Below are 60,948 nucleotides of genomic sequence, written 5' to 3'. Positions count from 1 at the left end.
TATTAGCACAATTAGGCTAGATAAGCTGCATATTTTGTGAGCTATGGTAAATTAATTTGACAAGAATACTGAAGCCTACTTAGCCTGTCAATTTAAACTGTTTGGACATGCCACAACTGGGGATATAGTTATAGGTGGTCTCGTTACACCTATTGCACTTCACTTGGGTCTAAACTTGCGATTCATTTACAAGATGCCCTTAACCTTAGGTTGGATTTAGAATCCTTAACTAATTTCTCACGGTTTGGAAAACAGCCAGTAAACTCATGAGTGAACAATATAGAAAAGAAACGACCTGGAGCTTTGTATCTCATTTGTCACCATAATCGTGCTACAGACCCCATATACAAAAAGTAGCACGATGATCCTTATGTCTCACGTTTTCCAACTGTACCTTTTAATTAAGAAAATTGACATTAATTTTACGAAACTTTGTTTCAAAATATCCCCAGACTGAGGAAACTCTAAACAGTTCTCTTACAAAGATTTTAGATGGTTTAGAAAAACTTTCAAACCATTCACTTCAATTTTATTTTATTTTCTAAAATATGGGTTAATTTCAAATAAACCTTGGTTCTTGAGATCCAAACAAAGCCTTAGAAAATAGGTGCTAAAATTGATCTCCCTCAGCAAATAGCATCGAGGAACTGAGAGTAGAAAATAGATTAGTGGAAGGGACTAAACATTCGATACTGACATACACTATAACTTAAAATCCTTGAAACATCATGAACAAAAATTTAAAACTGAATATCAAAAACTTTTCCTGCTCGGAAGAAAAAAAAAGGCAATGGTATATCTTAACAGTTCAACTTGTAGTGCACTTTAACAATCCAACAATCATGAGATAACGACACGTCACAACTCCATTTCTTGACCAAATTCTTCAATAGTTTTCGTGGCTAGTGTCAGAACATCTACAAAAGCACTGAATGATGCCCGAAGAAATCTGGCTTCTATCGCCTCAAAGTGCCTGAATGAGAAGAATTGAACGGGCAAAGAGAGAGAAGATTACACATTCAGCATGCCATTAAAGCTAAATTAATGACAGCAGCAAATGAATTTTTCAGATAAAAGACAGTTTAAAATTAATGACCAACAGAAAGTTCTCATATTCCAAACGATAATATTTAAAATTGACTTAATTACTTTTTTAGTCCTAATATTACAAATGTGAAATTTTTCGTCCCTATAGTTTTAATTGCACCAATTAAGTCCCTATGCTTTCTCAATTAAACAAATGTGATCCCGCTGTTAATCTGGCATCCAATTATTAACAGAAAAAGCTGATTTTTATCGCATCAACTTTCCTCAACAGTGCTTTTTTAATTTTCTTCTCTCCATAGGTTCCCTCGTGGTCATACCAATAAAGAAATCACCATGCAAAGAACTCCCTAAACCCAATTTCAAATCATTCCTTTTGATACCTGAAAAGGATCACACCTATAGAAGCATCAATATGGATTTTCATAAATTCATGAAGTCAGCATCGAGCCTTCCAAGTTGCAGTCGCAAAAGTTTTATCTTCTACTTTTGTTTTGTAAGATGATGATGTTTGGTTGATTTCACTTTCCCCTCCCATGCTAGAGTCTCCAAGATTCACAACAAAACAATAACTTCCCTGTTTTAGGAATTTGGAAGCCCTAAGATATATGAAAAAGACAATAGCTTCCAACATATCTCAATAACCATTCTCAATTTTTCATCACGCATGACATTTTTTCTTAACTTAACTAAGGTGAAAAATAAATTTAACAAAATCCATCTACCACATTCATAGACACTTCAGAAAAGGTTAGCCAAGTTAGCCTTGTCCGTTAGTAATTGGATGGAAATTTAACAGCAGACCACACTTGCATAATTTGTCGTAGTTAATGAAAAATTAGGTTAAATTATAATTTTAGTCCCCATACCTAACTTACTTTTCGTGTGTCCCTGAATGAAAAAATTATATTTCAGTCCTTAAATGAAAAAGAATATATAAATTTGTCCCCACCATTAAATGAAGTTATAACAAAGTTAGTGTGTTTTCCATGCAAGGATCAAAACAAAAAACAATGTGCTATATGTAAGGACAAAAATATTAGAGCTTTTATATAGAGGAACCAAAACAAAGTGCAAGAGTGACGATTAAAACAAAAAGCTGTGTCAAGTATAAGGACCAAATTCAATACCATTCTAACTTCAATGAATGGGAGAGATTAATCCATAAACGGTTTTCATGTAAGGACCAAAATGTAAGGATTTTTTCATATAGGGACTAAAACCAAGAAAAAAAAAAAACAAATTTGATAGCTGAAAATTGATTACAGTATAAATTTCACTTGAGATATCAAAACAACCAAATTTATATCCAATTTACTCCTTAAAACATAACATTAATTGCATTTAAACAAGAAATGATGCACTGCTCAACAGACCGTAAACTCACTTACAAAAGCTTCCAACAATTAGTACAAAAAGAGGGTACTCACACAGATAGCTTTCCATCGGACACCGTCATGAGTCGTTGTACTTTATCAGGTTGCAACTGCAGAAGGCACAGAATTATTTGAAAAAAAAATCAAGAAGCAGTTGGGAAAGCATAAGAAAGCTCATATATTCAGCCAATAACCTCTTTATCAACAGCTAAGGCAGCATATACTATGGAAGCATTCTCCTCAGATCCAAAATCCACTTCCAGGTCACTGTAATAGTCATTCAATTCTTACATTTGTTATAATCTAAGAAGTAGGAACATGAGAAGACCAAAGCAACATTCAATTCTAATATAATAGAATGAAGAGCGAGAGAGGAACCAGGTGAATTCCCATTGCGATTGGGAGGGTGGTGCGGTAGCCATGAATGGAAGCGTAGTTCTGCAACCAAATTGAAAGGGGTTGTTAGAAAGTATTGTTAGTGGCTACTACTATTGACTCGCCAAACGGAAATCCAGCAACTTTGGGTATCAAGCAAGACACGCTGCGAGGTTCTTAGGGAAGTAAAACCTTTCTCCCCAAAATAATAAGTAAAAATTTGTAAATTAGGGTTTTATAATAATAATAATAATAATAATAATATCTTATTTATTAAATTTGAGTTATTATTTTTTTAAAAATATTTTAATAGTTTACATTTAAAAAACCATTCATTTTTATTTTATTTATCATGTATTTGACATTTTTTTTAATTTAAAGTTCTAAATTTTATTTTTTATAATTTATTTCTTGATTTTAAAATTTTCATGTCTTTTATTTAATAATTATATAATATATTTTTAATTTAAATAAAAATACTATTTTTTAATTTTTTTTTAAAATTTGATGATATGTTTTAAATTTTTATTTTACTAATATTTATGTAGGGTGTGATGCATGTATAGCTGATGCTTTGTGGGTAATGATCCAATAGATTTGCACTCATCTTTTAGCTTATAGAATTAAGAAGGAAAAACAGACATGTACTGCGAGAAGACTCGAAGTTGGAAATTATATTGCCATTTAGACGTTAAAAATTATGTAGTATTGGCTACTTAAGTTTGGACATGTTTCAATTTTCCTTTTTTTCTAATGTACCCATGTCACTTTTTTATTTGTCTAGACCATGCTGTTATGAAATCATACATTTTTTTTTATCATTTAAACCTTGTTTTCTTCATGTACGTAAATTCTCAAATCAATAAGTTTTCATTCATGTTGTTTTAGTATTATCACTGCTACTATGGACGAGTCTATGAAAGAAATGTAAGAAAAACTTCTTTAAACCCCAAAGACAAGCCTTTACATTCCACATGACAACATAAATCTTGCATAAACTTGATTCATTGGATTTTAACTCACTAACATTCGACTTAATTATTTTTTTCTATTAATGCTAACTCACTATGACCATCAATTTGATGTCACATTGATGTTACAAGTATATTCTGATAAATTTATTTAATTTATAATGTGGTTTATTAAGTCAATAAAAATGGTTTATGAAACCAATGAAACAAGGTTTATTTTGTCAAATGTTATCTTTAATTTTTTTACAAAATCAATCAATGTCACTTTCATGTTGATCTTTTAATAAAATGCTGTACAATTTAGTACTGAAGCACAAAACAAATTGGATCATGCATCTCTAAATTTTTTTCTTATCATTTATGAAGTCAATAAAGCAAAGTTCATTTAGTCAGAAGTTAGTTTTGACTGAATTAACTCATATCACTTTCATATTTATCTTTTTAACATGAGCTTGTAGAATTTTATAATGGTGCACACAACTATTAAGAACTTGGATCTATGCATCAATTTTTTTTTATCCAAATACAAATAAACTAAAATACTTTTAAAAGAAGGAAATTTAATATTAAAATATTTTTTTTAAAATTTATAACACTTTATTTTTAATTAAAAAACAATAATTTAAGAGAATGATAGAATTAGAATTTTTTTAAATTACTCAAGTTATCCAAAATATTGTTTTCTTCCAAACTCAGTTTGTGGAAAATGTTCAAACACACACACAAAAAAAGAACAACTCATAAAACCTCCTTCAATTGAAATCACTTTAACTCTAAAATATTTCTTCCGAATTTGCTACAAGAACACAATTAATCAAGGTTTCAAGTTCCATAATATATCATTCTTAATATTACCAATATAAAACCAAATGAATTTAAAACAAGCCACTAGGCTACACAAACAATTTACCATTCCAAAGAGAGCTAGGAAAACTCACCCTTGATAATATTTTTCCACTTTGTGGGAACACATCTCCGCTTCCCAATTACGATTGGGAAGGAAGATTTCAGTTTCAAACGCTTGAATTTTTCATAGTTCTTGAACAAAACCTAATCAATATAACATGAGCTCTTAGAAATATTCATGAAAACAACCAAAATAATATAAATACAAATAAAAAGAGGTAAGTCCCAGTTACTCAGGGTTGTTCAAAATTCTCAATATGTCCTTATATACTATTAATTAAAAATACTACCAAGATACTGCAAATGATAAGTATTTGTGCTCACCGATACCAATCTTAAATCTTCATTGAGGACATTCAAATCGTAGTCAAAGATAATTTTCTTATTTCGGTGATTTTAGACCTTTCAAAAATTAAATTTTAAAAAACATTTGTAAATTACTTCATAAAATCATTTAAAAATCACTTTTGATATTTAATTTCTAAAATGTATTAGACACTTTCAGAAATTAAATTAGGAATGTAACAACCAAAAAGTGGTACAAGTAACAAAATGGTGTAGTAAATAACAATCCTCATAGGTTTAAATATATCAAGGTGCTAGAGCACTTGAGTATATATATTGTATAAAATAAAAATATTTGGCCTTCTGAGTTGGTATTTTATCAACATGATATTTTATCAGACGAAGTACAAAACCAAGAAAAAGACATTTTGCAGAACAAGGGCGAGTTAGTAATTCTATAAACTACTCGAGTGTGATAATCACGTTTGGTCGTACTAATGAAGGATACAACATAATTTAATAAGAAAAATAATAGACAGATGTATCTGTCCTCAAACAAGTACGGGTGCCTTCACCACAACTCAAGGAAGGTTACAATACAATTTACAATATTATAAAACCTACCTATCGCCTCCCACCATCTGAATCCAAACAATTTCTATATGACATGGACGAATTCCAATCCTTTGCCCACTATCTGGATATGTTAAAAGCAGCCAGTAATTCATATTGCAGTCTCTGGGGTCACCAATATGTGTGAATGGCCTTGAAAAATTTTAACTCCCCATGATCTGAGCAAGCATCTGAGCTCCATTATAAATTCATGTTATAAAAATCAAAATTTTACAAATCCAATAAATTTAAGCATACGCCATCATAACAACTGAGACTATACCCAAACTCAAATATCAGGCTCCAGCTCCATCATTGAGCTTAAGAGTCATTTTTATGTTCATCGCTGCTAACTCTGCCGCCAAATATCTAAATACATAAGGCATGGCGACTGTCTCCATGCCTTTACTCGTTTGGCAAGCATGACAGGCGACCTTTTTTGGAGCTCTTCCAGGGGGTAGCCCACCAATCTCCCGCACTGGCCGCTTTTGAGGCTGGATGAATGTTGTGGTAAGCATGCTTCCACAAACGGAACACACATCAGCAATGTGATAATCAGAACAGGTGTGCAACCTATCATGTAGAAGATATGCAGCTCCATGTGCAAGTAGAGAGTCACGTTCCATTTCTCCAAATCGAATTCCCCCACCACGCTTTCTCCCTTTTATTGGCTGCCGGGTGACCTGGTCAATTGTGCCAGTAGATCGAACCTGTAACAGAGAAAATGCATTTGGTATTAAACAACACACTATTGTTCAGTTAGGCAGTAAGCACCTAAACCTTTACCGCAACCAAGGGAAAAAGTTGCACAAAAATATCAAGTATTCCACTCATAAACAAGAGTCTCGACAGGAACTATTGTTTATCAAAATGTCTTTGTAGTTGTCTGCAGAAAGTAATTCACAAGAACAAAAGAACAGTAGTTCTGGTCCCTCGAGCATAACAATCCTAACAATTTATTAGTTTAAATTTGATGTATTGTCACTGAAGCTTTTTATGCTATCATCAAATGACTATCATGATGTGTGAATGCAGAAAATATGACTAAGTATTGTTTTGCTATTGGATGGTGCTATAGGATGTCCAAACAGTGAATCTGTTCACCTGAAATTTATCAGAGACCATGTGACGTAGACGCTGATAATAAACAGGTCCAACAAATATCTCACATGGTAGTTCTGTTCCATAAAATCCACTGTACAGAACCTCCAAACCATGGTAATTAAATCCCTTTGCTCTTAGCATATGACCAAGATCATCAACAAGGGAACTTGATTTTGAATCAAACTCCCCATTGTCTTTATTCACTGAATTTCGGAATGGAGTTGCATTCACAAATTCTCCACGTAAGCTACCTCCCTGCAAGAAGAAATTATTATTATTCCTTCATGCCTTCTCACATGAGACATACAGCACAGCTAAGTTACAAATTACAAAATAAGAAATGATATAATATTAACATAAAAACACTGAAATTAGAATAAGTTTCATAAGTCAGCATTAATCATTGTAGACACAATTAAAAACTATAATTATCAGTGCAACCTCACTTGTACTGGTACAAAGTTTCAATAATAATTGAAAGATCTATTAGCAATATCTGACATGAGAGCTACGCAAAAAATGAAGACAAGCCAAAACATAAAAATAATCCTCAATAAGATATTTCACATAGAAATGAGATAGATCATTATTGATGAAGTTGCTGGCCCAAATGACCAGTTATTGGATCTGAAGGAGAGGCTCAAAGCATGGAGAGTGTATGTGAGAAAGAAAAGGAAATGTAGCGTATGAGTAGTTGCCGAAAAAAGAGCATACTGGTAAGGGGGAGCATTAGTGGGGGATATGCTGAGATTTTGTTAGGAGGAACAGGATTTTCATTCGTCATGGAAATCTTGTAGGAGCCATAAGCTTGGGTGATTGCTGTTGCATTTTGTTTCTACAATTAAAATTACAATACAATGTCTCTTTCTTATGGAATTTATATCAATTATCAATTGACAAGTTGTCATATCTTTATCTTCCATTGACTAATCCAAATGAAAAAACTGATAAGTTATGATCATCTTCATGCTTTTTTATTTAGCAGTCGTACCTTAGCAGCAACAGATTCCAAAAGCATAGCAATTGTCATCCTGGAAGGAAATGCATGAGGATTGATAATGAGATCTGGTCGCATCCCAGTGTTACCAGAAAATGGCATATCAACATCTGGCCACAACTGAGAGCAAACACCTTTCTGCCCATGTCTACTGCTAAATTTATCACCAATGACAGGGTTCCGAGGATGTCGAAAGCGTATGTTGACCTGATCCAATAATTATAAGCATGAGCTAAAATTTAACAGATCAAACTGAATAATCATAAGTTAAAGAGAACTACAAGGCCAATAAAAAAATTGATCAAACTGTTTAAACAAATTAAACAAATGAGCGAGTATAAGGTTATCTAATGCGAATTTATGTTTCTGTTGCTTGCACCATATCTCTTGTAACAACTTTAGGAATACAAATCAAGGATTATGCAGTGTAGCAGTTAATATAAAAACTTATCAGGGAGGAGTGAAAAATAGAATCTTCAGTTGCAAATCAAAGATGCTGTTGTGACAAATAAACAAATGAAATTAAGCCGTCTAATTGTTGTCTTGAGAAGAAGCCTCAGTCAAGATAGGAAATAAACACAGGCAACAGGGAACCTAAAATATCATCCTTAAAGCACATTAACAAAGGAACAGCAAGGAAAAATACATAATCAGCATAATATAGCTGTCAAGCAACTCAGAGTAGATTTTCTAAATCTGTGCAAAGAAGTTCAAACAACCCATAATACTCTAAATTTTGAACAAAAAATAGTTCATTAAATAAAGAGAACAAAGTTATAATGAATTTTCCTGACTTACCTTCTGAAGGTGCTTCTTGTTTTTGACATCAACAGCAACATAGTCAACATAAACCGGTTCAGAAACCTTTTTTTTAAAGGTACGTGTGGAACTTGTTACTTCATTATAAATGCTACAATAGGGTTCATCTGGTCGTATCATCTGAAAGTCATAAAGTAAGATATTTTTCTCTGACAAAGTTTGTTACAGAGTTATACTCAATAAGAAGGAAAATGAGAGCAAAAGAAATATGAAAACTGGAATAAAATGGATTATAACTCTGATAATGGAAGAATTACAGCAGCAATACACACTACTGTCCCAGAGCAGAAGCTCCAATAGAGACGTATTTTCTCTCTCCTTAACTAACTCCATGATTCTCCTTCTCCCCAATGCCCTCTCTCTCTCCCTTTTCTATTTTTTTATCCTCCCATCCTCTCAATTAACTTTCACTATGCCCTTACTCTCTTTCCTCCAGCTCATCATTCCCCCCTCATTCCTTTCTTATTCTTTCTCCTAGAAACTTTCCAAATCTTGGGCCTCTGAACCAATTGCTAGCCCATCTGTTTTCTCTGATCCATCTGGCCTATTTGGATTCGTAACAAAGTTGAAGTCCAAAGAGAAAAGGGAGGAGGAGATGAAAGCACACCTGACCAACATACGGAAGTCCATCTGAATCAAGCGAGGGACAAGCTGATTTCTCTACATTACTTTTTTTGAACATTCTTAAAGATCGGTCTGATCTGCTGCCTTGTTCAGTCAAGTCAATGGTTTCTGTCTGACAAAGCAGAGAAAAAAAAATTGCAGCAGGAAACATTATCATATATCCAACACACACAAACAACAGAAGAAGTCAATATAAACAGACTATGGCACCATCAAAAGGGGCATGGGAATTATCACCAGCTAGGTCAAAGTCATACAGCAATTAGGGAGATTGAACACATATATTCATGAGTATTTATCCTTATCAATATCTTTCTCACATCTCTTCACCCCTCCCCCCCTTCTAATATATGCAACACATTATTATTGTACTGTATTCACAAGAAACTCCAGAGAGCATCAAGGCTCACCAGAGCCAAACCCAAAAGCATTTATTTAGCCAGATTGATTGGACCTTTTGTTTTAACAGAATGTCATCGGAAAAACAAGGAGAGAAATATTAAGACTAATGTTCATGCCAACAAAATGTAGCTCAAGAGAAAATTTTGACTTGTGAGAGAACGAAATCAAGGATCCATTGCATGCAGCATTATGTATGAAAGAAACATTTTGGATGGGGAACAAGCCCAGCAAATAGAAAACTATAATAGAGGGTAGAAAACTTGCAGCAACAATCAAGTTCCAATCTCTTTTTTAAGAATAAACAAAATATTTATTAAGAAAGAAAAGATACAAATATATGAGGATAAGAATCCTCTTGAATAAGCTCAGCAAACAGAAAACTACAACAGAGGGTAGAAAACTTGCAGCAACAATCAAGTTTCAATATTTTTTTTGGGATAAACAAAATATTTATTATGAAAGAAAAAAAAGATACAAATATAAGAGGATAAGAAATCCTCTTGAATAAACATCAACAATGAAGTTCCAATCTAAAAGAACTAAGTCAGAGCAAACTGCTAAACTTCAAGATGAAATAACAAAATCATGGCATCTCGAAAGTGTCATGAGAAATTAACCGCGATGCATTCAAATAATAAAAGCTTAATTAGTCATGAGTTATCTTACTTGATATATTTGTCCATGAAACATTCCTCGTTCTACTGATGACTTGTTTAGAATCATGGCATCCTCCATATCATATCTGTAAATTGTTTAACAAAAGATATTCATAAATAGCACAAGGTTAAATCTACAGTTACCTTGCATTAAAGCAGTTACCCTGTATATGCCAGAACTGCAACTATAGCATTTGTGCCTGTTGGAAATTCATCAATGTTGTACTTGGTATATGAACTTGTGCGTACAATGGGAGTCTGCGGAGTCTGAAAATGCCCCAAAATATTCAAGATATAGCAGTCCAAGAGGCAGAAAAAGTATAAGTAATGCTTTATCAGATGCAAGGGATATAATTTAAAGACAAATTGTCATAGTTTAATGTATGATATAAGATGGGACTCGGGGGAGACTGAAAATGCCTCAAATATTCAAGTTAAAGCAGTCTAAGAGGAGAAAGTAAAAATAATGCTATATCTGATGCATGGGATATATTTTACTACAAGACCAATTCTTATGGTTTTCATATTTGGTTTCCAACATAAAAAGACCAAATTTGTTTTTAGTTGGAGCAGAGATTATCTGCAATTTTGGTCAAGCTGAACTGAACAAACCTGGAGATGATATAACTTTTGATCTGCACGATGTTGAATAGTTTGTGAAGAGAATGCCATTGTTTGCTTTGCCATCTACATCATAAACACCCACGTAGTAAAAAAAAAATTGTAACAAAAGCAGATTCTGAAACCAAGTCCCAGTACAAAAGATTACGGAACCTGACACTGGTACATATTTCGTGGACTTTGATTATGATCTGACCATGGTGTGAGATTAGCAACTACACTGAGCATTCCTGTTGGATGAATTTCTTCATGAGTTGCAGGAAATGCACTTTTTCTACCACCATCTCCACCATCAGGACAACTTATTTCCATAAAAACCTAATAAACAACATAAAATAAAACTTGAAAATTGACAGATCTGCAGTTGAAAGCATTCATCTCATAAAGATGCCTTTATTAGATAAAGTCCAAACAGCTATACAACATTAAAAAAAATTATATTGACCTGTTCAAATGGACCAATGAGTTCAATGTTATCATTTCCATTTAAAGGAATTGATATATTTTTCACTGGCCGAACAAATCTTGATGGGGATGTGAACAAGTAGAGACCAGGATATGCTCCACCCATGCTCAAAGGAACATATCCCACTTCCATATCATCAGGAACCTGCATCACATAATTTTTAAGTCAAAATCAAGGAGTATATTACCAGGGAAGCAAAGAAAATTTGACAAAAAACAAACCACTGCAGCAGATGACACTTTTAATTCTCGTATGTGAGCCACAACTTTCTCAACTTCACTGGTAGATATACAACCAACAACACAACCATCTAATATAACAGTAAGAGCTTCAGGAGGACCAGGAAGAAATATCTTTGGCAATGATGGTGTCATCCCAACCTCAATTAAAATATTTAGGACTGACATTTTTATTTTAAAATAATCTTTAATGTTTCCTTGAGAATCAAAGAATGATGTAATCCCTGAAATGGAGGAGAGAGAAAAACAGTTATTTACAATGGTTGGAGTATTAAAAAAATGATCTTTAGTGTATTCTGTGAAACAAAAAAAATTTAAATATGTTACCACACAAACAGTTAAGGGTAGTATATGCAACAGTGTTCCACTTAACAGTTAGACATTGTATATGTTTAGACCAGGCTATTTTACCAGGAGGAGTATGTCAAGTTCATTTACATCAGTATTCTGGCCCATTTTCAGGTTAAACCAAAAGTACCATGTCACTCAAACTGCTGACTCCTAGCTATAAATATAATTTGGACACCCATACCAGTAACATGTGCAACGCAATATGAACAACTTATTTTGGAGTTGTATAATTACAAGTTGTCATCCATCATGTCACTGCTCCTCCATATTTTCTTCATTCAATTCAATATCTTAATGCGTAGAGTGATTAATATCCCTAATCATAATTTTATGTCATTGTTGGGAATTACCAACATCCTTAACTACAAATTCATCAATCTTTCAAACTATATATATCTTGCATCTATCTTGAACTTAATGCAACCAACATAAACTATTGTTTTTCCCTGGGTAAGGGCCACTTTTAGCATAAAACAAAGACTTCACTTTAAGAATCTACTTCCCACTTTAATAAAGGATATCAAATGCATAAAACATTAATTTGACTAATTAAGTCAAACAAGAACACAGTGTTTTTAATGTCAGCTCTTAGGGTTGATTTTAAACATAAAAAATTGGTAAGCTTTTATTGGAAGGAAAAAAAAAGGCATTTATTACATTAAAAATATAAAAGTGTAATAGATACTTTCCAAATAAAACCTGTTTTTAGATGGTTAAAATCAGCACTAAAGACTAATGTTAACATTTTCCATGGAAATTTGATGCAAACACATGGCGAATGGAATTGCCAGGCAAGACAGCAACAGTTTGGTGCACAAGCTCCTTTCATCATCAAGTGTATACTCCAGTTACTTACAAAAAAGCTGATGCAAATGACATAAAGTCCTCATTTCACTGTAGACAAACTATTAATCTAGTTTAAGTTGTAGCTTCTCGTCATTAAATGCATCAACAGAACAGAAAATGTGAGTAATGTATGAACTAATGTTCATGACCTGAAAAATTATTGTTGTTTCCAGATAAACTTGGCAAAATAGATGGCATATTTTGTGCTGGAGATGGAAATTCATTATTCTACCCCTACAAGGAGATAATGTTTCTTTAGGCCATAAGCCCATAACCACCAGGATTTCATGCACAACACTATGTTGCCATGAGTGCAGAGAGGATTGAAGTTGAATGAAAATGTCAATTTTAGGTTTTTATCCACAACCCAGATACATAAACATAAAACATATAAAAAAGGGGAAATTACAAATGTGGAATTATTTGTAACCACAAAAGAGGTTAATCAAGTCAATAAATGTTTACATATTAACCACTCCTTGACCATTGTTAACCAGTTGAGTAGTTTTCTGATAAAAATAGAAATTTTAATAACCAAGTGTCATTTCCTTAAAATAAATTGACAGCCACTGGTTGCATGTCTCTGTAGCTAGTCTAGGAAACAGTATTCACTTTGGTTCAAGAGACAATTACGGATTGATAGTCAGACAAATGACAAAAATTTGATGTAACAATCTCTTTTAATAACTAATAAATCATAATTAGGAGCAAATATTTTGCATTTAGAGAGAGAAAGAGAGAGACATCGAAGGGGAAGAGAAATGAATCAGAGACAAGGAAAAAGAGAATAATAACTTACTACTTGTGCAAGTCATATGATTCAACAATCCACATGGCTCCCCATCAGGTGTGTGCACGGGGCAAAGAAAACCCCAAGATCTGTTTATATATGAAAATAAACTTCTATAGTCAACAATCATATATACATATATATTATACAAAAACATGATCTTCTGATTATGTAAAAAGGTACTAACTCAGGCAACAGCTTCCGAACAGTTGTGGTACGAAGTCCAGCAAATGAGGCCCCTCGATGAACAGCACGAAAATGTGAAAGAAAACGTAGAAAGTTAAGCCTTTCAGCTTGGACTGTATAGCCTGCCCTCTGATTAAGTAAAAATAGTCTATGAATAACTTCCAAGGGCAACAAGCATACAAAAACAAGAGATTTACACCAATTAAGCAAATATTTTTGCAATAATTAAAAATAGATTAATTAATATTGTTTACTAAATATATTTATTTTAGGCAAAAGTGCAGGAAACACCTATCAATTGTAGCATTTTCAGAAAGCCTTTAAAATGACAGCACCTACTTGAGCTTTAGCCATTTTATAACGCACTTCTGAATGACACACTATTTGATTGTTTATGAATAATCATAAGCAATGTCACAAATAATAACTACATTAATGAGTAAATCAACAGACTCATCTAGAACAATATTTTTCCTCCTAAAAATGGTGGAAGTTGGGAAGCACACGGCATCATGTCAAAGTTTGAAGAAACCAACTAGAACTTGAGCCGTGAGGTGTTAAAAAATGGACAAAACTCTCTTTTTAAATTTATCATGCTTCATAGGGCACTGATAATAATCTTTATATATTAACATCAAACGATATAATTAAAGAAAAGCATTGGTGGATCACCGCAGGTTGTCATACAGAAGGTGCATGGGAAGAACTAACATCAAAAGAGAAAAGGAAAAAACTCACAAATTGAAAGCATAAAAATAAAATAATATCTGATCAGCACTGATTGGTATGTATCCATCCTTTCAGGCACAGGACCATTTCAAAAATGACATGTATTTGCTAAATACTAAAAATATATGTAATTGTTAAATAATGGAACGTAATTATAGTAATAGGGAAGTTTATCTTTGTAATTATGTTAATTAGGTAACTGAATATTCTATAAATATTCTGTAGTAATATTATTACCAACATAAATATATGTTCCGTGGCATGTTCTCTTTTTTTCTCTCTTTCAAGAGTAATTAACAAGCGAATGAATCCAAAAGAATTTATAATTATATGCATTTCTTTATGAGCAAGTCTATTAATACTAATATTTTATTACAATTAAGGAAACAAAAGACAACTGGTAGCTGGCAAATAAAAACATTACAAACTGGGGCATAATTTAACTAAAAACTGACAAGTCAACACCTGCTGCAGATCTAGACCAGTTTGTGTGACCAGTCTTCCAGTTTTCAACATATTTTCAACTGCAGTACTAATTTGCTTTGCAGCATTTTTATCCATAACTTTCTTAACTTGAAGAACTGCAATATCAATGAGGTAAACATTGTAATGACAAGAATTATTACAATAAACATCACCAACTTAGGTCTCAGATACCACTTTACAGACTGTAATAAACAGCAAAAGGAATAATCTCTAAATCATTTATGGTTTCACAATTATTCCAGAATGCATACAATAAACATATACAGAAATGAAGCAAACCAAAAATTTAAGCAGGTGGAGCAAAAGGAGAATCCAAGGAAATAATATGTTGAAAGAACCAACAAATATCTACATACGGTCGCTGAAATCAAACTTCTTGCTTTGCTTATTGATCTCGTCCAGGAGAAGCTTTTTGCCCTTTTGCAGCCAATCTTCCAGTTTTTCCTAAGATGAACAACATGTAAATGCAAGAAATCATTTGACATGAAGTGATGGAAAGAAAATTATTAGACAGCATGACCCAAATATAGGATAATAGAACTAAAATCTCAAGCAAATATGAAGCTTATAAGATTTATAGGAACATGAAGGGTCAACTGTCTGGGTTCTACTGTAGACAAGGTTCTAGTGTAGCAAAACTCAAGTATGCTTTTTGAAAATCAAAGCCATGTTTTTGAGGAATAGACACTACAACACCCCCTAAGGACTATACAGAATTGAAATTAAATTTCATGTCTGGGTTGCACAAAATATCAGGAAATAAAATTGCAATCACAATTCTATTATTATTGTGTTTGTGTGTATGGTTTAGATTTGTTTTAAGAAAATCTAAAGCCATAAATTTATCTTAAGTCAAAATATTTTATTGATTATTGTGGTTGTACTGGCAAAGCAAAGGTCGCATGGCAGCGGTGTGTCAGTTGATGGCAGCAGAAACATCAGTGCCAACAGTGTTGCTGGTGGTAGTGGTGGCTTAGGCAGAGGTAGTGGAAAAGCTGTCACACGCTCCAATGGATTAGGAACCCAGAAACATTGTGAGTTTCAAGTGAGATGACAAAAACAGATAAGGAATATCAAAAGAATACTATGGTGAAGTTTCTTTATCCAATTACAGAGACCTAAGGAGAGATGTCTCCTTCCAAGGTTTCCACTTCACAGTGTTTCCTGTTACTACAGTCACACTGTTAAAGCTCAGTTAAAAAATGCAACAGATCTGAATGCTTCCTCCCCTACCCTATCCTAATATTTAAGTAAATTCCCTACCTCTTAGGATAGTTAGAATATTAGTTTGTCAGAGTAATAGATAGTTTGTCAAATATATAAATAAGCAGACTCGAGAGGGTAATTCATTCTGTCTGGTATCATTTCTAAACCAAGCTTTCACTCTACATGAAAGGACGTGAGATCTTTTGTGAAGGGGAAATTGTTCTCCTTTGCTGTTCAATTTCATTCTATTCATAAAATCATAAAATTTTGGGTTGATAATTGTGGCTGATAACACTTCAAACATAGGTAACAATTGGGTTCATAATAGTCTGGATGGCATGTCCTCATTACCATTGATAAGCAATAATATATTGTGAAAAATGGTGAAAAGCTTTCTACCTTCAGATAAAGTGTAATCAGATGACCAGGGAGTAAGACCTCCTGATTTTGCAAGGAGTCAGGGTTGTCTGGTACTGAGGTCTGATCTATAAGTGAAAAAAGTTTCTGCAACATGAAGCTGAAGAAGGGGAGAGACAAGAAGCCAACCAAAATCCAAAATGTGAGAAAACAATACATAATTCCAGATGTTGTTGTCCATAAGAAAAAATTTACAGTGACTGATTATTCAAAATCACCACATAGAAGAAGAGAAGAGCAAGTGGCTAACATGAGAAGATTGAATTTGTCAAAATTGTTATCCAGATGAACTAATATGCAGTCCTTCAAAACAGCATCAGCCACCTAGAAAACAAAGTAATTTATTAAAACACCGAAAAGACATAAGGCCAAATAAAACCTTTCCTCCAATCAAACTAATACAAGGTAAATTACAGCCCCCTCCCCTAAGAGCTAGTAGCTACTTAAATCACAAAACCATCCTCTAGGAGATAAAATGTGTTACACGTAATTCATTTTAATTTCAATTGTAAACAAATCTCATAGTTAGCAATGATGAACTAGCCTCCCACAGGTATGTTTCCTCTCTCTAAGTATTAATGACTCTTAGTGTCACCTATGACTAATTTTGAATGCCTTCCTATAGACTTTGAGAACGTCAGAAAATGAAGTATTGAATACCCCTACCACTGGTTTTGAACCTCACCCAAATTTTTCATATCATCATTCAAAATCTCGAAGTCAATTATAGGAGTTCAATACTAGCCAACAATGACCTGAGAGTTGCAAAGACAAATTAAAATTTGCCATAAGAGGCTTATTAAGGTTAAATTGGACAAAAGTGCAAGACACATTAATCTCTCAAGGGAGGGGAGTGTAATATTTCCAAATACAGAGGAGTGCAGTATAAGTGAAGCATCTTTCAAGAGAGGGGAGGGTAATTTAACCTTAACATATAATGATAATGTAAGACTTACAATAGGATAACTGTCATTCCTAAGTTCAGTCATTACAGGTTGGAAATGCTGTCCTGAATTTAAAATGAAGAATTAGAACAAAAAATATGCAAATTGATCAACAATGGGGCCTTGAAGAGTGCCTTGTTAAGTACCAATATATTCTAGACATTGAAGACGAGTGAAAAGAGACAAATCTCGAACTTCATCTAAGATTATTTTTGCCCTTTCACCAACAAGCTGGGTCCCAACAGCACCCTTTCCCTTTTCATACTTCTCATTATAGCAGCTCGTCAAGTTTACATAAATTTCACGGTCAGTTGTGTCAATGAGGGCCTGTTACCACAAGTAAATTGTGAGTCAACCAAAACAAATAAAGGGAAAATATGAAGTTAAATAAAGGAAACTAGAGTAAGCCAGCTCAAATAAAAAAGGAACAGAATTTTATGGGCAATTAATAGGGTCAGCAATCATTTTACCTTCAAAACAATGCCCACAGGAAGTAAATACTCCCTTCCTCTTAACCTGAAAAATGACATCATGATGAAATATGTCTACTACTCCACTTACATCACAAATCATGAAACTATTTTTTTAAGGAGGTAAAACAGGAGTATGGAAGATAGTCTGGAGAGGTCATTTACATCAACCACAAGCTTCTTACCAGAAACCAAGTCTTGCACTCCCATTACGAAGGTAATACAATCTTATTGATAATGAGGTCTGATCAGCTCTTACACACCTAAACATTAAAATATAAAACCTTAAAAGAAATCATAACGTCTTAGACAATGAACCCTAAAACCTTAAAAGAAATCATAACGTCTTAAACAATGAGTAGTTAGACATTAAGGGATCAACATGTCATGTAGGGATCAACATGTCATGTTTGGGCACAAAACAATTGACCAACTTCTAAAATCGTGATGAACAAACAGGTTGTTTTCAATGCATGTAGAAAATTAAAATATGGATGCAATTTCTGTTTGGACAGCCACACAACATTAAGTTCAACTATTTCTTCCAGTTGCCAGTTTATCAGGCAAATGCATAATAGCATGCATTGGGTATCTAATTCTGTGGAATCTGTGCTTACTGAATAGAAGCTAAACTTTTCTGAGAGAATCTATCAGAGGCCAAGATGAAAAGATATGCAATATATTATTAATGAAGAAGAAAATACTGCAGAATGAATTCTGCAATACCCAGAGCAATGCCGCTACAAAGTTCACATTCTTGCCCACTACTATCGGAAAGCAAAACCAACTTCATTCCCTCCTCTCCTCCACTATATGAGGCATTACACATCAATTGCTCTCCCATAACTAATGTCCCTCTCTAACTCCCATTATGCCCATGTTATTTCTTTCTCCTGCTTTATGTTTTTCAAAGCCTTATAGATACAAATGTCCAAGATAATATTATTCATGATAATTTAATTATTTAAAACAGCATTATTGCAGATAGAACAAACCTTATTACAACTGCTTTATCAGTGTATCCTTCCCGCCGGTCACTAAATGAACTCCGCACCATACTCATTGGCTACAACATTTAAGGACCCAGTAAGAAATTAATACGCTATGACAAGGACTTGAGAAATCCATGATTAGCTTTAAAAGCTGCCCCAGGCCACGGTAATCAAGTTACATGTCCTAGACCAGCATAGCAAATCTTATCTCAAACAGAAATTAGGCATACAACTGCTCTGGCTTACTTGCTGCAATGTAAGCACATAAGACCAAAAAAGATACTTACATAATTCCGTTTTGGCAAAATTAACAGTCGAATAACTCTCTCAAGGCCATTCAGTATGAAGTAACTGAAAGGAAAAGGTAACCATTAAGCAACTATCAGTGAACAATCTTGAAACAAATTAAGCAAAGCAATGGAACAAGGAAATTAAATTCTGCTTATTAACAAAAAAATTAAGTTCTCAAATCAAGCTTCCCAACAGAAGTGCTACAACGATTTGATACTCATACATTCACTGTAATGTATAGTAATATCTAATGCATTGTTATTTATTAACAGCATTTTCAAGTTGAAGTTTCTGTTGTGAAGAATGAAGATATACTTGCATAATTTTATTCAACTTTTTGAATAGCTTTTACTCTTGCCTACTTGCATAAATGGATTTTGTGTTAGCATTACCAAGAAGGCACATAAGAACTCCTGAGCCAGAGGCTCTTATACTAGGTCCAGGACCAACTCTTCTAAAAGCAAGAGCATTAGTTATTTTTATATTTCTAATAGGCAGCATTTAAGAAAAATACAATCTCATGTATTATGTGTCACAGACAGGGTTTCAAACTACTTACCCACCCATTTCCGATGCTTCTTCCTTGTAGGACACAAGTTTCTGGGGATCAGCACCTCTCAAGTTGCATAACTTTGACTGTATCAGTACAGGTGAAAGATAAAATATTCATCACAATCATGAAGTTAGATAATTAACAGCTAATTTTCTCCCCCTATTAATATAATTTAATACGGGTTTGGAGCACAGTAGTAGTGTAGTGGTCCAAAAAGTAAACTATTGTATATACATTAAATGCACAATTCTTATGTGTTTGTCAAGCTAACAAGTAAGAAAATAAGAATGTCAAAATTTATATATAAACAACTGGGATTTCTGCGTAAGAAACAAGTTGTGATACTCATATAAGCATATGAAATAAATAATGAAAATTTAAATTCAAACACACTTAAGTTGACTAAGGGGAAAGTAACAAGCTAATAATAGTATATAATGCATTTAGACTCAGATCAATAAAAGAAACGATTAAGCTTGGAATGCTGGAGGATAAAGAGCAAACAAATAACAAGGGTAAAGCTTTGTGGCAGTGAAAAACTTATGCTGCTCTTTCATCTCTGGCGACAAATGCTAAAATTTCTAAGGGAACAGTACTTCTTGTAACCATATTCTGCTCGTAGCATGTGGCTTCTATTGGGGAGTTTCCTTGATAGATGATTAGAGGAATCTGAGTAGTGCTCTATAGTATTAATATTGCAGTTTTGTTTTCATTTTGCTGTGTTTAAAGAGGATAAACTATAATTGATATTGTTTTTTAGATTTATGTGATTCTCGGTGACTCACTAAAATAAATGTAGCTACTAAATAAACATGGAGGCTGGTCAGTAAGAAAAGAGTTGAGAAGTATTAAAAATTTAAAACTTGCACAACCACAAGTATTAGTTTACTCTTACTGCTTTGCATTGTTAATATAGGGAAATTAATAAGCTTCTACTAAAAAGCCAGACTAAGCTACAACAACCTAGCACAAAGAATAAAGCTTTGTACTTAAAATTCTTCTAAGTTTTGTATCCGAAAATTCATGAAAATTTCACAGGTAAAGGGGCAGAAATAGAGTAAATATTACAAACTTCCCTGGTTTGAATTGCATTAAAAAGTGGGGGACGGGATTTTCTTTATGTGGAACCCACAAAAAAATACAAAACCCTATTTTGGAGGAAAATGGGAAGGGTGATGGGAAGGGAATTTCATTTTTTTTATTTGTTTATTCATTTTGTTAAACAAATTTATATCTTATAAAAATATTAAAATTAAAAATGTTTTTTTATTAAGAACAAAATATAATAATAAAAAATACATTTTTATCATAAATATATTTTTAAGTTATTATTTTGACCCCCTTTTCCACTCATCCAAAACAAGGAAAGGAAAGTTCCCATTTCTTTCTTTCCTATTTTTACCCATCCAAACTAACACATCTTGGAATCTATTTCCACTCTATTTCTCACCTACCGGTTTATTTCTCCTGTATTTACTTCAACTCTCATCGAAACATAAATTATCTTTATTTTTTACCACAAATAAAAAATATTCACACATTCCTTCAGTAAACAGCCTCCGATAAATATTTTCTGTAAACAGATTTAAATGTAAATCTGCTCTGCCCATCGCATCCACCCACAACCACTTGTGCTCTCCAACCAACAAACATGTAGACGATAAATAAACTCACACTAACAGCCTAATATATAGAAACCAACAAAACCTTAGGAAACAGGATACTGCCACACATCTTCATCTTTATATATTTACAAAAACACTTCATAACCATTGCCCTTAAGAAGCAAGGTAAAAAAAATGCAAACATATCATGTGATTGGTTGGTTTCTGCAACAAGTTCAACCAGAAGCATGTAAAACCTCTCCTGTCATAAGTCATAGAAAGATAACAAAAGAAAACTCCATTCAATGGGAAAGCCATTTCAATACAGAGAAACAAACCTGAAGCATTATGGGAAACTGCCCAAAATTTGTATTTTCTCTAATAATTGGCCCATCATTATATTGAAAGCAAACATCTATAGTGAACTTCCCTGCATATGAAACCTTTGCCTGTCTACACTGCTCAAAATCAAAAACACAATCACCAACCGAGTCAATCACTGAATAACAAAACAAAACCACCAAAATCTTGCACCCTAAAGCATGAAAATTTGAAACTTGCTTCAAATGGCAGTAAGGCCTCTCGCATCGTCCTCGAAATTCGCTCCTTCTGCGGCGGATACAACACCGGATTATCCAGCCAAAGTAAGATCCAAGTTAAGAGAGCAAACACCAATCCATAATCAACTGTGTAAATCCAATTATATTCAAATTTCCAAACCCACTTAAAAATATTGCAACTTGAGAATAATCACCAACATCGTAGTAAGTAGCAACCCCATTTGAAAAAACAGTTTCGAAACTAAACAATAAAAGAATTGCATATTGTGGAGTTTAATAATGGAGCTAATTAATTGAGCTTTTATTTTTTTTTAAAAAGGATATTTCTAAGGTTTGTGGATGTTAAAGGGTCGAAAACTTCGATGGGTTTGATGTGGCTGAGCATGGTTTCCAATCCAGCATCGACCATGTAATCGAAGGACTCTATGTGATGCCTGAAAAGATCTCGCAGAGCCCCGAAGTCCGGAATCACACCCGGTTTAACCACCATCTTCGCAACTCTCAAAGATGTAGGAGCTAGTGTTCAAAGGTGAGGTAAGGAAACGCCGTCTTTTCGATGGTGTTTTGGACTCTGAGAATCGAAGGAGGCGAAGCAGGCAATGGAGAAGCAGTAGGGGAGAAGAGGGGTTTATGGTGAGGGTTTTGCGTTTTTTTTCAAATTAATAATTTATATCTTTCTTTGTTCGAATAGGGATGGCAATGGGTAAAGTATCCTATGGGCACCCGCAAAATTTACTCACAATGGGTAGGATATTTACCCGCTATACGGGTACGGGTATGGGTGTGGGTAAAAACCCGCAAATTTTAATGGGGATGGGTGCGGGTATGGGTATCTAAGTACCCACCCCGCCCCATACCCGCATATATATATATATATACTTGAACTTTATTCTACAATTATGAATTGAATTTTTGTATTATTATATTACTTATGTGAAGTTATATAAGATTAATATAAAAATATATTTAATAATAAAGTAAACTAAAAAATTTATTTTGGTTTATATTTTTAATAGAAAAATTTATTTACTATTTTATATCATTTAATTCGGCTAACACAATTTAATTATTACATAGTTAATATGAGATTGACTTTTTTTAAAATATTATTTATATATGACACATATAAAATATTTTTTACACAAATATTTTTGTTAATAAAATTATATTGATGTTTTAATCATAAAGTGAATGATAAATAATAAATATTTTATAAATTTTACAATCACCTACTATTACCGTAAACTTATTATTTATTAATAATATTTAAATTTTATTTTTATATTTTAATTTAAAATAATATTTTTCTATGCAACATATGTATTACAAGCACAACTATAATTTATTGAATCTAAATAATATTATTCTTACTATTTATTCACATTCAAAGAAGTTTTTGAAAAGATATAAATATAAAAAATTATTGTTAATTTTTATTTGTTAATTTTTTTAAGATAAAAAAGTATAATTTTTTTAATATACACGCATATTTCTTTATTATAAAATTTTATTGTAACTATTTATCTTTTATTCAAATTCTTTTTTTTAAAGTTTATATACATTAGAAATATTTAATTCACTAAAATAATTTTTCAAAAATTTATATTTTTGATAAAATACTTTCGTATAGTATATGAGTTAAAAAATACTAGTATTAATATATATATATATATATATTATATTATTTTAATTAAATCTATTATTTTTCTTACAATTTAAAATTCAAAAGTTAAAAAAAATATTTTATGTATCAACTTTCTGTTGTTAGTATTAAACTTCTCTACTCTAACTCTATTCTCATTCTCAATGTCTGTCTCACTAAAACTTAATAACTATGAAATGTTATTCATTAGAATTAGTTGTTAATGTCGTCACAAGAGGTTACTAAGTGATCCCACATGAAGGACAACCATTGTACAGATCTATTTTGTTATCGTTCTGACATTACTAATCAATCAAATCTCACATAAGATAGGATTATCACTGACAAATAACTTGTGTGTTTAGTTTTGCTTATTATTTCTAAGAATTTTAATTTAAAAAATTATTATATTAAGATACATTTAACATTTATGATATTTGAATATTTATTTTTTTATCTATATTTGTACCTTGTTCGACAACTACATATTGAATTTTTATATTATTATGCTACTTATGTGAAATTATATAAACATATTTTTCTTTATAAATATTTTTTTCTCAAACAAACGCGGGTAATGGGTACAAGACGGGTATGCGGGTACCCAGAGGGTACGGGTATGGAGATTAATGTTCATACCCACGCGGGTATGGGGCTGGGTACGGGTATTTTTTTAAAACGCGGGTATGGGGATGGGTACCGTAGTACCCTACCCATTGCCATCCCTAGTCCCGAATTAATAATTTATATCCTTTTTTATCAATAATTTATATTTTGTTAATGGTTTTTCACCGTTCTCGTTTATGGGCTCTAGAGCTCAATAAAACTTTTGGCCCGTTTGAGAGGCATCCGTATTACGTTTAGTTTTTGGTTTTCACTTGGAAATTTAGTTTTACAATTTGAAAATTTTTTAGGATTGTTAAATATTATTGGAGATTACGGTTTTTTTATTTGCAATATACAAAATTTTATTAAATTTTAAAAAATTAATTTATAAAAAATCATTAAACATATTTCATAAATTAAATTCTAAAAATAATGATAAAAAGAAAGATATTAATAGCAATCTTCAATTATTTCTATGGTTAGGATTTTTTTTTTTTCCCTTTTAAGTTATCTATTATTAGAGCCGATAAAAAACTATAATTCAAACAGTTTTATCCCTAACCCATGTAATGTATGGCTAAAAAATTTAATAAATTAAAAGTCTTATACGCTAAAAAGAGTCAGGATTAGGATTAAGATCTTATAAATTATTAAAATAGGTTATTACTATGATTTTATTTCTTAATTATAATTACTAAATTAACCTTTATGTATAATTTATGTGCTAATTCTTGAACAATAATGCTTGAACTCAAAACTACTAATTAACTTAAAACAACTATATATCAATTGATTTATATACTCAATTGCAGTAAACAAGAATAAGTCAAAGAGATTTCAAATTTTTAAATAAACTATAAATTAATTAAATTATATATATATATATATATATGCTAAAAAAACTCATACAATATAATTAGATGAGAACAAAATCATAAATTTATTTTTATCAACTTCTATATATATATATATATATATATATATATATATATATATATATATTATGAATATGTACTAATTTTTGAACTGGAGTGTCTTTGAAGTGTTTTTAAATAATTTTAAAAATTAGTTTTTTATCATCATATCAAATAATTTTGTTTATATTATATATTTTCTTAATTGTTTATTAAAATATTTTAATATAATATTATTCATGTAGTGCAAAAAAAATTATTGTAATTAATATTAATATATAATTTCTAAAAAGTTATTGAATCGTTAAAAAAATTTAGTCCTTAATTTACTTTTATGAAGAAAAAAAAAATTAATTGTTGACTTGACTTCGTAGAGTAAGGTTAGCAGGACAGCTTCTAAGTAACTGCTCACAAATTAAATTTGAACCAATATCAATGTTACTTGCTTTTTAGTATTATAGATCATGATAATGAATTTACAACTAATAAAAAAAAATAAGTGATTGAAATATAAATTTATATAAGTTAATTTCTCATCATGTTGTCTATTAAATATAACTAAATCTATCAATTTTTGGAAGTAATGTAAAATTTTTCATATTAAATATAAATTGTAAAAACTTATCTAAAATATAATAAGATGCATAAATATAATCATTATAAGTTACAAGATGTTACATTTTCTTTAAAACAAGCATGTGAAGGGAGCGACAAAATTTCACCTCTAATACTACACTTGCGCAGTGTATTTGAGTAAGAAGTGATGCTAACATAGGATTTAAATCTATATTCTCAAATTTTATCAATTGTCATATACTTTTCATTAGTCAAATTATAGTTATACACATTATTTGTTGTAGCAATAACCAAAAGATCACCATTGAGAACAACAAAACCCATGATAATAGGATCCTTTTTCGGTTATTTCCATTGCTTTTACCCTTATTTTTAAGATCCTTTTCCATTTGTTTGATTCGTAATTTGTCAAAACCTATATGGTGAACACATGTTTTCTTAATCTCACTAGAAAGATAAATTGGCATAAATCAATTACTTTGCCCCATTTAAAAATTCTCATATCACAGGTAATGTCATGAGAACCCCTTCTTGCTTCTTTGGGTACCCTCATCATCCTTGAACTCATATTCTCAAAATTACGTAATATAATATATGGCCTAAAATAAAGACTCTCTTTGTAAAGTAAAGAAAACAATATGAGATGAAATGAATGGTTCCATTATGATGTATAGACATGTCAAGTCTCAAGTTTCTTCCTCCATAGTAAAAGCTTTCTTCCATTGCTTTCCACACACCTTTCTTGGATAGGTAAACAATACAATCCAAATTTAACCAATCATCCCGATAAAAAAGAAACATCATCTAGTCATTTGAGTCACATTCAAAACCACCACTATTAAGGAGCTCTTGTAAGTGATCAATGGTTAGAATGGGAAACCAAGACTATGTTACAGGATTACTAATGAATAACTTGTTTTGATCCATGATAAAACAGAATCAAGCTATTGTTTGAATATAGAATATTAGTTGACTTAGACAAGAAATTAAGAACATCATTAGATATCCAGATAATAATTCCTCTCCACGTAAAGGGTGTAACTCAATTTTTCTATGGTAAATTTGATTTTGAGTATATCAAATGAAGAAATATGTGTCATCTCTTAACAAAGCATTTTGTGTCTATTTCGATGCAAAATATGTTTCTTTTGAAAACGTTGTAAACAGCTTTCCAACAAACATAAATTTGTAAATAACTTTTGTTGGTAGTGGTGTGTAAAAATTGATTACTGGGCAAGTGGACCCATTATCAGAGTAATACTGTAAAAAATAGAGTATCAAGTGTCGTATCTATAGGGACTATTACTAAGAATTACTTCCTTAATTACCCAATTGTTAATGAATATGAGCAAGAGATTATGTTGATAAAATTGCTGAACTAAGAAAATAACAAATTAAAATGAACAGATTTCTATGAAAATAAAACCTAAAAAAATATGACTAAGTGTATTCAAGAGAAATAAATGAGTATCTAGATTGAAAATCCTTCTAAATGTCCAAATAACTGGAATTCTCCTTCAACTACTTAGTTTTAGTCCCTTGTTGCTGTAGGAATTCCTGAAATAAACCCCTACATTTCTCAAGGATAATGGTTCATAACCTTCAATTGATTAATTGGGATCTCTTCATTAATTAATTCCCTTAAGTTGTATTAAGTTCATTATGAATTCTATAATTAGGGTTATTCCTAATACAAAAAACTTATGTCTTTCTATCTCTAGAAATACATTCAAGTCCTTTTAATTGAGTAATGATAAATTCATGCAGGATTTTTACTTAAAATCAAACAAGAAAATAAAATAGAAAACAATTAATACTACTCAATTAAATTCAAGAGAAAATAACATGAAATAACATTAAGAAGAATTCTAGAAGGTTTGGTCAAATATGATTCATTACGTCTAGATACTCAAAAGAAAATTAAAACCTAAACATGTCGAAACTACAATTACAAAAGAAAGAAATTAAAAAGTTTGATTCTTTTCTCCAGCCGTCACTGACTCTTTCTTTCCCAAAAACAGCATCATTAGGTTTCTATGCCAAGTTGCCTTTTATAAGAGTGGTCCCCGGGTTTACCTTTTCGCAGAAGTTTAAATTCTGACGCACGTTAAAAGTACACATCCATGTACTTTGGCCGTATACATCTCTGGTTTTGATTATATACTTCAATTGACGCGACTAATTAGATACACGCTCATATACAAGGGCGTGTACTTGCCCGTGTATATCTTTGGCTTGATTTATGCAACCAACGAGTTACACACTCAAATACACGGCCATATATTTGCCTGTGTATATTTCTGGTTCTAATTTTTACTTCAATTCCCACTATCCTTTAAAGCTTTTACTTCTTGATCCTTTTCTTTTCTGAAATATAAACAAAATAGACTGAATAATAAATTCACTCAATGAATAACTCAAAAATCTCAATTATCATTCATAAATTACATTATAAGACCAAGTGTGAAATGAATTTATCAGGTAGCCAAGAGAATATCTCAAATAATGCATCTTGAGGTAATATCAGTATTTGAGAGGTTTGGGAGCAAAGGAATATTTGAAGAGAGAAAAAACAAAAACAACACTACAAATAAACAAAGAAAAACTTTGAATGCATTTAAATATATAGTAAATCGTAATAATATATAATAGCAAGTGATAATTCAATTTTAAAATATAATATATCTAAACAAATCTTTTTTAAAATTAAAATTAAAATTGGTATCTATCTTTAAGTATTTAATTAAAACTGATATATATATATATATATATATATATATATATATATATATATATATATATATCTAAATTTATGTCTAACCAATCTCGCATGACGCAGAATTTAGTAAAAGTAGATTGTTTCTTCACATGCTAGAGTGCTCTTTTCATGTTTATTAAATATACAATTTTTTTATTATAGTAATATAATACATAAGATTTGAAAATAATATATATAGAAATATAAAATTTTTAAAAAATTAAATTAAATTTTATAAAATTAATTAATATATATAAATTATTAATAATAATTTCTAAACTTTTATATTTGTTTTAAATTTAGTTTTTTTTTCAATTTCTATAATTCTTTAGAAAATATTATATTTTGGCATATATTATTTTTCAATATTATATAAAAATTTCCTAAAATGTCCCATAGATTTTATATTAATATATAATTTTTTGGGTTATATATATAATTAAAAATTGTTGATTAAAATTTTTTATTTCTTATAATTTTTTAAAACTTCAAAAATAATAATATATAAAAAATTTAAAATATTGAAATACAAAAGATAAAGAAAAAAACATATGGATAAAATTTATAAAGTAATAAAACATCCAGTTCGAGTAACTTTTTGAAAAAATTATCTTGTTTGGAACGAAACTTTTTTAAACCTTAAAAATATTTAATAAAAGAATAATTATTAGAAAATAATTTTTGTTTTTATATTTTTCTAAAACAGGTACACTAATAGTAAAAAGCTAATTTACAACATTTGATGAGAAAGAGTAATTTTACAAATTACCTAACTAGAAGTAAATTAAACACTGGTCCAATCTTTGCATGCATGTGTTTCAATTACTTTTTCAAATTGAAATCAAATTCAGTGGGAACTCTTTAGGTGACATTGAGTTTTTCTTTTTCTTTTTCATTTAGGCTCGGTGGTCCAATTCTATTAGTTCCGAAGAATCTTTAAGGCTATATATGATAGCCATAAAGAAAAAGAAATCATAGGAGCAAGTATAACACTGTTGCTTATTCTATAATATAATTGTTACAATAAACTTTAAAATGTGGTTGCTTCTACTAGCCACGTAATTTGCCAAATTTCAAGAAAAAAAGACTGTACCAGTATAAAAATGTTCCAAAAACATTTAGAAGCCTAAGCATTATTGAATGATTTCTCTTTATTCACTGTCACCGGTGTAAAAATAGAACTACAAATGATGATGAAAATTTAAGCATGTTATTTTTGAAAATTTTAATCATACAAATTATTTCTTTTTTATCTTCAAATATTTGTATTAAAATAAAACAATAATTCTTATTGAAGAGACAAAATAAAAATAAAATAAAATGTCATAATTACAAAAGAAAGAGGCGAAAATAGAATTTTTTTTTGAAATAAACAGGCCCTAGCTTGTTTGAAAAAAGTTCAAGAACAAAATTACATGCTTTCTAATTAGAGAGAACATTTTTCTTGAATTCTTCCCATGTTACACCCTTCTGCAGATATTCTATATTGGCAGGGTCAAAAGGTCCTTTGATTCTATCTATGGACACTATCACTGCCCTGGCTGGAAGAATGCTCCTTGTTGGGTCAGGGGAGGTGCTGTAGCTCAAGCATGAAGAGAACCCCTGAAAATTTTTGCAACAAATCTTCTCTAAGAAAAAATCTTTTTATAGAGTGAAATTCAGCAAACAATTATTACCATGTTGGGGACCAAGACACTAAATGCAATTATTATTAGCATAATATGTCATCCATACCTTGAAGATAAGCACATCTACTTCTTCCTGGTCCACCAGTGCATGAACAAGGAGTGCTTCTCCTTTTACTGATTGACTATAGAACTCTAACTCAGCAACTTCCTCATTATGCCCATACTCTTCATCTCTATCTTCATCACCATCTTGGTACCTAATTTGCCTCCTTGCGGCACACCAAAGACCTGTACTTCTTTGGGTGCTCAAGTTCAAATCTTTAGAGGCCCAACACAAGCTTACATTATGAGTGGAAGAAGATGGTAGTGGTAAAGGTACCATATGTGATGATGGCATTATTGTCCATCTGACCATAGCACTTTTCATGGCAAGTGTGGTAAGGTACATATTTCATAGTATGGTAGCTCTTATATTCTTAGTTTGCTTAAACAACATAAGGAAGGGACTTACTTGGATATGTCCTGAAGATAAGGTTGGGATTGGTGTGTTGGCAATTGTGGAAAGAAAAGAAGGCCTTATGGCACCTCTAGTGGTTGGGGAATGACTTTTTTGGGTTCAATTGTGCAAAGTTTGTGTGTATGTAATATTTTCTCACTACTTGTTAATTCTATGTGATAAATTAATCATAAGCCCTGAATGGTGAAAGAGTACCAAGTGTACAATTGATAATATTTATTTAAGAAAAAATAAATTTTAAATTTAATTATATTTTTCATCATCATAAAAATAGCACTTTTTAAAATTAATTCTTAAAAAAAATTACGAAGATATAATCCTTAAATTTTTAAATCTATTAAAATTCATCCATAGCATACCTACGGGGCGTTATCTATACTTTATAATTATTTTAAATATTTTATTACTTAAAAATTAATAATGCAAAAATTCCCTATACTCTCTTTCTTTCAACTTCACTCTCTGAACCATCTAAATGAGACATTGGCACTAGTGCGAAGAGAAGAAAGACATTGCATGTGATGCTGGAGAATACTGACTCAGCACTCGTTGCTGTAAAGAAGAACAGACGCAAAGGACCCAAATCTATAGTAGTACACTGCAATAAGGTGGCTTCCATCTCTCTCAAAGTGAGTGCGTTTCTGTTGCTAAGTTATTTTGTATAGTTTATCATGCAACATAGAGAAAAATTATTATCTCATCAACAGCAGAAAATGGTCTTTGATCATCCCATGAGACAAAAATATTAGGAGTAGAAGGTTGGAATTCCACCAAAATATAATATGATATCAATTCTTTTAACTATTTCATAAATTTCAAATACTAAACGAAATAGAAGATTTTTTCTCAAGATGCAAAAATGCATTAATTGCATGTCCCAGTTATTGCCAAGGATCTAGTCTCTATTTCATTGGAGATTTATAAAATTAATTTGGGTCAATTCAGTTTTATAAAATCAATTTTAATTAAAGTAAGTTAAAAACAAAGTGAATTACATTTTAAAAAAATCTATTAAAAGTAAATTTGTATTAAAATTTAGCATAAAAAATTTAAGTTAAAAGCTCAAATGAGAATTTAAAAGCAATATTATTTTATTATAAAGTTGTCAAACATGTTAACATGAATTTCAAGTCATGTTTAGACCTTCAAACTTGATTTTAGAAGGTCGTGAAAACATGCTACGACCTATATTATGACCTATATAGAAATGTAATTTATATTTGTAAATTTAAAGTAAAAGCTATTTGTTTTATTATAATTATATAAAGTATATTTTATTTTAAAAAGAAACTATAATTATTATTTTTTTCCAAAAAAGACTACTCAAACTAGCCTGTCAGAGTACTTAAAAAAATTATTTATCAGATGTTTTTATAAGCTTAATAAACACTAGACTTTTAAAAATACTTTTAAATAAAATAATTTTTCATTAAAAGAAACTGAAACATACTCTCCACGTCCTGTGAGACACCGTAGCATGGCCAACAAGTATCGTAATCCGTGAGATTGTATAAACGTTAGTTATCTCATTCTTTTCTGCTCTCTTTTTTTATATTCCCATTTTTTATGATATTTTTTTGTTATTTTAAAAATTAAATTCTGAAAATAATTTATAAGTAACTTTCACATATTAATTTTTGAAAGAGTTTAACACATTTCAAAAATTTAATTTTATGAAAGTAATCTATAAATCACTTCAGCAATTAAAATTCAATAAAAGAGAGGGAGTGTAAAAATAAATTCCATGTTACCTGACCCAACGTGGACCTAAGTGTCTCAAAATGTCATTTTATGCGTCCGTCACAAAATTTTAAGGTAATTTGAAATTATTTTTGCACTACTTCTTTTACTATTTACACAACTGTTTATTAAAGATGATAATGGGTAGAGTATGGGTAAGATACTATAGTACCCATCTCCATACCTATGTTTTAAAAAAATACTCGTACCCGACTCTATATCTACGTGGGTATGAACATTAATCTCTGTTTCCGTACTCTTTGGGTACTTGCATACCCATCTTGTACTCATTACCCACATTTGTTTGAGAAAAAAATATTTATAAAAAAAAATATGTTTATATAACTTCACATAAAGAGCATAATAATACAAAAATTCAATATGTAGTTGTCGAACAAGGTACACACATAGATAAAAAATAAATATTCAAAAATCATAAATGTTAAATGTATCTCAATACAATAATTTTCTAAACTAAAATTCTTAAAAACAATAAGCGAAACTAAACACATAAGTTATTTGTCAGTGATAACTCTATCTTGTGTGAGATTTGATCGATTGGCAATGTCAGAGCGACAATGAAATAGATCTGCACAATGATTGTCCCTTCATATGGAATCACTTGGTAACCTCTTTTGACAGCATTGACAACTAACTCTAACGAATAATATTTCATAGTTGTTAAGTTTTAATGAAACAGACATAAAAAATGAGAATAAAGTTAGAGTAGAGAAGTTCAATACTAACAACAGAAAATAGATATATAAAATATTTTTTTAACTTTTAAATTTGAAATTGTAAGAAAAATAATATATTTAATTAAAATAATATGATATAATTAATATATATATATATATCTATATATATATATATATATATATATATATATACTAGTATTTTTAACTCATATACTATACGAAAGTATTTTATCAAAAATACAAATTTTTGAAAAATTATTTTAATGAATTAAATAAATTTTAAAAGAAAGAATTTGAAAAAAAGATAAATGGTCACAATAAATTTTTATAATAAAGAAATATGCATGTATATTAAAAAAATTATACTTTTTTATCTAAAAAAATTAGCAAATAAAAATTAACAATAATTTTTTATATTTATATTTTTTCAAAAACTTTTTTGAATGTGAATAAATAGTAAGAGTAATATTATTTATATTCAATATATTATAATTGTACTTGTAATATATATGTTGCAGAGAAAAATATTATTTTAAATTAAAATATAAAAAATAAAATTTAAATATTATTAATAAATAATAAGTTTACGGTAATAGTAGGTGATTTTAAAATTTATAAAATATTTACAATATATTTATTATTTATCATTCACTTTATGACTTAAACATCAATATAATTTTATTAATAAAAATATTTTATGTGTCGTATATAATAATGTTTTTAAAAAAGTCAATATCATATTAACTATGTAATAATTAAATTGTATTAACCTAATTAAATGATATAAAATAGTAAATAAATTTTTCTATTAAAAATATAAACTAAAATAAATTTTTTAGTTTACTTTATTATTAAATATATTTTTATATTAATCTTATATAACTTCACATAAATAATATAATAATACAAAAATTCAATGTATAATTGTAGAATAAAATTTAAACATATATATATATATAATATGCGAATATGGGACAGAATAGGTACTTAGATACCTATACCTGTCCTCATTTCTATTAAATTTGCAAGTTTTTACCTATACTCATACTCGTATCCATATAGCGGATAAATACCCTACCCATTATGAATAAGATTTACGAGTACCTATCGAGTACTTTACTTATTGTTATTCCTACTGTTTATATTACAACTTTCATAATTTAACTTTCAAGTGTTTAATACATTCTCAATTAAATTTTGAAAGACATTTATAAATTACTTTCAAAAATTAATTTCAGACATGATTTGCAAATAACTTTTAAAATTTAATTTATAGAAAGTATAAAATACTTTCAAAAATTAAATTCTAAAAATGATTCTTGACCGTAATTTTCAGAAGGTATAAAAGATGAATTAAATTACAAAATAATAAATAACTTCCAAAAATTAATTACTAAAAAGTATAAAATCACATCTGGGCAGGTTTAAAGTCACTTTCAAAAATTAAATTTTAAAAGTGATTTACAAACGACTTCTAAAATTTTAATTTTAAAAGTTATAACATACTTCTAAAAATTAAATTCCAATAATAATAATAATATATGATTAAAACTCTGAACAAGACCTTTTTTAAATAGCCACTATAACTGAACCCACTGAATTTGTTAAAAGTTTTTTTGGTTTCAGCTGCACTCATGTCAAGGGGGGAATGAATTCTTCTCTTTATTGATTTTCATAAATTTTAGTAATCTCGTCAATTCAATGAAAACTAGCAACACATTTAGCCTCCAAAAAAATGAACACCCTTTGAAAATTGACCTGTTTGAGAGATAATTAACTTATTTATTGAATCAATAAAAATGTCAAGTGTTGCTACCAACCTTTGTATAATGTTCGTCGAAAGAGAATTTTCACGAGGCATGTTATGAACAGGTGAAATGTATGTACTATGTAGCATATCTCTCAGCATTTTAAAAGTTAAAAAATTTCCTTAAATAAAGAAAGAAAAAGACCATGTTGAACTAGAAAAGGAAGCTTTTATTGATTAGCTAATTAGAGACCTACATTCTGCATTAAATACCTAACACAAAAGTACACGGGGCAGTGGCGGCATTCTACAATCTCACCCCGCTCATACAATACCCCTTCTTCTCATAAAGCAGCTAGTATGGACTCAAGAAAGGAGACAAGCAGAATATACACAACATTTAATTTAAGAGTCAGGTTGCTCAGACTTCAATGGTGCACCTGATGATGATGCACAACTTCCATTTTGGAGATAGAGGCTGTTTGCAACCATAGAGTCACTAACCAAGCCCACATCAACATCATCAAAATTGAGGGGACCTCTGACCTTCCGGTTGCTAAACACGAATCAAACATAAGGTCATTATCTATTTAATAATATGATTGAATTCCAAAAGTCAAGGCATGGAGAAGCATACCCATTCAATCGGTTATTGATGGCGGTTAGGTCTTTTGAAGGGCTCTGATATGCATGAGTGCTCTCCCCAACACATGCATAGTAGCTTTTTGAGCTATGTGATATTAGAGCATCCATCTGAGCACATAACCAAAACCAATGAATACAGTTATGCTCCATAAAAGAAACCAAGGATTTTGTTCTCTTAACGGTTCTCTAGATACAAATTATCTAATTAGAGATCATATTAGTTTGATAATTACAAAATAGTCATCTTTTAAAACCAAACAAACTGAACACCACAGTGCTCACATGCCTCTTCCTTTTCCAGCATAACGTCAGTTGATTGTTACACAACACTGACTAGTAATGGTAAATGGGAAATCTAACAATCCAACGAAGAAAGCCAAACAAATAAATTAGTACCTTAGAGGATCGTAATGGAGAGACATATACATTGTGAGTGGCGGACACTTTTTTTGGAGACATATCAGGAAGGGTTGGGAAAGGTGATATTTTAGGAGATCCTGGACATTGACCTGGAAAGAGAAGAGCACAGAAGTCAATGGATCACAAGACTGGCATAGTAATGGAAGTCAGGTAACAATTGACGTAACATGCTAATAAAGCAACTACCATCATTTTTATTAACTTCAGGTATTCGGTCGCCTTTTGTAGTTGCTCCACCAGGGCCAAGTTCAACCAGCAGCGGCTTTACAGAGGGAATGAATATTTCGTTGTAAAATGTAATGATGTCAACATGCTCCTGTCCTGTTCTCTGTTTTCATTCAGATCAGTTATGAGGTCATGATTCACAGAAAAAGGTTTATAATAACTATTGTGTTTTAACATACCCCATTTCGGCGTAACAATGACCAATCAACAAATACACTACGGAAAACCTGGGGTTTGCATTGTGGTTGCTTTCTGTAGTTGTATATGATCTCCCTAAAAGTTAGGTTAAGTTGTGAAATCTGCAAAACAGAATAAAATGAGAAAAAGGTAATAACAGAAAACACATTACACTGAACTATGCAAATCCAGAGAGAAACCTTTGCAACTCCATAGAAACAACACAAGATGATTTGGTCAATATGGCGGTTGAAAAAGAGAGATGTCCATTGATTTAGGATCCGCTGGAAAAGACAGTACACATTCTCCCTTATCTGCTGAGATAATTGTAGTCTTTCAACCATGCCACTTATTCTGACTGCTCCCAACTTAACGATCTAGTAAAGAAACGAATGGTACACAAACAACAATGCTTAGAAGTGATTTAGTGAAGTAAAAATCATTAAATCTTAAATAACAGATTGATGTAACAATCAATTTCCAAAAGGCAAAGTAAATTCTAAATATTGAAGACAAACATCCAGTAGTTCCTAAAAACACACAAAGGTCACAAACATGGAGCTTCAAAATAACAGATTGATGTCTTGCCAAATTGAACAAATAAGGTGTACAACAGCACATATACAGTGGCACGCCAAAAGTAGTTTCCTTGGAATCCACCAAAATAGGAGTAAAGATAATTGTCAAATGAACCCTAGTCAACATGGCATAACAGTATTATTGCAGCCCAATACCTTGCCAAAAAAGATGTTGATCCCAGTTTCTGCACATGTTTCCCCTCCACCTCCTGGATTTGGTTTTGTTGGACTGCATTGAATAAACATCCAACAAAAAGCCAAAGGAAGACAACAGTAAAGTGGTTAAACATTGAAATAATGAAAATTTACATAGATAGGTACTGCCAGACCATCCAAGTTATACCTGGCAAATGCTGACTGCAGAGGAGGTGGGGGTAGCTTTGACTTGAGGTTGCTGAAGGGAAGCAACCGATCTTTCACCGGTGAAGTAAAAGAATTTTGTTCCATTAACACATTTCGAAATTCTGTACGAAGCCGCTTTGGTGATCTGGTATCCCCATTCTGAGCTGAAATTTGAATAATTGATAGTTGTTACTGAAGTTGAAAAATATGCATTCTCAACATGAGCTCTTCAAGGAAGAGGTATGAAGGAAGGACCAGGGAGGAACAATTTTAGCTTCATATTGATAACCATGACTGATAACTACTCTATGGAATGAAGAACAAAGAATTATATGAAAACTACAAAAGTACAACTCAAGAGTCTTCAAACCAAAAAAGAGAACCATTACTTGGTGAAGTCTCAAGCTTAGGCACGGATGGTACAGGTGGAAGCCCTCCACAAGAGAAGTTAATATGCATTGCGATTTCATCCAATGATGGCATTGGTTCAGCTAGCAGTCCAAGACGATTTATCTCTGCAGAAAGGGCAGGTCTAGCAACTGCTAAAGAATTATACATCGAAGAACCCTTTTCCCATACCATGCTTTCCAAAAGCCGCTCTTCCAGCGAATTCAGATGTCGCCTCAATTCTCTTGGGAGAGATTCTTCATGCCTAATGAAGCTTTCGATCACCTTGCTAAGATCAAAGGCTGTAATTCCAGTCCTCTCCAATACAGCAGGGAACAACATTGTTACGGTCTTGTGAGTTGCCAGGACTAATTCTGCAGAACATGCAAGCATACATCGATGGAACCTCTCATTAGTTAGTAGAGAGGTTAAATTAGTTGCATGAAGTACTTGGGCTTCTGCTCTGCACATTGCTTCCAATACCCTGTAGTATAACTTTGATGCTTCCAATCTTCGTTGTTCCGCCCATATATTGTCCATGAGGTTTGCACTTTGCAGGCTTCCGGTTACACATCGTTCTCCAAGGGGACTACTAGGAAATATAGCCAGCAATATAATCTGTGCTCTGCGCACCACATCACTTGTAACATCCCTGTCACATGATATCAAAAACCGTTCCAGCTCTGGAGAGGGCTTCAATGCAAGTGGAGAAATGACAGTGCGAAGCCACTTTGCAGTAGTCATTGCCGTGCTTACAGGGGTGGCTGTCATCTTTGTGTTTGCACTACCTGGAATCCCATTAGCATGGGATGCAGGGGAGCGATGAGGTGAGAGTGGACTTGTAATAGTCTTAGCAGGTGATGCCATTGAATCAATTTTCCTCTACAGAGCACAATAAAAGATACTTTTAGGTGCTCTCTTACACAAGATAGAATGAAATTTTAGAACAAACTCTCCATTAATCATACCTTTACACCACCTGCTGAAATAGAACTTCCAGACAAGCTTCCTGAAGCTAATAGGCTGTCATCCTCATTAATAAATAATCTCTCATCCAATTCACTCTTGTTGCGAATCATGTAATCATAATCTTTTTCTAAGATATTTAAACTTGAAGGTAGAGATGATTCCTCCATCAGATCTTTAAAACAGGTCAAACCATCTACAAATAAAAGGGGTAATAGATATCAGTTCAAGACACCATCTATTCCTGATCCATAAATAATAATGACAAAGGAAAATGAACCTTTATCGATATTCTCTAGGTTTTCATTCTCGCAATCACATGCTAAACAGGGCTTCTTCTTCAATATATCTGCTATTACATTATTGGCTTTCTCCATGGTTTTCCTCAACTCATCTTCAGAAGTGTTATATATGTTGCAAAGTGATGCAAGGAGGTCCACACCTTTGTTACTTTTCTTAACTGAAAGCAAATTTGAAGGAATTATAACAAATATGCTTTTAAGCTGATTACAAAAATAGCCTACAGTAGATGGGTGTTTGTACACAAGAAAAAGCATGTATGCAATATTGCACCATGCATGTCAAAGTGCAGCTGCCCATGAATGAGAAACAAGAAAGAAAATGCAGGAAAGACAGAAAGAACAGAGGATTACCAAAGCGTGAGGAGTCATGAATGTTGAAATTCCGAAAACGAGCAGGAACATGAATAATTAAGATGGCCTGTAACAGATACAACCAGCAAATAAGAAACTATTCGTTTGTTCCCCTCACTCCCCCGAAAAAAAGTGAAATATGACAACTTAAAATGAACGGACTGGTTGAACTTAAGCATAGCCTGAAAATACCCAAACAAAAATTTCACAAAAAATTAAAGTTTTCAAAGTTTCAATAATTCTCTTCACTATGTTTAAAATAGAAAAAAGAAATATCTGCTTTGAGAATCAACTTACCAAGATTGAAATCAAACCATTGGTGCAAGTCACCAAGTCTTTGAAACGGCTGAAAGCATGTACACGAAGTGCCAAGAAAAGTAGCCATCCAAATCGATGGTATTCAGATGCCTGAACAGTAACAGATGAGTTCTTTTCAACATTTGCATCAGTTGCCACGAAGAATTCTCCAAATACACGTTTATAGTACCTGGCACCATCAAACATATAAGATGTCATGTCATCTCATGTAGGCATGCTGCACTGCACAGGTAATCACAGCAAACAACCTTATACGGCTAAAATAGGAATGCTCAGAATATAGCATTGCAAAGTTTGAGAGATGACCAAATGATACAAATATTTATCTACTTTATCAGATGGTTAAAAATTAAAAAGTAGTATGAAACATTGGACCATAACATAGTTGCCATTCCAGATAAATATTGATCTTCAATAGGTTAGCTACAAATTCTTAGTTGTCCTGCATTTCATATTTTGTTAAGTATTATAATTACCACTTTGTAATGTATGTAAAGCGTACCACCTTAAGGAGATTACCTCTATTATAAACACCTTTTCATCCTTCAAACATCTCCTTTAGTTTTTTTGTTTTTTTTTGTGATAAAAAACATCTCATTTAAAATATTATCATGATACTAATAAAATACAACAACAGAAAATTAACACCACACGTAAGTCAATGTGAACTTTACTACCAACAATCCTCAATACTTACCTTATGAAAGGAATTTGAGATTTAAGTTACAACTATCTAGATTTTAGATGCAAGGAGAGTGACCATATAACCATCCATGGAAAATGATGCTTCCTAGAAGCAGCACATGTTAGGTTTTGCTTAATTATTACACAAATTCAAATAATATGTAGTGAAAGAGAAATTTCAATAATATCATAAAATATAAATTAACAAATAATAATCAGCAGCTTCAGACATTAATCAAATAAATGTATGCAGAGGGCTACTCACTTGCTAAGAATCTTCAAGTGAATAGCATTGGCATGCATCTCCTTTGCCTGGTATAGATATAGCAACATAAAAAGTGGCTTAATATAAACCTATTTCCAAGGATTAAAAACAAGAGACCACACAAACATAAACTTTGCAAAATGTACTCATGATTCACTGCTAGGTCAATACCTCAAGCCTGTTTTCCCAATCTGAACCATATATATTGCTTAAAATTGGACCAGCCTTAACAACAAACTGTGGAAGTTCTTTAAAAAAATCTGCAATGCTGTTGAATAGAAGATAAGTACAACAGTAAATAATAGAACAGACTACAAACTTATATACCAGCAGAAAAGTCAGTAAAATACTTTAGCTTAGCTGCTCTCAATATACGACACAAGGTAAGCCCAGTGTTCTCAGTCTCTTCCTTCCCACTCTCCACATTGTTCTGAATCAATTTCTTGACAGAGTATAAAATAAAAGCAAACCAATACCGCTCTGCTTCTTCAGACTGGAAAAGAATTATGCAACCTTATTAATACAAATAAAACTTTTCACTACAAATTATGTTATACCAATGAATAATATTCATCTGTACCGTTCCATTCCCCATCGACGAAAAATTTGTCAGTAGAATATGTTTGGTTTCTCCAAACATATTCATTGCCTCTTTACAGCTTCTCTCTTCCAATGCCAGCCCATTCTGTCACAGAAAAGCACATCAATGTCGAAATAATGGGTAAAAAATCTCAATTGAAACTTTAGTAAATCTACCTATATGCAAATAAAAACTATATATGGACATTTCTTATATTCTGAGTCTCACTTATCAATAAAAAAATAGAAACACTAAAAGATGGTTAGCATAGAGGATAGAGAGAAAACTTGTCACGCTGAACAGAGAAAGCTGCAAAGGGGTGGACCAGGCTAGAAAATGATTGCACTTGACAGAACAAAGGGTGTGGGTTGGGCAAAATAGTAGTGTGTTTCAGCTAAAATATGCATTCTACCAGGGATTAACCAGAAATGGGAGGGGCTGAGATGTGAAAAGAGAATAGCCACCAAATTCTCCACAATTCAGTTTCTCCTCAGCCATAATTCAGCTTCTATTCTGACTATTCATGTGATGCTATGAATTTCCTGTAGCAGCCAGCAGCTGCAATGCTCCACTACAGAGCTATCGCGGTGCTATTTGTCACCACTCACTATTGACTCCTTCACACTCGTGCACACTTGCCAGTGCGCACAAATTTTCTGATGCTAATTAATCATGAATCTGTGACCAATGTAACAAGAACAGTTACACAATAAGTTTCTTCCTAAGTGAAATCCTATAATTCCACTCAACTAGGCAAATACAGTAACAGCAGTTAAACACACTGTATCATATTATAATTAATTGACAGATCATTTAGTGGGAAAGAAAAAACTGTTAAATATTTGTCTTTATTAGCATTGTCCTTTCCTTTAATAAACTCAGTGGGTTTGGTCCATTCATTACTTTCTGGGTTTTCTCTATGCTGGCTCATCATGAGTGTCCATGTCTATTACCTCCAACAACAAATAATTATTGCCAGGCCGCCATGACTTAAAAAAAAAGAATTCTGAACGTTGAATCATTTTTCACACCAGGATGTGTAAGATGTTCCAGTTGACAAATAAAAAGTATTATACATCTTTCTGCACATACGAAATGTTTTCCATTGTATCTTCCTATCCTTCAGTCAAAAAATGGAAACTTAACTTGAAGAGCTACTTTACAAACATAATATAAAGAATTTTTACGCCCACTAACTACAAAATTTAAAGATCTTAACTTTATGCGTGCAAACCACTATCACTGAAACTTCACACTCGATTATACCATAAAACACCAAAGAGCATAGAAAACAACATCACAGCACTAAAAAAAGGTAACCCAGAACACAAAACAAAGGGGAAATGCGAAAACCTTGCAAAACTCAAGGAAGCGAGACTCGACTTGGTCGCCATTATCAGGCGAGGTAACTGAAGGCTTGCCATCTTCCATCTTCAATTCAGCAGGAGGACTCATGCAAAAACCCTAATTGACTCAGATCAACGCACAGAGGAACCAGATTTTGGGCGTGAAAGTCCACAAATTGTAGCAAAACCAACGACGAATCCCGATATAGCTGTGAATCGAGAAACCCTAGCGATTGAAGGAAGAAAGAGAAAGCAAAGTGTTCTCTCTTCTGTTCTCAGACCTTGAAACGCAAAGTTGTGCTGTGTTGTTCCCTCTTCCTGGGTGTAGTTATTTTTTTATTATTATTTTTCTTTATTTTATATTGATATTGAAATTATTTTTGTTAAAAAAAATGAAAAAGTTAGCAACTTTTGGCGCCACTCGTTATGCCCTACAGGCTTTTCCCGCCAAAACGTAATCTGATGTGGAAGGGGTAGTTCGGTAATTTCCACAAATAGAGGCATCAGATATGGGCTTTTATTTTCTCTCTCGACTTAACCCAGCTTAATGTGTTTAATAAAACGTTAAAATTAAATATTTTGAAAAAAGTGTTTAATTAAATAATTTAAATTTCTGATCTAATAGTTTGTTAAGTTTGTTAACTTATTTATATAGATTTTTTATGCTGATATGTTTATTCTATTTATGCTGATAGGCTTATTAACTTACTTAAGTTGATAGGTTTATTAGACACTTTATAAATCTTAATCCAAAATAAACTTCTAAAACAAAAGTCCTCAAGTTATTAGTTTGAACTTACACAGGAGCTATATGAGAGTTTTTTTCTTTTTTTAAAAGTTGTATGTTGGATGAATAAATTAGATTAAACTTTGTGATTAAAAAATTATAATTAAAATTTGTAAAGCTTAAAATGATCTAATTTCTTTTCAACCTAAGCTATAACTTAATATCAACTGTTTCTTGGTTATGTATTTTATAAATATGTTTATTTTACAGATATTTCTTAATTTTGATTTTAAGTAAATAAAAGTATCTATATGTTTAGTTTTTTAAAATGAAATTTACACTATTTCTAACAGAGTAAAGAAAAACTCCACCGTGAAGTACAAAATTTTACGCTTAAAAACAATCTTTATTCTATAATTTTTTTTTAAATATTATATTTTTATTTAACTTAATTATAAATATGTATACATTTTCTATTTTAAAAATTTGTTTAAGTCATTCAATCTATAATCATATATAATATATATAAATTAATAAATAAAACAGTATTTTTATTTTTATTTATTAATTTGTATGTTATTTTATTTTATATATATAGATGATATGCACGCGTGTGCACATGTAGGTAAAATTAACTACATTATTAATATTAAATAATACTATAAATTTGAATTTATAACTATATATGATATTTAAATTGATAATTAAAATAGTAATTCAATTTTAAATGTTTATTTTATTTTTTACATAAAATATTACAAGTTATTTAATTTTGATCATATATTTAAGATTTTATTATTTTTATTTAAAAAATTCACATAACAAAAAAATATATGAAAAATTTAGTTTTAAATTATTTTATTTTCTTATATGTTAAAAATTTAATTTAAATATAAAACAAAAACACAAGTGTATTATAAAATTAATAAAAAAACTAATATACACACATAAGATTGACAACATAAATTCAAATTTTGAGATGCCTAACTTGTTATTTTTAGTAGAGAGAATTAAGACTAATAAAAACTATAAAAGAAAAAAAAATATATTACAAAATTAAGAAAAAAATAATATAAACACATCGTAAATAATGAAAAGTTAAATGGAAATTGTAATAAAGCTATGCGAAAATAAAATGGATTGAGAAATATTAACCTCTGGCCATTGCAAAGTTAATTTGCAGTCGCAATTCTAATTTTTCAAATTATCACTCACTCAAGCATGATGGTGCGTTTTGTTCTAAGGAGGGGAGCAGATTTGGTGACCTAAAACCATACAAGTGTAAAATATTTATAGGGCTCTACCCATCATACAGTTCATTCCGAAAAACTAGTGAAAGTAACCTCTGCATGGAACAAAATGGATGTAGATAATGGAGTTATGTGGATTACGTAATGTTCCTTGAAAATCGGAATTAGAAACAGAAATTGATTGCTAATATTCTCCCACTTGATCCATTAATCCCATTATCAACCATAACAAGAAACTAAATATATGAATCATAGTGACAGTTCATCTAATGGTGAGTATTATCTTCCATGTATCACAATATGTCAAGTCTCTCAATACTAGCTCTCAACTTAATGAATAAACCACATCTTCATTTAAGGTCAAAACTAAACGATATTTCTCAAACAAACAAAAGTGTACACAAAACGAAAGAGAAAATATCAATATGAATAAAAGTCTTATAAAAAAAATAAAAGTATCCATAATGATTGTCACATCGTGGAACCAAGTCTCATTCATGCTACATGATCCTTAAAATTCTTTGGTGGCATGCTTTTAGTCAAATGATCGGCAATCATCAACTAAGTGTTAACGTGCTCAATGACCACTTTTTTTTTTCCCTTAACACGTTCTCTTATGGATAAATATTTGATGTCAATGTGTTTACTTTGACTTCCGTTCTTGTTATTATTAGCCATAAATACTGTACCCGAGTTGTCGCAGTACACCTTTAATGGCCTAGATACAGAGTTCACAACTCTAAGCCCAGATATAAAACTCTTCAACCATGCACCATGTGAGATAGCCTCAAAACAAGAAACAAATTAAGCCTCCATAGTGGAAGTAACAGTTAAGGTCTGCTTCACACTACTCCAAGATACAGCCCCACAAGCTAATATAAAAATGTAACTAAATGTAGATTTTATGATATCAATGCAGCCAGTAAAGTTTGAGTCAGAGTAACTTATCACTTTCAAATCATTGGCCTGTCTGTATATAAACATGTAATCATTTGTTTCTTGAAGATATCTCATTACTTTCTTTGTAACTTTCCAATGGTCAACACCTGGATTACTCTAATATCTTCCTAAAACTCCAACCACAAATGCAATATCAGGTCTAGGGCAAACCTAAGCATACATAAGACTTTCAACAGCTAAAGCATATGGAATATTTTTTGTGTTCTCACTCAAATTCATTTTTTAGACATTGACTCAATTCAAGCCTATCACCCCTTACAATGGGAGCTACACTTGGTGAACAATCTTTCATATTAAAACTCTCTACAACCTTGTTAATATAGATCTCTTGAGACAAATCCGAAATGCCTTGAGATCTTTCTCTATGGATCTTAATGCTTATGACATAAGATGCCTCACTCATATCTTTCATATCAAAGTTTTTTGAGAGAAATTGTTTCACTTCATATAGCATACACTTATTATTAGCCACAAGCAAAATATCATTCACGTATAAAACAAGGAAACAAATCTTAATCCCACTAACCTTCAGATATATACATTGATCTATGATATTTACTTCAAAACCAAATGAAGATATGACTTCATGAAATTTTAGATACCATTGATAGAATGCTTGTTTTAATCTGTATATAGATTTATTAAGCTTACAAACTAAATGTTCACCGTTACTAGAGAAGAATCCTCCAAGTTGTTTCATGTAAACCTCTTCTTTTAGATCACTATTGAGGAACGTTGTTTTCACATCCATTTGATGTAACTCAAGGTCAAAATGAGCTACCAATGTCATAATCACTTGAAGAGAATCATTTTTAGACACAGGAGAAAATGTCTCCTTATAATCGATTCCTTCTCTTTGAGTGAACCCTTTGGTGACAAGTCTTGCCTTATGTCTCTCAATGTTGCCTTGTGCGTCTTTCTTGGTTTTAAAGACCCACCTACATCCAATGACTTTTACATCATCAAGCAACTCAACAGGATTCCAGACTTTGTTAGATGCCATAGAATCCATCTCATCTTTCATGGCATTGTACCATAAATTTGATTCCTTAGAATTTATGACTTGTGAAAACGTTTCAAGATCATTTTTGGCTCCTATGTTATAGTCATATTCTTGTAAATACACCATATAGTTACTAGATATTACTGACTTTTTGACTCTAGTAGATCTTCTTAATATTGTCTCATTATCTTGATGAGGAACTTGTTATTCAACCACTTCTTCAACAGGTTGATCAACATTTACTTGTGGCTCCTTGTCAATAACTTGATTTACCCAATCATATTCAACAGTTTGTGAAACTTGGATAACTAGTTGTCTAATACGCTCTTGAATTGGAGGAGTATGAATGACTATCAATCTATCATTTGACTCAGAGGGTTTAGTTTTATAATGATTTGTTTCAAAAGCAGTGTCTTGAATTAGGTCACTCCCACTAATTAAATTATTTTTAAGAAACTTTGCTTTTCTTGATTACACAATTCTAGGGCTATGAGATGGACAATAGAACTTATACCATTTGGACTTTTTAGCATATCCAATGAAATACCCAGTAATAGTCCTACGATCAAGTTTCTTCTCTTGTAGGTTATAAATTCTCACTTCAGACGAGCATCTTCAAAATGTGTATATGTTATAAACTAAGTTTCCAACCTTTGAATAGTTCAAAAGGTGTTTTTGAGACATGTTAGTTGGAACTCTATTTAATTCATACACAATCGTCTTAAATGCTTCAATCCACAAGAATTGAGGAAGCCTTGCATTGCTCATCATGCTTGATAAATGCCTTCTATACTTGATCCTAAAATATAATTCATAAATAATAATTGCAATTTTTTAGTATATTTTATTCAGATTTCAGGAAAAAAGATCAAGAAGTGAGAGCTTAAAAGATATTGGGAATTGAATCAAGAAAAGAACTAGAGATATACATGGGCAAGTACACGCCCGTGTATATAAGCGTGTATCTCACTGGTTGTATCAATCAAGCACATAATCAGAGGCAGAGATATACACAGGTAAGTACACGCTCGTGTATATGAGTGTGTATCTTATTAGTCACTTCAATTGAAGTACATAATCAAAACCAGAGATGTACACGGTCAAGGTACATGTCTGTGTACATGATAGTGTACTTTTAATGTACGTCAGAATCAAACTTCTGAGAGAATATGAGCCCTTGGACTACTCATATAAAAGAAAACTTGAAACAAAAACTTAGGAGACACTATTTTTAAGAAAGAAAAAGTTAGTGACGGCTGGGAGGATGCAATCAAGATCTTTAATTTCTCTCTTTTGTAATTGTTGTTTCTACATGTTTAGGTTTTAATTTTTCTTTGAGTATCTAGACGTAATGAATCCTACATGATCAAACTTTTTGAAATTCTTTTTAATACTATTTCATGTTTTCTCTAGTTTAATTAAGTAGTATCAATTGTCTCCTATCTTATCTTCTTGTTTGATTTTAAGTAAAAATCATTCATGAAATTACCATTGCTCAATTAAAAGGACTTAAATGTATTTTTAGAGATAGAAAGACATAAGTTTTATGTATTAGGAATAACTCTAGTTATGAAATTCATAATGAACTTAATACAACCTAGGGGAACTAATTAAGGAAGAGATTATGATTAATCAACCGAAGGTTAAGAACCATTATCGAAGGAGAATTTCAGTCATTTGGACATTTATGAAGATTTACAATCTAGATACTCACTTATTTCTCTTGAATACACTTAGTCATACTTTTCTAGATTTTATTATCATAGAAATTTATTCCTTTTAATTTATTATTTTCTTAGTTCAGCAAATTTATCAACATAATTTCTTACTCATATTCATTAACAATTGAATAATCAAGGAAGCAATTCTTAGTAACAGTCCCTATGGATACGACACTTTGTACTCTATTTTTCGCAATATTACTCTGACAATTGGTGCACTTGCCCCGTAATCAATTTTTACACACCAATGCTTCTCACCATGTCCATCAAAGTTTGATTCCTTCTTTCTGCCACACCATTCTGATCCAAAGAACCAGGCATAATGTACTGAGCAACAATCTCATGTTCTTGAAGAAATTTCGCAAATGAACCAGGTGCTTGTCCATTCTCTGTGTATCTACCATAGTATTCTTTATTTTTATCTGATCTCACAATCTTAATTTTCTTTCCACATTGCAGCTTTATTTCAGCCTTAAAAACTTTAAAGGCATCCAAAACTTCATCCTTAGAATGAAGCAAGTAGATATATATATATATCGTGATTAATCATCTATGAAGGTGATAAAATATCTTGAACTACTTGCATCCGTGTCTGGACAACAAGTATTTGTATAAATGATTTCTAATAGGTTTGAACTCCTCTTGGCACCAATTTTATACTTGTTAGTTTGCTTACCCTTAATGCAATCCACACAAGTCTCAAAATTAGTAAAGTCCAAAGCACTAAGTACTTCTTCATTTACTAATCACTTAATTCTCTCAATGGAGATGTGTCTCAATCTCCAATGCCACAACATAGATGATTCCTCATTCACAACACATTATTTTACTCCAGTAGTAACGTGCATAGAATTATAAGCGACATTATTTCACAAAGTAATAGAATAAAAATCATCACATAGTTCACAAAAACTAACAATTTTAGATTTATTCAATAAAGAAAACCAGTGTCTGAAAAATTAAAAGAAAAACCTAAAGGCGCAAGTTTTGAAATTGAAATCAAATTCTTAGAAAAACCAGGAACATAAAATGTCTTTTTTCAACAGCCTCCACATGTGAACTTATCTTACTTCCTGAGTAGATGCATTTGTCACTTCTCACTGGCCTCCTTAGGTTTTGCATAACCTATAAGGTATTACAAACATGGATTGTAGAACTCGAATCAATCCACCATGCGTTATGATTAATATCAATCATATTAGATTCATAACAAACAAAAGCAAATGAATTACCCTTCTTGTCTAGCCATTTATTGAATTTCAGGCAGTCTTTCTTCATGTGTCCTTTCTTTTTACAAAAGAAACACTTTGACTCATTTTTTATGTCCGATTGAACAAGAATCTTTCCTTTGTGATTAACTTATTTTTTGTACTCCTTGCAGTGGTAGTTAAGTTCACCATTTCTCCTTCTTTCATCAGTAACTTTTTCTCTTCTTGAGCACACACGATTAACAATTCATTAATAGACCACTTATCCTTATATGTGTTATAAAAGATCTTAATGGGGGCATATTGATGAAGTAAGGTACACAAAATATAGTGTACCAAGAAAGAATCAGACATGGTAACCTCCAAAGCTTTCAGCTAAGCCACTGTATCCCTTATGTGTATGATGTGATCATGCACTCCTTTAATTTCACTGAGCTTCATGGATGAAAATTGCATTATAAGAGTGTTGACAAGAGATTTATCAGAAGTAGTAAATTACTCATCAATGACCTTCAATAAATTCTTTACTTTATCATGCTAATCGATAGAACCCCGAATATTAGCAGAAATGTTGGTCTTTATGAAAGTCACAGAAAGACGATTAGACATCTCTCACTTTTCATAAAGATCAACTGCATCTGGAGTACTAGTTGCGGTAATAGACGGTGATTCATCCTTCTTAATAGCATAATCAATGTCCATCCACCCCAAATAAAGAAAAATTCTCTCCTTTCAGACCTTATAGTTGTCATCCTTTAACTCAGGAATACCACAGTTAATATCAGAAATACTCACAGATTGAGAAACTGTAAAGTTTAAAATACCACATGCTTATCATCATAATTTGAAGATAAAATAAATATCATGTTTTACCAATGCAAACATGCTTTAATTCATGAATCTAGTGACATAAAACTTGCTTGTGGACTGAAGTCCTATTCAATTAGACTCATTACACATCTTTATGACAAAATTATCAAATTATGTTCCTTTTCTTAATTCCTATAGATGGATTAAGAAATATAATCCAATATTTTATCCTAACTAATCATACACATGCAATAAAATTTCTGTGGGTAAATTTTATTACATCATATATAATCAATTACAATTAATGTTTTTCAATGTGATTTAAAAATTATATATATAATTTTTAATCAATCAAAGGTGCTGTAACTACTCTCCAATTTATTAAAATTATATTCATCACCAAACATTAATTCTCTCCAAAGTGCCAAATGTTAGCATTAATATCAAATAAATTAGACATAAAAATTAATAATGTCATGCTAAACAGTCACAAAGAGAGAATATATAGATTTCAAAAACATATATTTTACAAGGGGCAGGATCTTCTTACACGGGTGTAAGTTTAAAAACTCTTACACCTAATCTGAACTTTTCATTTAATTTATATGTAATGGCCAGTGAAGTAATAAATTATAATTAGATGTAAGTTAAATGAAAGGTTCAGATTGGGTGTAAGAGTTTCTAGACTTACACTAGTGTAAGAAAATCCTTTCCATTTTACAAATATAAAGGTTTGGTTTAGTGGCAGTCATTGTAGTCCACTGTTATAGACAGGTTTCAAACCTTTGTCCTCCACAAAGGTCAGGACGCTGCTAACCATTAGGCCATGTGCCATTACCTGTCTTTGTCTCACTCAAAAAATATATGTTCATGTATTCGTAAACTTAGAAAACACACAAAACAATAGAAAAACTTGCTTTGTAGTTGTCTTCAACCTCCAGCCGGGTCAATTTGACCCAGTTATGACCCGCAAACTTGATTTCAAAATTTTAACATTTCCAGTATGCATTAAATGTGAAAAAATGTTTTTTTAGGTGCAAAAAATATAAAAAATGATTTTCCATATTCGGTTTTGATAAAAAGGGTCGAACACACAATATTTATATCCAAAAATAAAATTTTGAATTTTCAGAACAAGCAAAGTAGAGGGTATACAAGGCTCTGATACCAAATGTAAATAATGAAAAGCCAAATGAAAACCGTAATAAGGCTATGCAGAAGTGAAGCAAATTGAGAACAGTAACCTCCGGCCATTGCAAGGTTGATTCACGGTCGCAGTTCTAGTTTTCTAAACTCTCACTCACTTAAGCATGATGGTGTGTTTTGTTCTAGGGAGAGGAGCGAATTCGGTGACCTAAAATCATAAAAGTGTAAAATATTTATAGGGCTCTACCCATCATAGAGCCCATTCCAAAAAACTTATGAAAGTAACCTCCTCATGAAACAAAAATAGATGCAGATAATGGGGTTATGTGGACCATGTAATGTTATTTAAAAATCGAAACTAAAAACAGAAATTAATTGCTAACACACATAGGATAGGACAATATGAATTCAATGTATTGGTTAATCGTACAACATAATACACTAAAGATTAAAGAATATTATATTTTATATTTAGACTTAATTATATGAAACATACATTTTAAATGTGCATGCATTTGTTTGAGAATTTTGTTTAATTAGTATTTTAGGTATAATTTTAAATCATTGTAACAGAATTTGCATTATAAAAAATAATTATGTAGGAAAACTGAGATTCAAATAAAATTCATATAACCATGTTATCATTTATAAATAAGTAGAAAAAAATTGAATTTTAGAAATAATTTTAACACTCAAAGTCATTAAATAAAATTGTATGATTATTACATAACTAATTCACAATTAAAAATGTATTTTAATGATTTTAAATTTTCCAAGCTATTTATATATATATAGTCACATTTAATGAATTTTCAATAGATCTTTCAAAATTATAAAATATTTTAATTTAATTATGGATATTTTTATTTTTTTTTAAACTATGGTTCTTTGAACCTACAAATTTAATCGTATTAAATCTCAATTTCATTCCCCCAAACACAAATATCTTTTAAATAGTTTCATTATTATTCTCTATAGTGTAGTCCATGAACCAAATCCGTAGGAAAAAAAACAATATAAATTGATATAACATAGTCTTTAAAGTTTGCTTTTTTCATTAAATAATTTTTTACTATTTTCAATCAAATCTTTTATTTTCCTTCACAAATTCAATTATTTCTGGAGCATATACTTAATAAGTAAAATATGGACTCCTTTTTCTTATATAAAAAATTGCTAAATACCAAAATATGAAACTTTTAAAAAGATTACCGGAATATAAGAAAGTATCTAAAATTGTAAAAGTACTTTAAATTTTTTTATAATTTTTTGAAGTTGGAGATTTTTATAGTTTTTTTTTACTTTATGATTTTTTATTATTTTCAGTCATTCTATCTTTAAATCTTTATACCTAGTTAAAAAGTCACTAATGATAATTTTTGAAACTTTATATATGCAAAACTAATTCTAAAATCTTATATTTTTATATTATTTTATCAAACTGCATATTTAAAACAATTAACCTCAAATATGCCATTAAATATTTATTTATTAATTGTACACTTTTAAAACATCTTATCATTTAGAGTGTCACCGCTATTGTTCGGATTCAATCTACCAATATAAATAAATCAAAGAAGTTTTAATCAATACAGGGTAGGTTTGCCAATTTTTGTTTGTTTTTAAAGTGATAGCGAAATTCTTTGATTCAGTTTGTATTATATAATTTTGTATTCATTTTTTCATGAATATGATGATAGTGTTATTTCCTCAACATATTCCATGTATAATTCTGGTAATTTTCTCTATAACTATAAGTTAATCTCACATTTTCTCTTTCTATTGTGAAATTATTTTTTTATTTTGCATTCCAATCATTGTAGATTTGATTTGATGATTGAATATTAAACACTAAATCCAAACTAGCTAGTGATTCTAAAATGGTTTGAAGTATATTTTGATTTCTATAATTTTCTTTCTTTTTTATATTAAATTTGTACGCAAATATACACATATGTGTATATATAAATATCCATACATGCATGTACAGAGGGAAGGGATTAAATTATCTTTGAATCTAACATACCATTCAACCATTTTCATAACTTTGTATAGTATTTAGGCTAAATTAAAATATTGATATCTTCAATCTTAGTTTTGTTTTGTTTTATTTATTTAACTATTTTCTATCTCATTTCAATTTATTAATTTATAAAATATTTATTTATTTATTTTTTTAAAATAATTTTTTTAAATATTAAATCTGCTAAAAGAATTTATTTTTATTTATTTTCTCCCTACAAATTTTAGCAAAATTATAGAATATTTATTTCAGTTAATTTTTTAATTATTTTTTCTTTCTTTTTTTTCTTATTTTTTCCCTCTTCGTCCATGTCCGTTTTTTTTTCCTAACGTAAGTTTATAAAAATTTTCTCATTTATCTTTATTTTTTTTTCTTTTTTCTATTACCAATCATTCACATTCACTTTTCTCTTTCAAATTTTAGTAAAAATTATTTTTTATTTTTCACATAAAAATAAAATGACAAAAATTATTTTATCCATTGTCATTGTACAAAGTAAAATTAGGGACGACAATGGATAGGGTAGTACTTATCCCAATACCCATGTTTTAAAAAAAATACATGTAGCCAACTCCATACTTACATAGGTATGAACATCTTGTACCTGTACCTTCTAGGTACCGCCATACCCATCTTGTACCCATTACCCATGCTTATTGAGAAAAAAATATTTATAAAGAAAAATATGTTTATATAACTTCATATAAGTGGCATAATAATACAAAAATTTATTATGTAGTTGCTAAATAAGGTACAAATATAGATAAAAAATAAATATTCGAAAATCACAAGTGCTAAATATATTTTAATACAATAATTTTCTAAACTAAAATTTTTAGAAATAATAAGCATAACTAAACATACAAGTTATTTGTTGTGATGACCCTTTGTGTGAGATTCTATCAATCAGCAACATCAGAGCGACAACGAAATAGATCTGCACAATGGTTAGTCCTTCGGGGGAATCACTTAGTGACCTCTTGTGACAGCATTGACAATTAACTCTAATAAATAATGTTTCATAATTGTTAGATTTTAATGAGATAGATATTGATAATGAGAGTAGAATTATGACAAAAAAATTTCGAGTACTAACAAATGGATATATAAAATATATTTTTTTAACTTTTAAATTTGAAATTATAAGAAAAATAATAGATTTAATTAAAATAATATATATATATATATATATTAATACTATTATTTTTAATTCACTTGCTATACGAAAGTGTTTTGTCAAAAATACAAATTTTTAAAAATTATTTTTAATGAATTAAATATTTATAATGTATATAAATTTTAAAAGAAAGAATTTGAATAAAAAATAAATAGTCTCAATAAAATTTTATAATCAAGAAATATATGTGTATGTAAAAAATTATACTTTTTTATTTAAAAAAAATTTAACAAATAAGAATTAACAATATTTTTTTATATTTTATATCTTTTCAAAAACTTCTTTGAATGTAAATAAATAGTAAGAATAATATTTTTTAAATTTAACAGATTATAATCGTGTTTGTAATGCACATGTTGCATAGAAAAATATTATTTTAAATAAAAATATAAAAAAATATTATCAATAAATAATAAGCTTATAGTAATAGTAGGTGATTGTAAAATTTATAAAATATTTACAATATATTTAGTTTTAAATATCAATATATTTTATTAACAAAAATATTTGTGTGAAAAATATTTTATATGTGTCATATATAAATAATATTTTTAAAAAAAGTCAATTTCATATCAACTATATAATAATTAAATTATATTAGTCTAATTAAATAATATAAAATAGTAAATAATTTTTTTTATTAAAAATATAAACTAAAATAAATTTTTTGGTTTACTTAATTATTAAATATATTTTTATATTGATATTATATAACTTCACATAAATAGTATAATACAAAAATTTAATACATAGTTGTAGAATAAAATTCAAGCATATATATACGAGTATGAGGCAGGTAAATACTTGAATACTTATACCCGCACTCATTCTCATTTGCGGGTGTTTACTTATACCCATATAACGGGTAAATATCCTACTCATTGTGGGTAAATTTTACAGAATTTTACTTATCATTCCTATGTAAAATGTTAATTTATCTTTAATTAATTTTTAGGATTAACTTAATACCAATAACAAGCACATGTGGAGGCAAAGATTCGTCTTGTACTCACCTCATATCTGTGCAGGAAGATTTTATAATATTATTATGAATTTTGTTAATTTAAGTATTTATAATAAAAAATTTTATAAAAAAATATATTTATTATATTAAAATTATAAAAATATAATAAATACTTTTTTTAATAAAATTTTATTATTATCATCTGTTTATTTTTAATTTTAAGAGTCGAAGTTAACATTTTTATTATTATTTATATATCTATCAATATTTATGAATATTTATTAAAAAATTATAAATATATTAAAAATAATTTAATTTAAAATAAATTATATATAAATTTATAACTAAAATAACATTTGAATTAAAAAATAATACAAAATTTTGTTATAATAATAAAAATACAATATCAAGTTAAATACATATAAAAATTATCATAAAATAACAATTACTAAATAAAAATATGTTTGCTTGAATTTATATATATATATTCTATATGCAAAGTAGAATTTTTTTATTTAATTAAAGTCATATGTATACATGAATACAAATATTTTTATGTGACAAATTCTTGTCAGCGGAGGCGGAGAATTTTGTCATCCTTAGAAACGAGTAGAAATTATTTTCTAATTTTTTCACATAAAAAACTAAATTCAAACAAAATGATAGAAATATTATTTTCTGGTAACTTGGAAACTGTGAAAAAAAATGTTGAACGGGAGAAAAATAAACAGTTCTGATTTTTATTTTTAAAATATTAATAACACATTTTTAATAATTTTTTAATTTATCTATTGTTAAAAATTTTAAAATCTTGATTTTATAAATTAATAAAAAAATATTATTAGGAAAAATTTTAACTTTTATGCTGTTTTGTTGTCAATAACTTTTGGACTTCAAGTGTTTCTTCGTTCGTTTAATTTCTTTCTCCCGTGATATATTAACCCTTTTTTCATGATTTTCAAAAAAGTTATAACCTTTGGTTTCTTCCATTCATATACTTATTCAAAGGCATGCCATTTTTTTAATACAATTTTAGGTAAATTCTAAGTATTTTTAAAAATTTTCAAGTACCGAATATGAAAAATTATAATTAATAATATTTAAATACGTGTTTAAATAATAAATTATTATATTTATTACATCTAAATAAACTGAAAAACAATTAAGAACAAGAATAAAATATAATTAAAATTAAATAAACTAAAATTTAAAATAAAATAATAATATTATATTAATATATTTTTTATATTCTTAATTTTATTATTATTATTAATATTTAATTATTATATCAATATATTATATTATGATTATTTTTATTTATAATAAATAAAAATTATATTCTATTTGAAATTTAAAATATTTATATATTTATTTAAATAATAAATTATTATATTTACTACATTTAAATTTTAAACAAGCTAAAGATTAAAACTAAACAAAGTAACATTTAAAAATAAAATAATAATATTATATTAAAATATTATATAATAATTATTTTTATTTATAATAAATATAAATTATTTAAATATAAATTATATTTTATTCAAAACTAAAAATTTATAAAAAATAATAATAAAATAAAATAAAAAAATTTTAGAATATCATAATACACAAAAAAATTTATATGCATTTTTTAAACCTAGGTTAGGATATTTCAACTTTAACTTGCATTCAATTTTCAACGACCTTCACCATTATTATTATGTTTTGAAACAATGTTCACTATTAATATACCGATTGCGTTAAGTTAGATCTTAGAGCTACCTCTTTTTAATTTATTTTTATTACATTACATCTCTCATTAGTCATGATATTTATCATTTTTCTCTGAATACAAATTACGATGGAATTTACCAAAGATTTTCTTAAATCTTAAATCTTAAATTTCAAGGCCGTTCTTCAAACTTTTTTCTCCTCCATTGTGTAGATTTTCTGGTACTATTGGGGGATTCTGGGATGACTTAAAAAGTGTTGGCTTTGCATTAATTCTTCACAAGTATTGACTATTTGATTCAATCATCAAAGCTGGCTAGGCATTGTAGAAAGCTATGTACTTTTAGCCTTGAGCATGTTTCATCCACTACACACTTGTCCCTTGTTAACTTCCAAACATGCATAAACGAAAGACTATCTTTTAGCTTTGGTGTTCCCTTCACAAACCATCCTAACCCACAAGTTTCATGTTTTCCTCGAAATGGCTTCTCAGGAATCACTGAAGCAAATGTTGGGAAAGCCTTGCACGCGTTTTGCGTGAAGGGTGTTGTTCCACTTGGCACATTCCATGCTAACACCTTGATTAACATGTACTCTAAGTTTGGTGAGATTAATTGTGCACGATATGTTTTTGATAAATTGTCTCACAGGAACGAAGCTTCTTGGAATAACATTATGTCGGGGTTTGTTAAAGCCGGTTGGTACCATGAAGCAATGGAATTCTTCTGCCACATGATTGAAAGTGGTGTTAGGCCGAGCAGTTATGCGGTTGCGAGTTTGGTGACTGCCTGTGACAGGTCAGGGTGTGTGACTGAAGGGGTGCTTCAGATTCATGGTTATGTTGTTAAATGCGGTTTGATGTGTGATGTGTTTGTTGGCACGTGTATGTTGCACTTTTATGGTACGCATGGTGAGGTTTCTGAGGCTAACAAACTGTTTGAGGAGATTGATGAACCGAATATTGTGTCTTGGACTTCTTTGATGGTTTGCTATGCATATAATGGGTGTATAAAGGAGGTTCTGAATGTTTATCAGCATTTGAGACGCGAGGGGGTGTGCTGTAATCAAAATGCAATGGCTACAGTTATTAGATCTTGTGGAGTGATTGGAGATAAAACTTTGGGTTATCAGGTGCTTGGTTATGTGATCAAATCTGGATTGGACACTAGTGTCTCTGTGGCGAATTCCCTTGTTTCCATGTTCGGTAATTGTGATAGCGTAGAGGAGGCATCTTTTGTGTTCGATAACATGAAGGAACGTGACACTATTTCATGGAATTCGATCATTACTGCAAGTGTACATAATGGTCATTGTGAAGAATCTCTAGAATACTTTTATCAGATGCGTCATACTCACAAAGAGACAGATTATATTACTATTTCAACCTTGTTACCAGTATGTGGTTCGGCTCAAAATTTGAGGTGGGGAAGAGGACTTCACGGTCTAGTAGTAAAATCTGGACTGGAATCAAATGTTTGTGTGTGCAATAGTCTTCTAAGTATGTATTCTCAGGCTGGAAAATCTAAGGATGCAGAGTTTGTGTTTCATACAATGCCAGAGAGAGATTTAATTTCATGGAATTCCATGATGGCAAGCCATGTTGAGAATGGAAGGTATCCACGCGCCGTACGACTTTTGATTGAGATGCTCCAAACAAGAAGGACGATGAACTATGTTACTTTCACAACTGCATTATCTGCCTGTTATAATTTAGAAAAACTAAAGATTGTTCATGCCTTTGTGAATCTTTTTGGTCTCCATCACAATTCGATCATAGGTAATACATTGGTTACCATGTATGGAAAATTTGGTTTGATGGGTACAGCGCAACGTGTGTGCAGAAGTATGCCTAAGAGAGATGAAGTAACTTGGAATGCACTAATAGGCGGACATGCTGATAACAGAGAGCCTAATGCAGCAATTGAAGCCTTTAATTTATTGAGAGAAGAGGGTTTGCCTGTAAACTACATTACTATTGTTAATCTTCTCAGTGCTTGTTTGTCTCCCGATGACCTTCCGGAACGCGGAATGCCCATCCATGCTCACATAGTTGTAGCAGGCTTCGAATTAGATACATTTGTCCAAAGCTCCTTAATTACAATGTATGCGCAGTGTGGTGATCTTAATTCAAGTAACTATATTTTTTATGTACTAGCTAATAAGAATTCCAGTACTTGGAATGCCATTCTTTCAGCAAATGCTCATTGTGGGCCAGGTGAGGAGGCAGTAAAACTTATACTAAAGATGAGGAATGAGGGGGTACATTTAGATCAGTTTAGCTTCTCTGTAGCTCTTTCCATAATCGGTAACTTAACTTTATTGGATGAAGGTCAGCAGCTTCATAGCTTGATTATTAAACTTGGGCTCGAGTCAAATGATTATGTTCTAAATGCTACAATGGACATGTATGGAAAATGTGGGGAAATTGATGATGTGTTTAAAATCCTTCCCCGACCAAGACGCAGGTCACAGAGGTCTTGGAACATTTTAATATCAGCATTAGCCAGACATGGGTTTTTCCAACAGGCTAGGGAAGTGTTTCATAAGATGCTTGATCTGGGACTGAGACCTGACCATGTCACTTTTGTTTCACTTCTGTCTGCATGCAGCCATGGGGGTTTGGTGGACGAGGGCCTTGCATACTTCTCTTCAATGTCTACTGAATTTGGTGTTCCCACAGGAATAGAGCATTGTGTATGCATAATTGATCTTCTTGGCCGAGCAGGAAGGCTTGCTGAGGCTGAAGCTTTTATTAATAAGATGCCAATTCCACCAAATGACCTTGTGTGGCGTAGCTTGTTGGCGGCTTGTAAAATACATGGCAATTTGGAGCTTGGGAGGAAGGCCGCTGACCGTCTTTTTGAGCTTGACTCATCTGATGATTCGGCTTATGTTCTTTATTCAAATGTCTGTGCATCTACCAGAAGGTGGGGAGATGTAGAGAATGTGAGAAAGCAAATGGAATCACACAATATAAAGAAGAAACCTGCCTGTAGTTGGATCAAGTTGAAAAACAAGGTTACAACTTTTGGAATGGGAGACCATTATCATCCACAAAAATCACAAATCTATGCAAAGTTAGAAGAGCTCAAGAAGATGATTAGAGAGGCAGGCTATGTGCCTGACACAAGCTATTCATTGCAAGATACAGATGAAGAACAAAAGGAGCATAATCTTTGGAACCATAGTGAGAGAATTGCTCTTGCATTTGGGTTGATCAATAGTCCAGAAGGCTCACCTCTTAGAATTTTTAAGAATCTCCGTGTGTGTGGTGATTGTCACTCTGTTTTCAAGCTGGTTAGTCAAATTATTGGCAGGAAAATCATATTAAGGGATGCATACCGGTTTCACCATTTCAGCAGTGGCAAGTGTTCCTGTTCAGATTACTGGTAGTGGATTGGTTTTGTTGGATAAAGTAGTTGAAAAATGTTACTGGGCAAGTTAACACTTTTAATTTTGATTCATAAGGTTTTCTATACTATCCCTGAGTCGTACTTTGTCGCGTCATAAGTTTAATATTACTTTAAGGAATATATTTCACATTTTGTTGCAGTGTATTCTAAATAAATCAGAAAGATAAAGTGAAAAATATGAATAAGAATTACAGCAAGTTAAATATAATTGAAATTTTTTAAAATTCTCTCATGAATATTAAGCCGGTAGTAACGTAAAATCACTTGAATGCTATAAAGAAAGTTCTTACAAAGTTACATATATAAGATCAAATTACTTGAAGTGATTCGCTACACAAATTGAATCGTTATTAGAGTGTAGACTTAAGGAATCTACTTTTGGCTATATTTGTTCATTGGTTGGAGGAGTAATTTTATGGAAGAGTGGAAAGAGCCTATTTTTTATGAAGGCTAAATTTGTAGCATGCTTTGACCTTACTATTCATGCATTATGACTACA

General features: G+C 30.6%; 5 protein-coding genes across 8 annotated transcripts; 1 reads left to right on the top strand and 4 right to left on the bottom strand.

The window, feature by feature from the left end:
- Positions 1-613: 613 nt before the first annotated feature.
- Positions 614-2,959, bottom strand: LOC113865780. The gene is made up of 6 exons (XM_027500523.1): positions 2,940-2,959; positions 2,799-2,858; positions 2,615-2,687; positions 2,475-2,530; positions 788-973; positions 614-730 (listed from the first exon to the last, which is right to left on the bottom strand). Exons 2-5 carry the CDS (start codon positions 2,840-2,842, stop codon positions 859-861), a joined length of 288 nt encoding a protein of 95 aa, XP_027356324.1. The 5' UTR covers positions 2,843-2,858; positions 2,940-2,959; the 3' UTR covers positions 614-730; positions 788-858.
- Positions 2,960-5,388: 2,429 nt separating this feature from the next.
- LOC113864631 (DNA-directed RNA polymerase I subunit 2) lies at positions 5,389-22,550 on the bottom strand. Of its 2 annotated transcripts, XM_027498573.1 has the most exons (27): positions 22,247-22,550; positions 21,924-22,006; positions 21,701-21,820; positions 19,765-19,841; positions 19,202-19,265; positions 18,918-18,988; positions 18,108-18,185; positions 17,923-17,968; positions 17,599-17,779; positions 17,465-17,517; positions 16,759-16,832; positions 16,491-16,608; positions 15,242-15,329; positions 14,865-14,980; positions 13,672-13,799; positions 13,494-13,573; positions 11,480-11,721; positions 11,238-11,402; positions 10,946-11,110; positions 10,784-10,858; positions 10,335-10,438; positions 10,182-10,257; positions 9,097-9,225; positions 8,469-8,609; positions 7,665-7,877; positions 6,674-6,928; positions 5,389-6,279 (listed from the first exon to the last, which is right to left on the bottom strand). In XM_027498573.1, the coding sequence occupies exons 1-27, from the start codon at positions 22,410-22,412 to the stop codon at positions 5,866-5,868; spliced, it is 3,522 nt and encodes a 1,173-aa protein (XP_027354374.1). In that variant the 5' UTR covers positions 22,413-22,550; the 3' UTR covers positions 5,389-5,865. The 2 variants fall into 2 exon arrangements, with proteins under 2 accessions (XP_027354374.1, XP_027354375.1); XM_027498574.1 differs by lacking the exons at positions 21,924-22,006; positions 22,247-22,550 and having other exon boundaries at positions 5,417-6,279; positions 19,769-19,841; positions 21,701-21,738.
- Positions 22,551-29,799: 7,249 nt separating this feature from the next.
- Positions 29,800-30,515, bottom strand: LOC113865925. Its single transcript, XM_027500734.1, has 2 exons — positions 30,153-30,515; positions 29,800-30,020 (listed from the first exon to the last, which is right to left on the bottom strand). The coding sequence occupies exons 1-2, from the start codon at positions 30,492-30,494 to the stop codon at positions 29,841-29,843; spliced, it is 522 nt and encodes a 173-aa protein (XP_027356535.1). The 5' UTR covers positions 30,495-30,515; the 3' UTR covers positions 29,800-29,840.
- Positions 30,516-34,869: 4,354 nt separating this feature from the next.
- LOC113864293 (retinoblastoma-related protein 1) lies at positions 34,870-42,693 on the bottom strand. Of its 3 annotated transcripts, none has more exons than XM_027497849.1 (18): positions 42,342-42,693; positions 40,989-41,093; positions 40,759-40,901; positions 40,580-40,676; positions 40,409-40,455; positions 39,439-39,628; positions 39,142-39,208; positions 38,769-38,948; positions 38,491-38,684; positions 37,525-38,404; positions 37,137-37,299; positions 36,950-37,022; positions 36,416-36,592; positions 36,218-36,337; positions 36,000-36,141; positions 35,790-35,902; positions 35,386-35,501; positions 34,870-35,304 (listed from the first exon to the last, which is right to left on the bottom strand). In XM_027497849.1, exons 1-18 carry the CDS (start codon positions 42,441-42,443, stop codon positions 35,154-35,156), a joined length of 3,060 nt encoding a protein of 1,019 aa, XP_027353650.1. In that variant the 5' UTR covers positions 42,444-42,693; the 3' UTR covers positions 34,870-35,153. The 3 variants fall into 3 exon arrangements, 1 of the variants encoding a protein (XP_027353650.1); XR_003504818.1 differs by having other exon boundaries at positions 35,173-35,294; positions 35,790-35,912; positions 35,999-36,141; positions 42,342-42,647; XR_003504817.1 differs by having other exon boundaries at positions 35,188-35,304; positions 35,790-35,912; positions 35,999-36,141; positions 42,342-42,647.
- A 14,481-nt stretch (positions 42,694-57,174) lies between these two features.
- On the top strand, positions 57,175-60,507 carry LOC113865514 (pentatricopeptide repeat-containing protein At3g24000, mitochondrial). Its single transcript, XM_027500117.1, has one exon. The coding sequence runs from the start codon at positions 57,625-57,627 to the stop codon at positions 60,427-60,429; it is 2,805 nt and encodes a 934-aa protein (XP_027355918.1). The 5' UTR covers positions 57,175-57,624; the 3' UTR covers positions 60,430-60,507.
- The last annotated feature ends 441 nt before the right edge of the window (positions 60,508-60,948 follow it).

This window comes from Abrus precatorius, unplaced genomic scaffold, assembly GCF_003935025.1.
Source record: "Abrus precatorius isolate BTA unplaced genomic scaffold, Abrus_2018 Scaffold4, whole genome shotgun sequence".
Taxonomy (NCBI): Eukaryota; Viridiplantae; Streptophyta; class Magnoliopsida; order Fabales; family Fabaceae; genus Abrus; species Abrus precatorius.
The sequence above is the reverse complement of the archived record's forward strand: the minus strand, read 5'-3'. Positions and strand labels throughout refer to the sequence as shown.

Bases quoted from the DNA above. Each gene is read 5' to 3' on its own strand.
- LOC113864631 (XM_027498573.1), bottom strand. From the start codon at position 22,412: ATGGTGGTTAAACCGGGTGTGATTCCGGACTTCGGGGCTCTGCGAGAT. The intron at 10,439-10,783 runs GTTTGTTCAGTT...GGGCATTTTCAG, and splicing joins AAAAGTTATATCATCTCCAG to ACTCCGCAGACTCCCATTGT. The intron at 10,258-10,334 runs GTAACTGCTTTA...AACAATTTACAG, and splicing joins GCAGTTCTGGCATATACAGG to ATATGATATGGAGGATGCCA.
- LOC113865514 (XM_027500117.1), top strand. From the start codon at position 57,625: ATGTACTCTAAGTTTGGTGAGATTAATTGTGCACGATATGTTTTTGAT.
- LOC113865925 (XM_027500734.1), bottom strand. From the start codon at position 30,494: ATGTACCTTACCACACTTGCCATGAAAAGTGCTATGGTCAGATGGACA. The intron at 30,021-30,152 runs GTATGGATGACA...AAAAATTTTCAG, and splicing joins TAGATGTGCTTATCTTCAAG to GGGTTCTCTTCATGCTTGAG.
- LOC113865780 (XM_027500523.1), bottom strand. From the start codon at position 2,842: ATGGCTACCGCACCACCCTCCCAATCGCAATGGGAATTCACCTG. The intron at 2,688-2,798 runs GTTCCTCTCTCG...TGACTATTACAG, and splicing joins TCGCAATGGGAATTCACCTG to TGACCTGGAAGTGGATTTTG. The intron at 2,531-2,614 runs GTTATTGGCTGA...TGCCTTCTGCAG, and splicing joins CCTTAGCTGTTGATAAAGAG to TTGCAACCTGATAAAGTACA.
- LOC113864293 (XM_027497849.1), bottom strand. From the start codon at position 42,443: ATGAGTCCTCCTGCTGAATTGAAGATGGAAGATGGCAAGCCTTCAGTT. The intron at 38,405-38,490 runs GTATGATTAATG...TGTGCTCTGTAG, and splicing joins TTTCAGCAGGTGGTGTAAAG to AGGAAAATTGATTCAATGGC. The intron at 35,502-35,789 runs GTACTAATTTAT...TTATGTGCTCAG, and splicing joins CTCCATTACGATCCTCTAAG to ATGGATGCTCTAATATCACA.